Source organism: Lactuca sativa, chromosome 3 (genome assembly GCF_002870075.4).
Source record: "Lactuca sativa cultivar Salinas chromosome 3, Lsat_Salinas_v11, whole genome shotgun sequence".
NCBI classification, from domain to species: domain Eukaryota; kingdom Viridiplantae; phylum Streptophyta; class Magnoliopsida; order Asterales; family Asteraceae; genus Lactuca; species Lactuca sativa.
In genome coordinates, this window is record NC_056625.2 from 27,828,688 (window position 1) to 27,899,878 (window position 71,191).

At 36.3% G+C, this 71,191-nt stretch overlaps 8 protein-coding genes across 16 annotated transcripts; 3 read left to right on the top strand and 5 right to left on the bottom strand.

Annotated features, from left to right (window-relative positions):
• The first annotated feature begins 22,739 nt into the window (after nt 1-22,739).
• Nucleotides 22,740-24,935, top strand: LOC111884115 (probable plastid-lipid-associated protein 3, chloroplastic). Its single transcript, XM_023880434.3, has 4 exons — nt 22,740-23,383; nt 23,967-24,162; nt 24,299-24,614; nt 24,695-24,935. The coding sequence occupies exons 1-3, from the start codon at nt 22,773-22,775 to the stop codon at nt 24,605-24,607; spliced, it is 1,116 nt and encodes a 371-aa protein (XP_023736202.1). The 5' UTR covers nt 22,740-22,772; the 3' UTR covers nt 24,608-24,614; nt 24,695-24,935.
• Nucleotides 24,936-25,901: 966 nt separating this feature from the next.
• Nucleotides 25,902-27,447, top strand: LOC111884130 (probable calcium-binding protein CML11). Of its 6 annotated transcripts, none has more exons than XR_002847609.2 (3): nt 25,902-26,679; nt 26,972-27,026; nt 27,113-27,447. XR_002847609.2 is itself a non-coding variant. In XM_023880455.3 (2 exons), exon 1 carries the CDS (start codon nt 26,140-26,142, stop codon nt 26,632-26,634), a length of 495 nt encoding a protein of 164 aa, XP_023736223.1. In that variant the 5' UTR covers nt 25,903-26,139; the 3' UTR covers nt 26,635-26,679; nt 26,972-27,447. The 6 variants fall into 6 exon arrangements, 3 of the variants coding, with proteins under 3 accessions (XP_023736223.1, XP_023736224.1, XP_023736225.1); XR_002847608.2 differs by having other exon boundaries at nt 26,972-27,017; XR_002847610.2 differs by having other exon boundaries at nt 26,972-27,017; nt 27,155-27,447.
• A 1,552-nt stretch (nt 27,448-28,999) lies between these two features.
• On the bottom strand, nt 29,000-30,688 carry LOC111884192 (dolichol-phosphate mannose synthase subunit 2). 3 transcript variants are annotated; one of them, XM_023880512.3, is made up of 3 exons: nt 30,532-30,688; nt 29,455-29,580; nt 29,000-29,343 (listed from the first exon to the last, which is right to left on the bottom strand). In XM_023880512.3, exons 2-3 carry the CDS (start codon nt 29,542-29,544, stop codon nt 29,185-29,187), a joined length of 249 nt encoding a protein of 82 aa, XP_023736280.1. In that variant the 5' UTR covers nt 29,545-29,580; nt 30,532-30,688; the 3' UTR covers nt 29,000-29,184. The 3 variants fall into 3 exon arrangements, with proteins under 3 accessions (XP_023736280.1, XP_023736281.1, XP_023736282.1); XM_023880513.3 differs by having other exon boundaries at nt 29,455-29,592; nt 30,532-30,680; XM_023880514.3 differs by having other exon boundaries at nt 29,455-29,575; nt 30,532-30,678.
• Nucleotides 30,689-35,681: 4,993 nt separating this feature from the next.
• Nucleotides 35,682-37,865, bottom strand: LOC111884128 (binding partner of ACD11 1). Its single transcript, XM_023880453.3, has 5 exons — nt 37,658-37,865; nt 36,846-36,949; nt 36,693-36,768; nt 36,520-36,603; nt 35,682-36,443 (listed from the first exon to the last, which is right to left on the bottom strand). Exons 1-5 carry the CDS (start codon nt 37,661-37,663, stop codon nt 35,862-35,864), a joined length of 852 nt encoding a protein of 283 aa, XP_023736221.1. The 5' UTR covers nt 37,664-37,865; the 3' UTR covers nt 35,682-35,861.
• Nucleotides 37,866-47,128: 9,263 nt separating this feature from the next.
• Nucleotides 47,129-47,692, bottom strand: LOC111884153 (uncharacterized). Its single transcript, XM_023880475.1, has one exon. It carries the CDS (start codon nt 47,690-47,692, stop codon nt 47,129-47,131), a length of 564 nt encoding a protein of 187 aa, XP_023736243.1.
• Nucleotides 47,693-49,646: 1,954 nt separating this feature from the next.
• Nucleotides 49,647-51,900, top strand: LOC111884113 (syntaxin-22). Its single transcript, XM_052769196.1, has 6 exons — nt 49,647-50,174; nt 50,516-50,609; nt 50,783-50,922; nt 51,047-51,354; nt 51,431-51,531; nt 51,612-51,900. Exons 1-6 carry the CDS (start codon nt 49,978-49,980, stop codon nt 51,675-51,677), a joined length of 906 nt encoding a protein of 301 aa, XP_052625156.1. The 5' UTR covers nt 49,647-49,977; the 3' UTR covers nt 51,678-51,900.
• LOC111884112 (UV-B-induced protein At3g17800, chloroplastic) lies at nt 51,878-54,131 on the bottom strand. Of its 2 annotated transcripts, XM_023880432.3 has the most exons (4): nt 53,861-53,988; nt 53,414-53,508; nt 52,876-53,147; nt 51,878-52,796 (listed from the first exon to the last, which is right to left on the bottom strand). In XM_023880432.3, the coding sequence occupies exons 3-4, from the start codon at nt 53,130-53,132 to the stop codon at nt 51,974-51,976; spliced, it is 1,080 nt and encodes a 359-aa protein (XP_023736200.1). In that variant the 5' UTR covers nt 53,133-53,147; nt 53,414-53,508; nt 53,861-53,988; the 3' UTR covers nt 51,878-51,973. The 2 variants fall into 2 exon arrangements, with proteins under 2 accessions (XP_023736200.1, XP_023736199.1); XM_023880431.3 differs by lacking the exon at nt 53,414-53,508 and having other exon boundaries at nt 53,861-54,131.
• A 16,246-nt stretch (nt 54,132-70,377) lies between these two features.
• On the bottom strand, nt 70,378-70,890 carry LOC111884168 (uncharacterized). Its single transcript, XM_023880491.3, has one exon. It carries the CDS (start codon nt 70,694-70,696, stop codon nt 70,493-70,495), a length of 204 nt encoding a protein of 67 aa, XP_023736259.1. The 5' UTR covers nt 70,697-70,890; the 3' UTR covers nt 70,378-70,492.
• Between the last annotated feature and the right edge of the window lie 301 nt (nt 70,891-71,191).

Genomic DNA, 71,191 nt, shown 5'->3' on the forward strand with positions numbered 1-71,191 from the left:
CACGTACGTATGTCAACTTCGTAACCAATGCACCTTCTCTTGGCAGTAGAAACAGACAAACTCCTTTGGAATAACACATGGGAGAATCTCATATTCAGCCTTTCCCATTACCATCCGGTCAAATGGTTTGACCTTGGCCAATCCCTTTCCATTAGGAAGAGAAAACTTTTCTGGATTTCCAATGTTGCCATTGTCAATGTCCATGGAAGTTTAGGAGGTTGATATACCAGTCAAATTTGCTTTACCAGTATGCCAAATCATTTATGATTCAGCGGCAATAAGCAAATAGGTAAGATCAGTGAGGGTCATGTCGTGGTCAATCATATAGTAATCTTTAATGAACTCACTATATGATTCGGGAAGTGATTGAAGAACCAAGTCAATAACCAGATTCCTTGAGACGTCGACACCCAACATTCCCAGCCTGTCAATATGTAACTTCATCTCCAAGACGTGAGCACATATAGACTTTCCATCTTCGTGTTTGCTTGCTAACAGGGCTTGAGTGACCTTGAACTTTTCAAGTCTTTGAACACGTGGGTCAGGGATAACTATTGGATGAGGTGGAGGAAGTGAAACATGATTTCCGTTTCCATGATCCAATTGTGGAATATCATCTTCATGTGGAAATCCTTTTCCAAAGGATCCGGGAAGACCATAGTTGTTAGAATTTGACATCTACAAAACGGGAGAAATTCAAGTTAGTTGATTCAATCCTTAATATAACACCCAAATGAAATATTAAGGCTAGAATCCACCACAATATTATGGATGTCGTAATCCAGTTGCAGAATATTTGAAGGTAGGTAAATGACGATTTACCAATTTCCACCATGAAAAACGAAAATGAAAATTAGGTTTTAGATGAATTCAAACTCTTAGATCTTTTGAGATTCGTTGAACTTTTCAATGGCATGTTTAATCTTGATTATGCCCTTCAAGTTTGTGACTGGGATACCGAGGTCACAAACAATGTGTGAATAACCATGCAAATTAGCTTGGTACTCTCGAAGACGTATATCACCTAATCGATATGTCGATTAACCACACATGCTCAATTGATCTATGATAATCTACAAGCTACCCATTGAAATCCTTCATTGGTCCCATATTAGTGTGTCGGTTAACTACACATGCTCCACTAACGACCAACAAGGTGCAATGTGCAGTTTCATGGATTAGCACCAAATTCACATTTTTCCTAAAGTAACTAAGATTTGAGAATTTATAAAAGTGTTTAGTTACTTCGTATTTCATTATACTTATAATAGAAGGTTGTGTCATATCCTATCCGTTCGACTAACGACCATCCACTAGTCAAGGGTGCGGTGGGTAAGAATGGATACCCAATGGCAGCCATTTTACAGGCCGCTTCCTTAAACACCCCTTATAGATCAGCTTCGTGAATGCGGCCTACTAACGGTAAGACTGACATTTACTTATACATATATATAATATATTAGACCTTTAATTCTATATACTATAAGGGTGTATTTTATACTTTTAAAATACTATGTGGTTTAATCTATTAAGAAATTAGACTTTTAATTTGATTAATCTTAAAGCATATTATTATGGATTTATTAATTCGTTCTTTTAATTAAACTCTTAATTAATTTAATAAAATCCATAAGGGGTTAATTTGAACTTTTCAAAACACTAGGGTTTTAGGATTTAATATTTCAAAATTAATACCTTTTAATTAAATTTTTAAATTCAAAAACTTGAGGACAAATTTTGAAACCTTTCAAAATACTAGGGTTTAACTATTTAAATTTCAAAAACTAAAACTTTTAAGTTCAAATTTAAACTATAAAACCTAAAGGGTGTAATTTGAAACTTTTCAAACTTACTAGGTTAAATATTTGAATCAAAATAATCCTATATTATCTATATTTAACCCGATCCACCAATTTTTATAAGGGTATCCATACCAATCTTAAAAAATTGAATTTTGGCAAGAAAAACAAGTTTTGGTAATTATCCCAATCAAAATCTGGCCAGAAAATCGAAAATTCCGGCACCAGAACACCCAAATCGTTGAGTCCACTATGGAACTCGTCGAGTTCATGTAACTCGCCGAGTCCATACATGGATTCAATGAGTCAACCAGTTAGACAACAAAATTTTCAATTTTTTGATCCTTTGGCAGTTCACTTTTGCATCTATTCAATAGAAAAATGACTTAGTCTCTAATACCACTGTTGGGTTTTAAGCATAACATCATTCTTATGGTGTACATGCAACCTTAATTGCTTTGATCTAAGTTTTTTTAATTTGAACATACAACTATGAATACCAAATCAATAAACCATAATCTAGCATGCTTATTTCGAAATTGACATAATAAACAAGTTAGAATGATTACCTCAACTTGTTATGTAGTAATAACAAGAACTCCTTGACCTTTGAAAGCTTAGTGCCCAAGCGTTGCACCTCTAGTGGAGTCACAAACACTCATGCTACAAGATGACTTAGGAGAGGGGATGAAATCGGCTAGGTCTCTCTTGAAAGACTTAGTCGCCGAAAATCCTTAATAGAGGGTTCCTTATATAGTTGTAGCTGCTAGGGTTTTCAGGTGGAAACCCTAATACCTAACTTAGGCAACAAGTAGTCCATGAACTCCTTTCCTTAGAGCCCATGGACGAATTCTATAAGGCTTCCTTATAGAAATTCGTCCACTCCACTCTATGGAGTCCATCAGCCCATTTATGCAACTATCAGTTATTTGCATAACAGTCCCTCAATTATTTAATCGGTCTCTTTTGATCACCAAACTAATTCCAAATTGATTTATGATCAATACTAATTAAATATATGATTTCCAAATAATATATTAATCTTGTAATATATTAATAAACCATTTTGAGTACTAATTTATTATTCATAGAGTAAATTACTAAAATCGTCCATGTGGTTTGGTCAAAATTGCATGTTTGGTCCCTAACTTTTTTTTGCACTCGGATCGTCCCTGTGGTTTGATTTTGTTGCGTTTTTCGTCCCTTACATACATAAAGTTAGGGACCAAACATGCAACTTTTACCAAACCATATGGTCCATATGGTTTGGTAAAAGTTGCATGTTTGGTCCCTAACTTTATGTATGTAAGGGACGGAAAACACAACAAAATCAAACGACAGGGACGATCCGAGTGCAAAAAAAAAAGTTAGGGACCAAACGTGCAATTTTGACCAAATCACAGGGACGATTTCAGTAATTTACTCTTATTCATATAACAAATTCTACTCTCTCTGTCCTTTTGTCATCCTATCAAGTTGCATGTGTGAAAGGCAACCCCAAAGGACCATGCTCATAATCAAATCACGTACATACCAAAGTAGTTATGGGCTTAGGGGCTGTTTGTTTGCCTCTTAATTTGAAAATTAAGAGGCAATCTCTTAAAAATTCAGATTCAGACCGTTTGATAGCCTATTATTTTTTGCCTCTTAATTTTATAAATGCCTCTTAAACTTTCAGATATACAACAATGTCTGAAATATTAAAAACGCGTATCTCCCCTTTGTACCCCCAAAATTGCAGCGCTTCTTTTCTTTGCTTCATGCTTCACAGATCGGCGCCGACTTCTCCCTTCCACTTCCTCTCGAGCTGCCTCCGTCAACCAGCGACTTCGCCGCTTCCATCTCCGCCGATTGCGCCGCCTCCTCTATCTCCGCGGGTAGCGCCGCCTTCCTTCGTCAAAATAGTTGATTTTCCGATTGCGCCACATCGACTCTCCAGCTCCGACGATCGTCGCCGGAAGGTAAGCCATCCAGGTGCTTGTCAAAACACCTCTCTTGGTAAGTTTTTTTTCCCTAAAACTCGATTATAATCGCTGGAAGGGTTGTGATGTTGTTAGAAATTAGATTATTTGCTTGAAATCATATTCTTTCTCTAATGTTCTTGCTATAGCTGTTCTTTTTTCCAGTCACATGTTGTTATCGTTCTCATCTTTTTCAATTTTGGATTTCCGATTTTTGGGTCTTTATTTTCTATTTGATGTTTTCGTTCAATAGCCCAGATGACCTGATGAAGGATTAGAGTCAAATTAGTTAATTGTTTTGTTTAATATTTGGCTATTGCTCTTGTGATTTACAGGTTTGGTGTGTGGATTGGTGGTGGGCTGAAGCAAGAACGAATAATCTACATTAATAGAAAATTTGCTAATTATGCTCTCAAACATGGTGTTCTTGTTTCTGAATTAACTAATGTTGTATTTTGATATAAAAAATTTGTTTTTGTACTTTATTAAGAAAATTAGTTGAAGAATGACAGAAGTGTTGTGAATCAAATCTGAAATATTTTTCTGTCAATATGAAGGTTGCTGTTTGATTTTTTGATTTTTGTGAACTAAATGTGTGTTTGATTTTGTGATATTGAAAGTACAATGTTGTAATTGAAAGTAAAAAGCTAGTAATTGAAATAAATGATACAGAAGGGTAAAATGGTAATTTTTATCATTCAGCATAATAATTTAGAGGTTTCAACCAAACAACATGTTAGAAATTCAGATCTTAAAAATTCAGACCCTCTTAGAAATTCAGATCTCTTAAAAATTCAGATCTTAAAAGTTCAGATCCTACCAAACAGCCCCTTAGACATCTAATCCAATAAGAACTGGAGCGGAATCTAGCAACCGTGACAGCTTGGAGTTTCTTTCTTGGTAGGGGCGGTGGAGGTAGTGGTGATGGTTTGTAAAGTTGAGGGTGGTTGAAAATGGGTTTACGAAAATTATCGATGGGTGTTGGGGCCTCTTCATCATCACTGATAACCTTATTTGATCAATGGAAGAGCATAGAGGTCTTTGCCATGGTTGTATAGAGATGAGAAAATATAACAAAAAAGGGGAGAATCCAAATTCTTAAACAACTTATAAGTGTGTGTGTGTGTGTGTGAGGGGGGGGGGGGGAGAGAGAGAGAGAGAGAGAGAGAGAGAGAGAGAGAGACGTGTACACGAATTGAATTGGCATAAAGGAATAACCGGTTTATCCATTCAGTTCTTTCAAAATAACAAATTAGACCCGACTAAAACGATCTTATACCCATATAAAACAACAAAAATAGTTTAATAACTGATCAGATAAGTTTCGAAATCATTATAGAAAAAAATGACATTTTTCTTATATTATATTACTCAGTTTTTTGAAAATAAAATTGCAACGCTAACACTGCCTAAGAATCAATGTTTTAAAAACCTGTTTTTTCGTTGAACCGGTTTAGTGACTGGTTCTCGTGTAACCGGTTCGACCACGAGTCAACCGGTTTTTATAATTTTCATATTTTTTTCTTATTTTCCTACATATACACACATATATAAATCATGAAATTGACATTTGCAAGTTCAAACATTAAAAATATACATACAAATAAGTTGTAGATAACTCCAAATACATTACAAACTTTATAACATTTATCAGATGTTTTTATTTAGAGAAAACTACATAGGTTTGAAAAAATTCACCAAAGTTTATTATGCAAATAATTTTTTTCCATGTGTTTTTATTTGGTTTAACCGGTTCAACCGGTATATTTTGACCGGTTCAATTGAGTTTTTCTAAAATTCGACCGGTTCAATCTTGTTCCGAAATCGATGTAAAACCGATGATAGTTAAACTGCTTCCTTCTTTGATTTCCGGTCCAACCGGTTTGATAGACCGATTGATACTGGTTTTTAAAACATTGCTAAGAATCCAATCAAATATAGGAAAAAAAAAGAGAAATTTACAAAAATAGCCATTTACACTAATTACATTACAAAAATAGCAAAAAAAATCGAAACTACAAAAATAGCCAACGATTTCGCAGATGAGAAGCTCCATCTGCGAAATGGAGCCTCATCTGCGAAATACCCTTGTGTTTTAGTATATAAACGTTTTTTTTTTTTTTCATTTTTCACCCTTATCTATACAAAAACTCTCTCTATCTTTGGGCTTCTTTCGGAATATTGGCTTAGTTTTTGAAGAAAATGGAGGATTATATCAACAATCCAACAAATATGGTTAGATTTTAACTCTTTTAATGTTTAAAGTTATTTTTTATTTTATCATTTGTTGTATTATTTAGTGTTAAAAAAGGGTAATTTTGTTGTGTTTGATAGTTTTAATATTTCTTTAGTATACTTGAAGTTTAAATGTTATTTTGTTAGTGTTTGTTTGAATGTACAAGTAGAGACTGCGTAGATAATGTTTACAATTTGTTATTTTAGTTGTTTGTTTAGTTGTTGTATAACCTGAAAACTTGTATATTCTTATCGTATAATTGTTTATATAAAGTGAAAAATAGTTAAATTATAGTATGTGCAAAATAGTCGTTTGTATATATATTTGTCGTATAAGTATAACATTTGTATAAGTTGAAAATTTGTCGTATATATATTGTTAGAAATTGTTTGTGTTTGTCGTATAAGTTGAAAATTTGTATAAAGTTGTTGTCGTATAACTTGCGAAATTGTTAATTTGGTTGTCGTTTTATTTGAAAAATTGTTAGTTTATATGGTTATAAAATGTTAGTTTTAATTAGAAAGATAAAAATTGTTTATATATTTGTCGTTTAAGTTGAAAATTTGTTTAATAAAATGTTTTTATAATTATGTATGATATTGTTTTTTATCGTAAATATATTTGTTGTATAACTTGGAAAATTGTTTATATATGTGTATGTTATTGTTTTTTATCGGAAATATATATATTAGTAATTAAGAAATTGTATTTGCATTACTAATTGTTTATGTACTTATTGCAGTTCGTAATCATATATTTTAAAAACAAAATATTTTTTAGTTCTCTAATTTGTTTTTGTGTTTTTTTTTGTAACAGCCCGAAATTCCAGGTGTTGTTATATTTATAATGTTGGGTGTTTTAAGAGGGGACTCGGCGAGTTGGAGCCTAGACTCGCCGAGTAGGGTCGCGGATCTGGTCGCGGGTTCGCGACTGGACTCGACGAGTCCGGATATGGACTCGGCGAGTCTGCGCTGTTTAGCGAAAACCCTAACCGTTCAGGTTTGGGACGTATATGAGGGACCTTATGGCCGCCATTGTTCACCCTAGTCCTCTGAGAGAAACCCTAATTCGATTGTGAGCATCTGGAGCAAGGTTGAAGACCATTGTTGATTTTGGAAGTGTTGTTTTGCAAGGAAGAGGAGGCTTGGTTAAGGGAACAACAAAGGAAGCCACGTTCTGAGGATTGGGGACACAGAGAGCACATTATTCAGGTAATATTCGAGTTGCATTCTTCTATGTTGATGTATATATGGATTTAGGGTTTATTGAACCCTTTTGTGGCTAAATTGAGTGTTACCTTAGTCCCCTAAGCGATTGGAACCCTGTATTGGGACCTTTGGAAGTCCAGAATGTCCCATGCCTGAGCATTTCGGGAATCAATGGAGGTTTTGGATTGGAATCCTTATGCCTTAGGTCAAAATGTAAATTATGAGTCATGGGGTGTATTATGAGCACCGAAATGAGGACCTTACGTGATGAATCAGTCTAGGAAGGCCAGACCTATGAATGGTCGGAGCAGAACTGACCTTAGGAAGCAGTTTGAGCGGTTGCATGGCATGAACTCGCCGAGTTCGATGAACAGACTCGGCGAGTAGCTTGAAGATTTACTGGGACTCGCCGAGTTGTTCTTCAGACTCGGCGAGTTGAGTCGGGGTGGCCCCGCGATTCTTCCAGGAGGAACTCGTCGAGTCAAGGAGGATACTCGACGAGTAGAAAGGGAATCTTAGAGAATTGGTGAGGACGTTTAGACTTGCCGAGTCGCCCTCGCACTCGCCGAGTCCGGTCAAGTTGACCGTTGACCGTTGACCGTTGACCAGAGTTGACCTATGTCTGACTTCTTAGGGATAGTCAAACTTAGAAGATAAAAGTGTTAATAAGAGATATATGATATCATAGGGAGATTGTAGCTCAGCGGATCGAGCACGAGTGACTTCGGGATTTGCTAGCTTTCGATATTCACGAGGTGAGTCTTCTCACTATACTGTACCCGGAAGGGTTTGACTGTGTGACCGGAAGGTCAGATATGATATGAGATATATGTGTTATATGTGATAAATTAATTGTTATACGTGCTATGTATGTTATGTGGGCCGGAAGGCATTATGTTATGGGCCGGAAGGCATTATGTTATGGGCCGGAAGGCGTTGTGTTGTGGACCGGAAGGTCGGCGTGGGTAGGGCCGGAAGGTTTACCCAGCAGGGACGGAAGTCCCCTGAGACACATGGACCGGAAGGTCAGGGCCTGGAAAGGCGTATGTGCGTAAGTTGTATTTTGGGGAACTCACTAAGCATTTATGCTTACAGTTTTGTGTATGTGTTTCAGGTACTAGCGAGGACCGTGGGAAGGCGCCGGCGTGATCTGTATACACTGATGGATGTTTTATGATCTTGGGATTTATATGATTTGTATTTCGACATGACACTTGGAATGTTTATGCCTTGTTTGATTGAAAATACTTAATTTTTGAAATGAAAAATTTGTTTGAAAATTTACGGCGTTACAAATTGGTATCAGAGCCTTGGTTTGAGGGATTCGGGTGCACCTTCGGGCGTAACTGAACTCAAACCGAGGATTTGAGGAAAACTTTTAAAATAAAGGCATAAACTTTTATAAACGATTTTGTGGTAAACAAGAAAGAAGCAGTGTGTACGATCAGTCAGCGCCCGAACGGTCAAGATCCCCAAAATACCTTACAATGTTATGTTATGAGATAAGTTATGATATGAATTGTTATGCATGCTAGAAGACTAGGTATTCATGATAGGACTAGAGTGGCCTGATTTGTGATGCCTTAGTCTAGGGAGAATTGTCGATATGAGATGCTTTGATAGCGTGCAGATAGATAGTGCATATCAGAGGTAGAGTACTCACTATCCGGGGTTTGGGGAGGAAGATTTGGGATGAATGCTGATGCGGTGTGGTCGGTAGTATTGGGCCCGTACTACCGAAGACACCGGGTCAGTGGGAGACCCAAGTAAGAATCCCTGGATATCGGAGACTGAGTAGGGTTGCGTTATCGAGTGCAATTACACTCGATGGAGTCTCTGATAGTTTTATGTTGTATTTCAGAGACATCATGGTTAGACCACGCCACGGAGCGAGTACGAGCGGTGTGAGTGACGAGGAGATTCGTCAGATGATTCATGAGGAGGTGGCTGCAGCGATCCGGGCTAAGATTCCGGAGATGTTTGGGTCTATTAAGACCACCTTGATGGAGACTTTTGAGGAGCGGTACGCCGCATTGACTGAGGCTGCAGCCGCTGCAGCTACCGCAGCTGTGGCCGCTGCCAGGCCACAGGGGGGTGACTCGTTGCTGTTTCGGGAGTTCAACAACACGAAGCCACCTGAGTTTGATGGGACGCAGGATCCGATTGCTGCGATGAGGTGGATAGCTGATATTGAGGGGTGCTTCTACACTTGTTCATGTCCGGAGCATCTGAGGGTACGGTTCGCCTTGAACCAGCTCCGTCTGGGAGCGAAGGATTGGTGGAAGTTCGTGACGGCGAACTTCACATTGGCAGAGATTTCAGCAGTGACATGGGAGGGGTTTACCTCCATGTTCAGAGACGAGTACGTTCCCCCGGTGGAGAGGGAACGATTGGTTCAGGAGTTCTTGACCCTCAAGCAGGGTACTGATTCGGTTGCGGTGATCACGCGGAAGTTTCATGAGAGGGCGATGTTCTGCCCCGAACTGGTGTCCACAGAGCAGGCTCGGATGAGCCGGTACTTGGGTGTTTTGAGGAGGGATATTCGGGAGTTTGTGTCAAACTCCACCTATCATACCTTTGCTGAGCTTCAGGCGAATGCCAGGAAGCGCGAGATTGAGTTGGAGACCCAGGCCAGGGAGGAGGCCGAGTCTCAGCGGGTGGACCGGCGGCCGGCTCAGTCTCAGCCGACAGCCAAGCGGACTAAGTCCGCCGATTCGACGATGGGAGGTTCGAAGGGCCGCACTTGCGGAAAGTGCGGCAAGAATCATGATGGGGCATGTCGATCTGGTGCTTGCTACAAGTGTGGTAAGGAGGGGCACATTGCTAGGGATTGCCCCAAGGGGTTTACGGTTTGCTTTCATTGCAACCAGACAGGCCATCGGAAGGCCGAGTGCCCTCAGCTTCTTCAGGGATCTGCACCTACTGCCAGGGCTACTGCGACTCGACCGGTGAAGGCCGAGGCCCCGAGGGCTCGTGGGAGAGCCTTTCAGCTGACTGCGGAGGAGGTCTGCGCTGCGCCCGATGTTGTGGCAGGTATGCTTTATTTCATCTATTTATTTTGATGTCGAGATGTTATGCTTATGTTAGGATATGCGTAGGTACTTTCCTTGTGAACTCTGTGCCTGCTTTAGTGTTATTTGACTCGGGTGTGAGTCGGTCCTTTGTATCCTTGGCTTTTAGTCAGCATATCAGCGTTAGTCGTGAGCCGTTGAGCCGGCCTCTGAGAGTTTCTATAGCTGACGAGAGAGTGATTTGTGCCATGGAGGTTCTCCGGGGATGCGTGCTAGAGATTTTTGGGGTTGAGTTTTCGATTGACCTGATTCCTATTGCGATGGGTGACGTCTATGTCATTGTGGGCATGGACTGGTTGAGCCGATTCGGCGCCGTCATCGACTGTGAGCGTCAGTTGGTGACTATACGAGACCCTAGTGGGGGAGTTCTTTCGGTGTACGGTGAGGGTACCCGTTCGGGATCAGCTTTTTGTTCGGCCGCTAGGGCGAGGCAGTGTCTACAGCAGGGCTGTAAGGGTTTTGTGGCGTATGTGAGGGATACGCGGGAGGTTTCCCAGAGACCGAGATCAGTTGAGGAGGTCCCAGTGGTGCGTGAGTTTCCAGATGTTTTTCCCGAGGAGCTGCCGGGAGTACCTCCTGTGAGGCAAGTAGAGTTTGGTATCGATCTGGTTCCGGGGGCCGGACCTATTGCTAAGGTGCCTTATCGTCTTGCACCTCCATAGATGCAGGAGTTGTCCTCACAACTTCAGGAGTTGCTGGGGAAGGGATTCATTCGGCCGAGCAGCTCGCCGTGGGGAGCGCCTATTCTGTTTGTCAAGAAGAAGGATGGTTCACACCGGATGTGCATTGATTACCGGGAGTTGAACAAGTTGACGGTCAAGAACCGTTACCCGTTACTGAGGATCGATGATTTATTCGATCAGTTGCAGGGAGCATCTTGGTTTTCCAAGATCGATCTGAGGTCAGGGTACCATCAGGTGAGAGTGCGAGATGAGGACGTCCAGAAGACAGCGTTTAGGACGCGATATGGGCATTATGAGTTTGTGGTGATGCCTTTCGGGCTCACCAATGCCCCGACTGTGTTCATGGATCTCATAAACAGGGTATGCAGGCCGATGTTGGATCGGTCAGTGATTATATTTATCGACGATATTCTAGTGTATTCAAGATCTAGAGAGCGGCATGAGGAGCATTTAAGAGAGGTCCTTGAGGTATTGAGATCGGAGAAGCTTTATGCAAAGTTCTCCAAATGTGACTTCTGGTTGCGGGAGGTCCAATTCCTAGGACATGTTGTTAATCAGGAAGGGATATTGGTCGATCCGGCCAAGGTTGAGGCGGTGATGAGTTGGGAGGTGCCGAAGTCACCCTCTAAGATCAGGAGCTTCCTTGGGTTGGCAGGGTATTATCGGAGATTTATTAAGGATTTCTCCAAGATCGCAGTGCCGCTCACCAGATTGACCCGGAAGGGTGTTGCATTCTCATGGGGACCCGAGCAGCAGACCTCCTTTGAGACACTTCGCCAAAGGTTGTGCGAAGCCCCGGTATTAGCTCTCCCGGAAGGGATGGAGGATTTTGTAGTATATTGCGATGCATCGATTTCGGGGTTGGGTGCAGTGCTAATGCAGAGGGGTCATGTGATAGCTTATGCGTCGAGGCAGCTGAAGCCTCATGAGGCGAGATATCCCACGCATGATTTAGAGTTGGGGGCAGTAGTGTTCGCTCTCAAGATTTGGCGTCACTACTTGTATGGGGTTCGATGTACGATATACACGGACCATAAGAGCTGGAAGTATTTGATGGATCAGCCCAACCTAAATATGCGTCAGAGGAGGTGGTTGGATGTGGTCAAGGATTATGATTGTGAGATCCTGTACCACCCAGGCAAGGCTAATGTGGTAGCCGATGCATTGAGCCGCAGGGCGGAGAGCACTCCACTGCGAGATGTATGTTTGAGATTGATTGTGATAGCTCCAGTATTGGATGCTATTCGTGGGGCACAGGCCGAGGCTGTGCGACCAGAGATGCAGAAAAGAGAGCGGTTCGTTGGGTTGGTTTCAGAGTTCGTTACGGATGGACGAGGGCTTATGACGTTTCAGGGTCGGATTTGGGTACCGTTCGTGGGTGGTACGCGTATTACTTTGATGGAAGAGGCTCATCGATCGAAATTCTCGATCCATCCCGGGGCTACGAAGATGTATTTGGATTTGAGGAAAGAGTATTGGTGGCCCTGTATGAAGAGGGACGTCGCATGGTTCGTTGAGAGGTGCTTGACCTGCCGTAGGGTTAAGGCCGAGCACCAGAGACCGCATGGCAAGTTGCAGCCATTGGAGGTTCCCGAGTGGAAGTGGGAACAGATCACCATGGATTTCATCACCAAATTGCCGAAGACTGCCAGAGGAGTTGATGCCATTTGGGTGATTGTAGACAGATTGACGAAGAGCGCTCACTTCCTTGCCATCAGTGAGAGTTCTTCAGCGGAGAAGTTGGCGGAGATATATGTGAGAGAAGTGGTATCTCGGCATGGGGTACCGATCTCGATTGTTTCAGACCGTGATGTGCGCTTCACTTCCAGATTCTGGAAGAAATTCCATGAGGAGCTGGGTACTAAATTGCATTTTAGTACCGCATACCATCCCCAGACAGACGGTCAGAGCGAGCGAACGATTCAGACGCTGGAGGACATGCTTCGAGCATGTGTGTTAGATTTCGGGGGTAGCTGGGATGCGTATTTACCCTTGGCAGAGTTTTCCTACAACAACAGCCATCATTCGAGCATTGGTATGCCACCCTTTGAGCTGTTGTATGGTAGGAGGTGTCGGACCCCCATTTGCTGGGGAGAGGTGGGACAGAGAGTATTGGGCAGTACCAAGATCGTGCTTCAGACGACAGAGCAGATTCAGCAGGTTAGACAGAGGTTATTGACCGCCCAGAGCCGACAAAAGAGTTATGCAGACAGACGCCGATCCGAGCTTGAGTTTCAAGTCGGCGACTTCGTCCTCCTGAAGGTCTCTCCTTGGAAAGGAGTGATTCGATTCAGGAAGAGGGGCAAGTTGGGACCCCGGTATATTGGGTCATTTCGTGTGATTGCGAGGATAGGCCGGGTAGCCTATTGTTTGGAGTTGCCAGCAGAGTTGGGGCAGATCCACGACACTTTTCATGTGTCGCAATTGAGGAAGTGTATAGCCGACGAGTCGGCAGTGGTTCCATTAGAGGATATTCAGGTGGATGCGAGCCTGAATTATGCCGAGAGACCAGTGGCCATCAGGGATCGGAAGATCAAGGTTCTGAGGAACAAGGAGGTACCTCTGGTGTTGGTTTAGTGGCAACACCGGAAGAGATCGGAAATGACTTGGGAGCCGGAACGTGAGATGCGGGAGCAACATCCGGAGCTATTTTCAGAGTGAGACTTCGAGGGCGAAGTCTAGTCCTAGTGGGGGAGAGTTGTAACAGCCCGGAATTCCAGGTATTGTTATATTTATAATGTTGGGTGTTTTAAGAGGGGACTCGGCGAGTTGGAGCCTAGACTCGCCGAGTAGGATCGCGGATCTGGTCGCGGGTTCGCGACTGGACTCGACGAGTCCGGATATGGACTCGGCGAGTCTGCGCTGTTTAGCGAAAACCCTAACCGTTCAGGTTTGGGACGTATATGAGGGACCTTATGGCCGTCATTGTTCACCCTAGTCCTCTGAGAGAAACCCTAATTCGATTGTGAGCATCTGGAGCAAGGTTGAAGACCATTGTTGATTTTGGAAGTGTTGTTTTGCAAGGAAGAGGAGGCTTGGTTAAGGGAACAACAAAGGAAGCCACGTTCTGAGGATTGGGGACACAGAGAGCACGTTATTCAGGTAATATTCGAGTTGCATTCTTCTATGTTGATGTATATATGGATTTAGGGTTTATTGAACCCTTTTGTGGCTAAATTGAGTGTTACCTTAGTCCCCCAAGCGATTGGAACCCTGTATTGGGACCTTTGGAAGTCCAGAATGTCCCATGCCTGAGCATTTCGGGAATCAATGGAGGTTTTGGATTGGAATCCTTATGCCTTAGGTCAAAATGTAAATTATGAGTCATGGGGTGTATTATGAGCACCGAAATGAGGACCTTACGTGATGAATCAGTCTAGGAAGGCCAGACCTATGAATGGTCGGAGCAGAACTGACCTTAGGAAGCAGTTTGAGCAGTTGCATGGCATGAACTCGCCGAGTTCGATGAACAGACTCGGCGAGTAGCTTGAAGATTTACTGGGACTCGCCGAGTTGTTCTTCAGACTCGGCGAGTTGAGTCGGGGTGGCCCCGCGATTCTTCCAGGAGGAACTCGTCGAGTCAAGGAGGATACTCGACGAGTAGAAAGGGAATCTTAGAGAATTGGTGAGGAAGTTTAGACTCGCCGAGTCGCCCTCGCACTCGCCGAGTCCGGTCAAGTTGACCGTTGACCGTTGACCGTTGACCATAGTTGACCTATGTCTGACTTCTTAGGGATAGTCAAACTTAGAAGATAAAAGTGTTAATAAGAGATATATGATATCATAGGGAGATTGTAGCTCAGCGGATCGAGCACGAGTGACTTCGGGATTTGCTAGCTTTCGATATTCACGAGGTGAGTCTTCTCACTATACTGTACCCGGAAGGGTTTGACTGTGTGACCGGAAGGTCGGATATGATATGAGATATATGTGCTATATGTGATAAATTAATTGTTATACGTGCTATGTATGTTATGTGGGCCGGAAGGCATTATGTTATGGGCCGGAAGGCATTATGTTATGGGCCGGAAGGCGAATATGTTATGGGCCGGAAGGCGTTGTGTTGTGGACCGGAAGGTCGGCGTGGGTAGGGCCGGAAGGTTTACCCAGCAGGGACGGAAGTCCCCTGAGACACATGGACCGGAAGGTCAGGGCCTGGAAAGGCGTATGTGCGTAAGTTGTATTTTGGGGAACTCACTAAGCATTTATGCTTACAGTTTTGTGTATGTGTTTCAGGTACTAGCGAGGACCGTGGGAAGACGCCGGCGTGATCTGTATACACTGATGGATGTTTTATGATCTTGGGATTTATATGATTTGTATTTCGACATGACACTTGGAATGTTTATGCCTTGTTTGATTGAAAATACTTAATTTTTGAAATGAAAATTTTGTTTGAAAATTTACGGCGTTACATTTTTGCAGCATGATTTAAGTTTTATCAATACGAAAGCCTTTGCGAACTTAAAAGGCTCGGACGGTAACATATGGGAAGTATTTGAAGTTTTAGATGATGCCAGACGTGCCATTTTCAGAGATACTGTCTTTGGTTATTTTATTGATGTCCCTCGTTTACAAGGGGACACATTATTATTTCATAAAATGTTCCTTCATCAGATCCGGCCGGACCCTGTTTTATCTCCAGATGGAATAAAACGATTATATTTTCGAGTAGGCAATACGAAAATGGTTTATGGGCCAGAAGAGTTTTGTTTGATTACCGGCTTCAATTTTGGGGAGTATCCAAAAAACATTGGGAGAAAAGGGTCGGAAAAATTATTAAGCAGTAAAAAAAGATGTTTATTACGTGAACGGCTATTTCCGGACCATACTAATAGTTCGGTGAAAATCGGCGACCTGAAACGTTTAATTTTAAATCGAACATTCCTAGCACTTGACGACGTTGATGCAGTTAGAGTATGTTTGATATACATTTTGTGTGAAGGTTTTTTGGGTAAAGAAGTTAATGATCGGGTGCTACAAGATTGGTTTTTTTTTGCTGAGAATTTGAATCTCTGGAACAGGTATATTTTGTTTACGTTAAAAGTTCTATTTTATTAAAGTTATAATTTATATAATAATCATTTTTGTTTTTTTGTTTTGTTAGCTTCGCTTGGGGTAGCTATCTCTGGGATTTTACTTATGTTGACCTTGAGGATACATGGAACAAAATACATAATTATTTATCACTTTCTGAGCGTGGTCAAACTTTAAAGTACTTCGTCTCAGGATTTACGGCTCCAATAAGGGTATACAAATTTTCTTATATTTAAATTGTTTTATTGTTATGTTTTTTATTTTAATTTTAACTTTTATTACTGTAATTGTAAAAAATTATAGTTATGGATATATGAGATGATTCCGGCTGTTCGTGCATGTGGATTTGCATCGAGAAAAAATAAAGACTTGCCTCGGATGAAACGATGGAGTGGAACCAAAAAATTGAAATGGGTTGACGTGAACAAGATTTGGTCAAAGATGCAGGTTTAAAAATATTTCGTTTATTATTAATAAACTTGATTATTATACTTTTATATGCATTTTTAATATGTTTAATTTTTTAGGAGGGGCAACCACCAAGACAAAACATGTTACCGGGTGATGGTGAGATGACATCTTGTTATTATATGTCATTTCAAGAGTATGTATATAGTGAAGGGAAAGCAGTTCCATCCCCAGTACGGGACCATTTTAGGAGACAAGACGAATCTTCGTCTAGTATGTCGTCCAGTGGTCGCTCTCATGATAGAGGTCGGGGCAGTGGGAAACACAACCTAGACGAGGTGTTGAAACGGATACATGCACTGGAGCAGCATGTGTTTATGAACCGACAACCTACAGAGGTTTTTGTTGAAGAAGTGAATACTGAACAATTTTGGAACGACATTAGTTTTGATGATCCGATAGTGTCACAAAGAAATTATGATGAACAGGTTAGTTACATGCTACATTATTTTTTAAATTTTATTAACATATATGAATACCTGTGTTCATATTTTATATTTGAAAATATAGGTTGTTATAGATATTACCTTTACGATTTTAATAATTACTTTTTAATAAAGTGTCTTTCGTTATTAAGTAAAAAATTATATTTTTAATGTAGGTGTTGGAGGAGAGGAATGAGTATGCGGGGAACAAATTTGATGATGATGTGTTTGATGTAAATGATTATAGTGAAGTTAAAGAGGTTCTTATAGTTACATTAATATAAATATTTTGTTTAATTAGATATTATTGCTTATTAAATTATGTGTATTTCGTTATTAAGTATAAAGTTTTATTTTTAATGTAGGAGTGGGAGGAGAGGAATGACAATGCGGGGAACAAATTTGATGATGATGTGCCGGACGAAGACGAACTAATAATAACGGGAATTGTAGATTATTTTGATGATGATGATGATGGCAAAGAAGTTACACCCGATAAACCGAGGACTCGAAAACCATCACAATATTTGTGCCCTCCTTACACCGAGGTATTCGTTTTATTTATAAACTGATGATTTTATGTTTATGTGAATTATCTGAAAGATATAGATTTAAACATTTGAATATTGTTTTTAGTTGCACACGACACCGAAGCAAAAAAGAAGAACAAAAAAGAAAGTTGATATCAAATCAACAAGCCCCGTTCCTCCTCTAGTTTTTGGTGTTGCTCATGACTTCTCCATGTTGCACCTGCAACCTTACGTAGCAGGCGGTGAGGTTGTCATCCAAAATTATATATTTCATTCATATGATGTCCAGCATCGTTTGTTTAATTTCGTGTTAGATAGAGATTTTTGGAGCTCATTGTTTGGGCATACACACGACGGATGGTTGGAGTCAGCGGTAAATTAATTGTTAATTAATTATTTTAAAAGTTAATTGTTTTTTAGTCAATAACAAAACTTTCATGTGTGCAGCATATAACCATTTGGTACCGACTATTGATGGAGAGACGGTTTGAGAGCGACCGACATACAATAATGCCTCCAAATTTTTTTGTTTCTCATGCTTTGGAAGAAGGACAGGACTGGAGGGCGTTTATGGCTGGTATTGCTACGTACCCCAACTTCATGGTTGCTTGGTGGGATGTTGATACGGTGAACTTAATTGTTTATATTGAAAATAATATCGTTTTTTTGTTATGTTTTTGTATTGTGATGTAAATAAACATAATTTTATTTTCTGATCCTTATACAGGTCTTATTGTCGATTCATTCATCCCCTAATCATTGACTATTTGAGGAACTACGATTAGCGTCAATGGAAGTGCATATTTATGACAGTCTTGGTAGAGGGGCTTATGAAAAATTCAAATCTGAAGGAATCTTTTCCAAATTTGAACGTCGGGTGGCAAATTATTTGGACAAGATTAAGTATTGGGCCCGGAGAAACATCCCAAGGATTCCATTGAATATGCAATTCATTTATGAAGAAAATGTTCCCCAACAAAGTAGTCATTTGGGAGATTTCGGTGTTTTTGTTTGTATGTTTATGGAGCAATTGGTTTCAGGTCAACCAATACGTGTTCTTATTGACCCAAAGAACGCAGCTTTAGAGTTCCGTCTACGGATGGCAAAAATTATTTGGGGGTCTAGTCTTGGTCCTATGTAGTTGGATTATATAATTGTATATATATATATAAATTAATGTTGGATTTGATTATTAGTTTGTTTTTACAGTTTACTCAACGGATGGCAAAAAATATAACGTTACGACAATTACAACAAATTAATGACCTACTAATTACTTATCAATACATACAACATAAGAACGACTACAACATTTGTTTTAACGTTACAAATACAACAATTTATTGACCTATCAAATTCAAAACCATAAAAACAATATTGAAAAGCTTCTAACTTGTAAACAAGAACTGCCAAGAACAACACCCAACTACAAACCAACGTTATCTTTAACTTCTTATTTTCTGTTTGAAAGAGCTTATTAGAGTTAGCTACTTTAGCTATTACCATAGATGATTGGTCCTTCTCTTCATCAACCCAACTGATAAACCCGTATTTTGGTCCCTGTTAAATTTAATATTGACAGTAAGAAAATAAATTTTTGTGATGTAAACACGAGAGTTTAAATTTGAATGACGTTAACAACATGATACCAAATATGGGCAAGCGTAAAACAATCTTCCTGGGTTTTTAGCTGTACTCGAAATCCTAACGATACGTTCTCCTCCGCAATTGCAGTATGCCATTAGCCTTCTTTTTCTTTTAAATCGGAGTTACTTTCTCAGTTAAATTTTTCATACTGAGTGACACCCATTTATAGAAGAAATCATATTATAGACACTTCTTTTTGACTATGAAATGAACTGGTTTGACTATGAATTCAAAAAATTGAACTAAGAAATGCAGACAAGTACATTCTGTAGTATTGTCATGTCGGTCAGTGAAATTTGACTATGAAATGAACTGGTTTGACTATGAATTCAAAAAGTTGAACTACGAAATGCAGACAAGTACATTCTGTAGTATTGTCATGTCGGTCAGTGAAATTTGACTATGAAATGAACTGGTTTGACTATGAAGTTAAAAGGTTAAACTATGAATTTTGATCAATAGAGATACAATATTTTCTATTTATAATTGCATTTGTTTCATATTGCATTTGTGTGATGATTGTAGAGCACTATCATCGGTATTGAAAATGAGTAGTTACAGCGAAAGAACCTTTTCTCAACTACCAATTTTCTTGCATAACCTTCAAAGAACAAATCCTAATACCTTCACAGCCATTAAGAAAACCGATACCAACCGCTTTCAATTATGTTTTGTGGCTTTAGGTTGCGTGGTATAACATACTTCTTTTATTGAGTTATATAATATTTCATGGTAATGTATCTCGATTAGTTTTTACTTATCACTAATATGTGTTCGTTTTTATGCAGATTCGTACCTTCCTTAGGTACATGATACCGCTGATATATGTGGGTTATTTACCCCTTTTTGACCTCGCATTTCATATTTGAGATCATGCGAACATCCCATTTGGTAAAAGTTTTCTTGTTTTCTTTTACAACTTCATCCGCCCAAGGGGTAAGTGTTGTTGTTGCTTCCGCTAAAAAAACAGCCAAAATGAAGAAGTTAAGATCAATAACATCAAAACTAATAAAACATTAATATTACAAATTTACTTAATACCTGCAAAGTTACGTCTTTGAAACCACCATTGTTGCATTGTAGCACGAAAAAAATCGATCAACATAAGTATTGGCACCTTACGTGCGTGTCTAGATAATGCATTTATAGACTCCGCACTGTTGGACGACATAAGATTGTATCGGTTCCCTTTAAAATGTGCCCTTGACCAGGTTTCTGGATTTATACTTTTTAAGTACTCCCATACTGGTTCTTTTGTCTTTTTCATAACATCCATGGCAGCATCAAAAGCATCAACTGTGTACGCCCTACACGCCTCCCAAAAAATTCCTTTAACCGTCTTACTCTTGCCGAATCTAGATACTATGTTGAAATACAAATGGACACCACATATTCCATGATGAGCGTGAGGAAAAATGTTGGCAACGGATGTTGCTATAGATGGAGACCTATCAGATATAATTGTAAGCTCCTGCATATTTCCTATGCAATCATGTAGTTTTTGAAAAAAACATGTCCAAGAATCGGTACACTCATTTTTGCATATACCATATGCAACCGGTAATATTTGGTTTTGTCCGTCCTTAGTAACTACAAGTAACATGGTACCTTTGAACTCGCCCTTTAGGTGAGCTCCATCTACTACTAGGGTCGGCTTACAAAAATTGACAAAAGCGCGTACCTACAATACATTGTATATCTATTCAAATACACCAAAATAAATATTAAAAAATTAAATTAGGATATGATAATACTAACCGAGCAACCGAGTGCGACGTACAAAAACTCAAAGCGATCATCAGCATCTGTTTTAATATGTGTGACAGTACCCGAATTATGTTTGGCCAAGTTGTGACAATACGCCGAAAGTTTGGTAAAAGAATCCTCTTTCGTACCCCTTAACGACAACAATGCATATTGCTTCGCACGCCATGCCTGATGGTATGAGATATTGATATTCAATTGAGCATTCATATCATTAACAATTTCTTTTCCCCGATAAACTCTACTATAGTCTTCAGCCAAAACATCAGCAACATATTCACCCAAAACATATTTGTTTGCTTGTCGATGATTAGGTTGCAACAATGTTGAAGAACATGTGTGTACATCAACAAATTTATTCACTTGGAAAAGTCCATCAGAATTTTTAATTGCTTTTGCTCTTAGTAACCAAGAACAATTTTTCGAAACACACACAGCTTCATACATTGATTTGGTGGATCTACTTGTCCTCGTCTGGAAACCTTCTCGAAGACATTTTTTACCAATACATCGCTTTAAAAGTTCTTTGTTCTTAAATATACTCTCACATTGAATCTTTTGAAGATTCATGTCTACCATCTGTGTTGGGATATCTTCATTAATATCAACTGACCATGCTGGTACAGGGGGCATACCGTGAAAAAGGTTATCGGGAAACTTAGCTTTAACTTCATCACCCAACTCATCTCTATCGGAATTGCTTTGTAGCTCGGTTATATCTAAACATACATCACCAACATCAACATAATGCCCGTAAACATGATTTTTTTCATTTTTTTGACTTGATTTTTTTTCTTTTTAGTTTTATCTACCACACGTCTATTCATAAGTTTAACTTCTTGTTCGGCAACATCATCACAACGACCACCCACATGATTAAGATATGTACCAACATCATCATCACCAACAGACTTGTAATTCTCGGGATCCACATAGTGAATAGGTGAATAACTAACATTAACATTTTCAGCAACACTATGAAACTGAGGTACACTAGGAGTATTGAAAGTACCTATCAGATCGTTGCTCCCTTTATAACTGCATAAATTACCAACAAGCTGGTTTCCAATTTCACCACCCCCATTAACCTCCTCAACTTCATAAACCACCACAAACACTTTCACAGCCCTTCCTCCACTACATTTGATTACGTTTATCAACATTCTAACATCCATGTCTTCAACTATAACTATATAATAATTTAATTCAGGATGGTGGAAACGAAGACTAATTCTATATTTGTCTAACAAACCAATTTTGCTTCTTACCAAAGATACAAAATCACTATAACTAATATACTCAGAAAATATCAAAGCAAGTTCAGAAATACCTCCCTGTGGACATATGTATTCCAGATTAGTTCCATTAACTTGTCATCTCCCACCGGTTACAAGACAAACCAAATATTCAATCATTTTTTGAGCAAATTGTAGAGAGAGTTCCTAAACAAATAACAACCAAAATGATATTTTTTCTACAAAACTTTTTATATAGCAACATGATTTCGTAGTCAAACCAATTCATTTCATAGTCAAACTTAAAAAAATAATAATAAATAATACAAAAAATACCACGATTTCGCAGATAGAGTGAGAGTAAATCGCAAATGGACCTATTCCATCTGCGAAATTACCCCTATATATACAACAAAAATATTAAAAAAAAAAAATTAAAACCACCTGCGAAAGTACAAGTACCTAAAGCACAACTGTGATTTAGGTGCTTGTACTTTCGCAGATGAGAAGCTCATTTCTCCATCTGCGAAATCGTTGGCTAATTTTGTAATTTCAATTTTTTTTTGGCTATTTTTGTAATGTCATTAATGAAAATGACAATAAATGACTATTTTTGTCATTTTCTCGAAAAAAAAAATCTTTAATATGAGATAAATAAATGAATAACATGGAACGGGAGACCCACGCTCACCAGAACCAGAAACAACAATGTCTCTCCTCTTCTCCCACAACCCATCACTTCTCTTCGAGAACTCGGCCACCACCACCACGGCTACTTCTTCCATGCTCCACTACTCTCCCCCTATATCTCTATCTTTTTCAATCCGCCAAAGAAGAATCAAATCGGCATTCATTCGGTTCTCCTCAAACAATCCCCCAACAACCCCTGAATGGAACGCCACTGACCAGACTGTCAACGACGACGAAGAATCAGACGGGTCGCAGTTACCCACGGTCACAGACGAATGGGGAGAGAAATCTGAGCCGGAAAATGAACCACCGACGAGATTGTCAACCTCAGATCCTCCCCAAAATGAAGACGAGTGGGGAACCGGTGCTACACAGCAACCGGAGGAAGAAATTGTTGTTGCCGGTAACGGCAGTCAAACTGTGGAAGTGACTGCAGCTGAGGATAATGGTAAAATTGAAGAGCTGAAGAGGTGTTTGGTTGACAGTGTTTACGGGACTGGTCTCGGATTCCGTGCGTCGACAGAGGAACGGGCGGAGATTATGGAGTTGGTGACTCAATTAGAAGCGATTAATCCGACGCCGGCGCCTACGGATGCTGTGGAGCTTCTTGATGGTAACTGGAATTTGCTGTAAGCACACTGAAACCCTTCGTTCGTATCATCTTTTTGATATTGTGTTTTGTTGCAATTGCTGTGATTTTGCGGATTAGAATGCATCAGCTCTGGCTTTATCGATCTCTCAATCCATCACTTGTCAATTAAATCCAAGAAAGGTCTACGCTGCACTTATATTTTGAGATAACCAAAAACTAGAACTGTTGTATTAGAAATTATGGACTATGAGTGTAAAGCAAAGAAGTAAGGACAGTTGGTAGCTTATTGTGAGAAAATGCAAAAGATGGCTGCCTATTGTTTATTAGAATTAGACATAGACATCTAAGTAAATTCTCAAATGATGTATGCTTATTTCGTTTAGAATTCTCTCCATGTAATTCAAGTTCCTTCCCCATTTACCTATTTCTTCTTACTTCACTTGCTTCACTTAACCTTGTTTACAAGAGGCTGTCCAATCATCAATTAATTATTTATTTTTAGTAAGCATGTTTACTTCTTTCTCCAACCATTTTCCTCATAATTTCTTAAATTTCCCATTCTGCCCTTGTTGTGTTCTGAAACATATTCTGTTTGTGTGATAACACATAACAATTAACAGGTACACTGCATTTTCTGAGCTACTACCACTTCTGGCTGTGGGCTCAACTCCATTGTTGAAGGTTGACAAGATTTGTCAACAAATCTCTACCACCACCCTTACCATTGATAATTCCATCACATTCTCTACCCCTTTTGCTACTTTCACCTCCACTGCATCTGCAAACTTTGAAATCAGAAGTCCCTCAAGAATCCAGGTACCCTTTTTTTTTTTTTTTTTTTTTACAATACAAATGTAGTTATTTTCAATATATTGCTTCATGCATTGAAAATGACCAATTTACTCTTTGTTGAAATTTAAGTTAAATCTATAATATTTCATGATCTTTTTAGGTAGAATTTAAGGAAGGGAGCTTTCAGCCTCCAAAGATAAAGTCAAATGTAAGCCTTCCGGAAAGTGTTGACATTTTTGGTCAAAATATAAATTTGTCAGCTGTACAGCAATCTCTGAACCCTTTGCAAGAGGCTGTGGCAAGTTTAGCGGGTGCCATTTCAGGTCAAGCTCCTCTTAAGATTCAAATCCCAGGTGAAAGAACAAAATCCTGGCTTTTAACCACATACTTGGACAAGGATTTAAGGATTTCCAGAGGTGATGGTGGACTCTTTGTTCTTGCTAAAGAAGGAAGTCCTCTTTTGGATTAATTATCAGGTATTAGATTAAACTTAATCCCCATTGTTTTTAATTTTTACATATGCTTAAAGCTATAACCTTACCCTCGAGAGATTCAGGGCGTAATTGTTGCAGAAATTGAAGCTTTTATGAATGAATCTAAGGAGGAGGTTTTCAAAGCTTATAAAAAATTGATATATATATATTTATTCGATAGAGATGAAAATAAGTATGGATGTTGTTGAAAGGTGTAATAGGTTTATTTACTTTCATATGTAAATTGTGTTGTGTATTACTTTTTAACGGTGAATTACTTCAAGCTCTTTTGCTATATGTAAACTCATTTTGCCTTGTATAACACCTTTATGTGTCAAATTTTCTAATTAAAATATTTGGAAAAAGAATCACAATATAGATTCTAGAACAAAACATATATACATATATCATCTCCGTAACATGACTTGTCATCACATCGTATGAATGAGAATGGAAGTCCACAAAAGTTGCATGAAATGGATTTGGACACTTAAAAATCAATATGATAGTTGGTCAAAATGATTAGGGGGTCAAACACTCGAAGTGATTGGAATATTCACGAGGGTGATTTTGTAATTTCATAGACGTTATTCCAAGGATGATTTGTAATTTCAAAAGAGCGTGTGGACCTCAACTCGAAGTCTCTTTAGTCACTAGGACGGCAACCAAATTTGGGCAGGAGTCTGGGTTAAACTATTGTGAGGTGATTCCCACAGATGTTAACATGCTACCTACTACGACTTATATATATTTTTTAAAAGTCAAATTAGCATCAAACATAGACGTTTGTTATTTGTTAATTAAATTAAATTATCTTTTTGGATCCTTTTTTATTAAGTGGGTATATACACTGTACCAAGTACCAATTCAATAGACTCTTCAAGTCTCTTGAGTTTTGGATATAACTCAATAAATTATAAAGTCAAAGGTTGATTAACAATCAAAATTTGATGTGGCATCATCTCATTGGTAAGAGGTGGCAGATGGATTATAGCAATAGGTGATGCAGAGGATCGCAACCATCCTACCCTTGTTGTGGAAACTTTTAATTTTTCAGAAAGCGGTTGAAAGGCCAAAAAGACGTGCCCGGCTTCACGCGATTGCCGCCGCTTTGTCTTTGCTATTAACTTTTTTTTTTTTTTTAATAGTTCCAACAAAAATTTAAAATTAATAACTATATCAACAGACTTATTATTATTATTATTATTATTATTATTATTATTATTATTATTATTAAAAATTGAATTTGTTTAATAAAAATACGTCAACCAATGGTCGTGTCCACAATTCAATCGATCCATTAAATATGGAGAGGTTAACTACCAGTTCCAAATTCCAAATTCCAAATTCCAAAATCCAATGCAGATAGCCAGATACAGACTCATCTCATCTGAGTAATCGTAATCGCTTCGTGGAATGTTTGTTGGATAAATTCTTTCTTCGAATCCCTATATCCACCATCATCATCTGTAATCTGTATAGATCTGTTTGCCATGAAATTTTAGATTGTTTTTCAGACACGACGGAAATGAGCAGTGACAAGGAGGCCGTGAAACTGGACGACGAACAACTGGGAGAGCTCCGGGAAATATTCCGATCGTTTGACAGGAACAACGACGGCAGCCTCACACAACTCGAATTGGGTTCGTTGTTACGATCTTTAGGTCTTACACCAAGCCCTGACCAGCTCGATGCATTAATACAGAAAGCCGATACCAACAGCAACGGCTTGGTGGAGTTCTCGGAGTTCGTAGCGCTGGTAGCGCCGGAGCTTCTTCCGGCGAAGTCTCCCTACACAGACGACCAAATGAAGCAGTTGTTTAAGATGTTTGATCGCGACGGTAACGGGTATATCACGGCGGCAGAGCTGGCTCACTCTATGGCAAAGCTGGGACATGCGTTGACGGCGGAGGAGTTGACGGGGATGATCAAAGAGGCGGATACTGACGGCGATGGACGGATCAACTTCCAGGAATTCTCTCGGGCAATCACTTCAGCCGCTTTTGATAATTCTTTTTCCTGAAACATCATCATTCCGGCCATGGGTTTCCCTTATTTTCCTTTTCAGGTAAAATTTTCTGTCTGTTGGGTAGGTGTGTTTTTTTCTTCATCTTGTGTTCAGATTTGTTATCAACAATGAGGTCAGATTAGTAGTCCCAAGGTCGAAGGGTTTGAGTTATGAGCATCTGAATTGTTTTGTATCAATTTATAAACATGAATGATTTGTAACTTGTATGTTTCTCAACCCAAAGATATATCCCCTTATAGAGAAATCGAAGACAAAAGAAATTAAAAAGTGAACTTAATGAGTAAAATATATATATAGAACTGAATGGTTTTGTTTTGTAATTGGTTGTCAGATGATCGTTGTAGCTTATTGACAAAGGGGCTAGAATCTCCATATCGGTGATTAAAGTCTCTTCAACTTTCATACATGATGATACACATTATAAAGCATGCATTGTGAATATGTTTCATGGTTGTTTGTTTCATGAGTATAGGTCACTTATCGTGGATAATTAAGAACTAAGAAACATGTGCAGAGATGAAGATAGATCTGGTGAAGTCGATGATATGATGGGGCACATTCAAATAATCTGTTCATGTTTGGCTCGAATTCCTTGCTTGCATTGTTTTGTTTTGTTGCTAGTAAGCATCATTCATTCATATATAGCTACTTTTGGAACCAAATTAATGTTAGATTCCCTTTCCCCATCATGCATGGATTTACCCGTCTGTCTTTTTGATATAAAAGAGTACTGATCTATTCGTTTACAGTTTTTGTAATGTTTTATATGAAAAAGGTGTGTGCCAGATGCTTTTTAGTTTTTACAAATATCATAGTAGATAGGGAATCAAAATATTAATACAAGCAAGTTGTATTTTGAAAAAGGTGTGTACCACTAACGCATATAATAATTCATGTCATGTACTTCAACCTTAACCCGTGTCTCCTTCACGCATACATGACCTGTCTATCAATGTTCAATTATACTGACATAATTATTTATGTCATGAATGTATCTGGCAAACCAAACATGACCCGTATAATAAACGGGGCATTTTGTGTGTCGCTTCTTGTTGAAAAATTGTCATTCTTAATTGAATGATGTTTTGAAACTATTAATTAATCTTGAAAAGTTAATTGTTAATCAAATAATAATAATAATAAACAATTTTTATATTAAATGTTATAAATGAAAATAAAAAACAACTCTATCTCCAAAATAATTTACCCATCTAGATTTTACTAATAAGAAACAGTAGAAATAGAATTGTATCGTTAACGGACAAATTTAAATATTATGCAATATTAATTAAAACCAACATTGTTGATGATTTTCCACCAATATGATCATTATGAATTTGGAATCTTGTCCTCAAAGTTTGTATGTTGCTTATTTGTTGCAAGTGTAAGTGTAAAACCTAGATTTTAATGTACAAAATTCATTGGTTCCGATAGCAATGTGAGAGAGAGAGAGAGAGAGAGAGAGAGAGAGAGAGAGAGAGAGAGAGAGCAGTGGGGAGACATGTAACATCAGCCCAACCAGAACACAACACATGACCATGCCAAAGAATTGACAAACCATAGTCACACTTTGACGACTTCGGAACTACGGTTTTCACTCTAAAGTGCTAAATGTGCATACAACACGTCACGAACCTTGCGTATTTCCATAAACAGCCACGTCAAAAGGCACATGTGGGTTGCACCCTCTTTTAGCCCCCACCATTTTGTCGTATGTGGTAAGGAGAAAAAGTTGTATATAAACCTAAAATTGGTTTCTTTTTCCACGCATATGGGTCAAAGGAATGAACGACTTCCAACCTTCTCATCCCACGTCAATTCCAACAATTCCCCGTCAGGTTAGAAAATTTTCCTTTCATTTAAACAAGTGGTATCACAAGTGTCACGAAGATTAAACCCACTTTAATACAAACAAGGTAGAAGTGATTAATTTCAAGGTATCCCATGGGTTTCAACCAACGAATTCAGTGATCTCTCCGGCTAACCCAAACAAATACATGCCATCGTTGCGTTCTTATTGAACATTTCTTTTGGTATGCATTACAAAACATGGAGCAAGGGGAAATCTCCTCCTTTATGTTGATTTTGTTGCATCATGATGAACAAGATGGTCTTGTGTTGCATTTAGCTTGAATTATACTTATATCATTGTGAATAATTCTTTTGGTATGCATTACAAAAATATGGTTGGTTGAAATGAATCACGAAAGCCTTCTTCATCATTATCATTCAAGAATTGCCCTAGGAAACCGGTCTAACTCAGTCATGTATAAGATTCCAAATTACTTTTAGTTGCCATTTTTCCGATAACAATTGTGTTTCAATATTTCCCTTTGTATCTGTTTGTAACATAAAACAATGTTATAACTTTGAATTTCAAATTAAAACTGAAATGCTTTTGGCAAAGTGAATGCGTCGTCTAAAGAAATGAATAGAAATTACAGTTAGTATTTAGTGAGATCACACATATATTTATATTTTTCCAAAACATGTCATATTTCCTCTGCAAAACTAGAAAAATAAGACTAGATCGCAAAACTTGAACTAGGCTTTCTTCTTCTTGGAGTTGGATTTAAGCATGACATATCCAATAAAGACAGATAAGAAGCAAATGAGAGAGACACCAGCATAAACAGGTAGCAGGATTGCATACTCTTGGGGTAAGAAGTAACTGTGTACAAAGTGATCCGAGTCTACAAAAGGCTGAAAGACCCATAATATAATAATAAGTAAGATCTTAAAATCATATGGTAATTTTAAATTTGAAGTAATTAAAGAAAATGAAGAAATTAACAAATTTGAGCAAAAACTAACCAGTACAATCACCCAAAAGGAGTAATACGTGAAAACAGTCACACTGATGCTTGCTAAAATGAACCCAACTGCCCTGTCTGCCAATTCCATTTCTACTTTTGTAGTAGTTTTACTGTAAATCCTATCCTACAACCATTTCTGTAAACGTTAAGTATTAACAATCTCAATAAAGCCTTGAATATCAGGAAAAGCATTGATGTTTGTAGATAAAAGATGAGTCAAAGTGGTTTTGACTAAAATCATCCACGATGGTGAGGAAGTAATTAAACCCATTGTATGTGGAAATTCAATAAGATCCACATATATCAATGGTGAATGAGTTAAAAAAAATATATGAGTTATGGCTATGAGGAAGATATTTCGCTTGAGGATAAATATCACAACATATGATTTCATGAACGTTTGTATGAAGAAAACCAACTAATTGCTTCAAATTGATGAAGCTTTGCTCCCTTTGCTAGACCAAAGCTCCTATGATGTTTCAATATACAAAACACTTTCACCAATGTCTCTGGACAAAACAAAGCTTTTGAAATCTATGAGATAACCATGTCATTACATCGTTGCCAAAGGTCAAACAAAGGAGATATGGATGTAGGTCTAACAGATCCGCAATTAATGAAGCTTAACTTGTTCCTAACATAGAGTGCAATACTCATGGCTAATGATCGAATGAAGGATCTGAAGAAGACGAATTAGCATAATTTGACATGATTTGAGATGAAATAAAAAATGACTGAATGGGAAAGTAGGTTGATCAGGATGAAGATGATGATGATAACAAGAACAATGAGATTATCACGAAATTAGGTTAAAATGAATAAACGAGCGATGGAATTCAATCCATCTAAACGATTGATGAACTTTTCATTGTTATTGAAGTACTGATACTAACTTGTAACTAAATTCCTCTTTAAACAATCCCAACAACTTTACATAACATTTTAGGAATCGATCAGGAAATATTATAGCCAATAATAATCAAGTGATGACCTATTTTCATTACATAACAGGAGACAGAGACATTATGACTCTAGACACTAACGGAAAATAGAGGAGTAAATAACAGAAACTTACTCGATTATCGACAAATGTAAATTAGGGCTTTTGTTCTTCTGCAAAACGTTCCTCTTGTATTCGTTGAAGACCAAATGCTCTCGGAGTTTGACGAAAACCCAAATCAGGAATAACCAAAATATTGACGGATTGAACTAAAGGAAATTATCAAGTCTGTTATTTTCACATTTTAGTCTTTAAATTTTTTTTAGATATAAAAGTACCGATTATTTATAAAAACACAATAATACCTCATTTCTTATTAAAAAAAGTATTTTTTTTTAAACTTAAGCCAACATGACATAAACAGGACTTTTATGTTAAAAAATATATATTATGATTAAAGTGTAACTTTTTAAAAAATATTGAGATTTTTTTAACAATTTTCTTCGACTAAAAACTCAAATCAAAATTTGATTGTCATCGCGTATATTTGGTTGTGTTTTGGATTTTGTTGGAATGGAAATCACAGGAATCCCGAACATATGAAAAAACCATTTACTTTTGACAATAAATAAATAAATAAACTGGTAATTATTTACTGGATAAAAAAGAACCAGTAATTGTTTATATATTTTATTTTGTTAAATGGATTTTAAATAGCTAAAAGAATTATATATCATTTTGTTAAAACTCTTTTTATATATATATATATATATATATATATATATATATATATATATATATATATATATATATATATATATATATATATTTGTCATGTATGTAATATTAAATATAGAACCATCTAAACTTACTTCATTTTGATTAAAAAACACAATTTTCTTTCATTGTTAGCTTCTTCCTATTGCTTTTGAACTCATATTATTTTTTATTTTGGAATTCATCCCCCAACATCTATATATTTCGAATGTATTTTTTATTAGATCTATAGTAGAAGCTTCATAACTTCCTCCGATACATACCTTATATATACTTGCATTGTCTTTTTTTTTTTTTCTTTTTTTTTTATGGATTATAGGAAGCGGTTTATTCGGGTTTTTAACGAACAATTTCAATTTTTCACTATAGTTTTTTGTAATAAATTTCAATTTATCGAACTACATGTAGTTGGTAAAATATTCTTATACACGGTTTCTGGTGCACACTTAAACTTATAAAACTCCATAAAAATATATACAAAGTCTAACATAAGCTTTAAAAGAGGATACAGTAAATATGGTAGAGATATTTGATTGAATTTTGTTAAAATTATGTAGTTTTTGATGGTTATATACCTAATATTAAGTACATAACAACCATATATTCTCCAAGTCTATATATAGATGTTGGGGGATTAATTCCAAAATAAAATATAATATGAGTTCAAAAATAATAAGAAGAAGTTAACAATGAAAAAAATTGTGTTTTTAATTAAAATGGAGTCAATTTAGATGGTTCTATACCTAATATTACATACATGACAACCATATCACTTTATTTTTAATTGTTTTAATGATTATATTTTTGATTCTAATTGTTTTAATGATTAATATTATTAATTGAATTCTAATTGTTTTAATGATTAATATTTTTGAAGATTATATAAGTAAAAGTAAGTTATAATTTTAACATATCACTTTATTCTTCCGAAGAAAGAAACCATTATTTTTATTTATTTAAATAGAAAATAACAAAAAAATGGTTTTTCTTAAATAATGACAAGAAACCGGTAATCGTTCACATATATTTCATTTTGTTTAAACTATATGTTAAATGTATTTCAAAAAGCAGAAATAATTATACATTATTTAGTTAAAGTTATTAAAATAAAATAATAATAATGACAAATATTATTGAAGATTATACTAATAAAAGTACGTTAGAATACTAATATATGGTTGTATTGATCATTTGTTTAGTTATTATTAGAACTATAGTAATATGATTCGAAAACAATACATCAATAATTTGCTATTAATCGTCTATGCATCAAAAGATTCATTTTTTCTTCTAAATAATACACTTTTTTAATAATATCTGGCTAAATTTTGGGGAAAATGATAAGAAATTGAAAGAAACGTAAAAGCAAAAGTTATAGGCAATTGAGTTTTCTTTTTGAGTTAAGTTCAAAAGATTAACATAGTATCAGACGATAAAGACCTTGGTCGTGTGGCTATAGATCGGGGAAAATGCAAACATAAAACTTATAGGCAATTGAGTCAATCTTTTTGTGGAGCCTCGAATCAGGTTAGTTTAATTCTGATTTTTGTGTTAGAGTTATGGTTGGAAGATTATAATGCTGTCATAATATTTTTTTAATGCAGTTTTCAATAAAAATACAACTTTTATGGTTGGAAGACTATCATGTTGTCATAATATACTTTCTTTTAATGCAGTTTTCAACAAAAGTGCAACTTTTAACTAGAAAAATATTATAATTTAAATCATTTTAAGTGCCAATTTCTAAATTAAAATAGGTTAATCTCGTTATCTATATGCATAGAAAAATAATTATGCATTTTGATGATTTTTTTCTCGAATAAAACAAATATAATTATTTATAAAATAAATTTTGTTAAAAAAATTAAACTCTACAAACCATAAGGTCACTAAGTATGTATGTGAAGTGAGAACTTTATGTTTTATATGACAATCATGAACACCATCCCAAACAAAAGTAAGGACATTGTTATGGTGGTGTGAAGTGAGTAGCTCCATGAACACCACAATCTGTCTCTTCCTCTTTGTCTTTTTCTCTCTTTAATTCCTTTCAATTTTACTAATATAAAAGTGGTGACGTGGAGTATTTCTTAAGGTAGATAAAAATATAGTGAACGTGATGTGATATTGAATTGGAGGTAAGCACATTGTGGAGTATACAAAATGACGTAAGGTAAAAGTGGTGGATCAAAAGTCTAGGGGTTAGCTAAAAAGACATCCCATTTTACCATATAGATACCTTAATTTAATTTTGAAATATTTTTATAGGTTAAAATTGCATTGTTTTCCGAAAAAAACTGATTATAAATAGTTAATTATAGGTTGACATTTTAAAATGTGGTCAATGGGGTGTTCAAAGGGTGTCTTATTAGCAACATCCAAAGTCTAACGATTTAACGATCCAACCGTTTTTAGGCCAACCATTTTGACGATCCAACCCTTATGAAAACAACGGCTTAGGATAAATACTAGAAAGAGAAACATCTCTAATTCAATTTTACGTCATATTATATAGTGGTGGAACCGGTTTTAAAACTAGGTACAAAGAATTGATCTCACCGAGCACCTACAGGCTTTTTAGTTGTCTTTTGTTTCACTATTGTCATGTTAGATAGAGTTTTATTACTTCTTGTTTATTGAACCCATGAAAACAAAAAAGCCATATTGTACACCATATAAGGCTGCTATTTTTCTCTAATTCAAGTATCTATAGTTTCATGCACTTAAATTAGCATCTGGCTTACTCTTCATATGTGTTTGTTGGTTCAAGACATCTTTTTTGGTATATGAAAACAAAGTTGTACAAATACTTAAATATTGTGTTAGAAATTTTTAAAACTTGTTTCAATATCAATTTCGGCAGCAGGCCCCACATTCTGATCGGGTATCCACCAATGCCTAACCCTATGGTGAAGTATGAACCCATCACAACCCAGATTATATATAAATATAAATAATCTATTTTGACACATTATTCAACTCATTTATCACCTACAAGTACAAAGTCTTCCTACACAATAAAAGTTAGACCAATCGAACACAAGCCTGGTAATTAGATTTTTACAATGTTTTTTTAGTTTATAAAAGATGTGATTACTAGAAAAAAACATTTAACCTTTCATCAAAGAGAATATTATATTTGTTTTAAAAAGTTAAGACAATGCAATTAACAACCTAAGAATATACTTTTGTCATTCGGGATAACTATTTCTTTTTGTTATTCTATAAGTCATTAAAATTACAATTACAAAATCACTATCTCCAAATACAAAAGTAGTCGGTTAAAGCAATTGCCATAACATGGTAAAGCTCGCTCCACAATATGATAAGATGAGAACATGTTATGAGTTACGATTTTGTGCCAGTAAAGGGGATCTCACATCAAAATCAAAGCCACTCGCAATTCATGTGAATGAGAGAAGTTTATCCCAAAAGTCACGCTCACAGTTACAGCACTTTCTCTAAAGTTGCCTAAAAGAAACAAACTCACCCAAAATCTCTCAACCAAGGGACATTTTCTTTTAACTTAATTTGCTTAATGAGTCCAACACGTAAATTGGACATTTATAGACGCTTCCTTTTGACTTAATCAAAAGATAATAACTTAGAAGATTCAACCAAATAACATGGCTTAATTTATTAACACATCAACCCTTTGAGTATTTGCCCATCTTATTTTTCATCCCAACTTCTCTCATGTTATAATTGATAAATATAGTGAAAATTATTTGTTAAAATATTAAGATAAAATGATCATACAGCTGGTATGTATAAAATAACTTAAATTTTTTTTAAGCTTATTGTGATGTAATGTTTTGTAGATAGCCTTTGAATTTGATAAGCAGCGAGGCTTTTTCCATAGTTTTCCAAATTTAACTTAGTTTTTAGTTATATATTTAAATACTAGTTTATAACCCATAAAAACTTGATTATAAAATTAATTAAATTTTTATAATAAAAATTTATAATTATTAATCAATTATTTTAAATAAGTCGTTTTAAATAAATTATTAATTAAGAAATATATCGAATTTTTAAAATTATTATAACTTCAAATTTAATATATAATTAGAAAATTTAAATTTAAATTTTAAAATGAATTGTCTAATATATCTAATTGACAAATAATATAATATTAATGAAGAGTTGTATTAAAATGATACTTGATAAAAAAAGATTAAAACTATTCATTTATTATAATAAAGATTTTTATATTCATTTATTGTTTTTTTTCCACAGTTTTCCAAATTTATCATGGTTTTTAGTTATATATTTAAATATTTTTTTATGTTCTTTTATATTTGTCATCTAACTTATGGTCCTTAGACTTTATAAATTTTCACTTTGAAAAAACAAACACACCTTAACAAAGACAACCATCATTAAGCATTTAGCCACTTTACCCATAAAGACAGCCATCATTAAGCATTTTGCCACTTTACCCTTATATAAGGGGGAAAAAACAACCCAAGGCCTTTAAATACTAAAAAAAAACTTCAACCACCAAGTGTTTCAAATTTAGATATATTCAAATTCACGACGAATGATGATATAAAAATGAAGTCTCGCAACAATCTAATGATGTAAAAGTTGTATCATCACCACACGACAATGGGTGAAACACACGATTTTCCCATACAAAATCCAATTCCCCAATAAAAATAAAAATGTATATATAAAACGGGCACCTACAGAACCAAACCTGTAACAGGTGCAGGCTTTGAAGGATGATGCTGCTGCTCACTCACATCCGGAGCAGTTGGTGACTCAGACAAATGAACCTCTGCATAATCATCCACCATTTTTTTTCTTTTCTCATCTTCAGCCTTTTCTACTTTCTCTTTAGTCTGCTGCCCTACTTCCCCAGCAGCTTTTGCCACTTTATTAAAAGCACCAGTTACCCATGAAGCACTAGTAAACACATACCTGTTCTTCATTATAGCAGATCCAGCATTACTTACTGTGTTCTCAGCAGCTGTGAAGGCTGATTTAGCCTTCTCAGAAACCTGAAGCTTCTGATCAACTTCTTTCACTTTATCACTCACAATAGAAGTCCCAACATTCACTTTCTCAGTGAACCCAATCTTCTTGTCCAATGAGGCTACTTTAGCAGATGCTGTGGAAGTCAAACCGTGTTTCTCATCAAAGGTTTTTGCTTTCCCAACAGCATCTTTACCCAATACGAAACCCTTTGCAAACATGCTGGTGACAACATCTTCAGCTTTTCGTAGAGCAGAATCGGTTCTAACAGGAGCATTGCTTCCATATGGCTACAAGAAAGTTTCCAAGACTCTAAGGGTGAAAAATATTTTATTGGTGGAAAAGAGGTTGTGAAATTAGTCTTACTGGAGAAGCAGCAGTTGCAGCAGGTGGAAGCTGGTATTCTGGGTCTAGAGTTACAGTGACAGTTGTATCGACTATTGTTGCACCCTGATTCATACAACACAAATGGATCAATCACATGTGGAAGGTGTGTTATGTATAATCATTGATTAGATGTAAAGAGAGAAGTGAATTACAGAAAGAAGAACAGCGGTTTCAGCTCCTTGAGAATCTGTGAAGGTGACATATGCGATTTGGGAGCGCTCGGTATCACTGCAACCAGAGGATTGAATTGGTGTTAGTTGTAAGAAAGGGAAAAAGGGAAGTTTAAAGCCATCTAGTTTACTAACCTTTTTGTCTCGACATATACAATATCTCCAGAAAAGGAGAAGAACTCTCTTACATCTCGCTCAGAAGCACCTAGTGAAAGATTGCTAACTTTAACAGATTTAACCTGATGCATCAATGGTGAAAGATGTTACATCGCTACACATACAACAAGTAAAGAAACAAACATTTCCCAGCACATATCCAGTATAGTATACTTATACGCTTGTTCAAGATGTTCCAATGCTCTGATCTATTATGCTTTTCTAGATCAATTTTCATAGACTTTTCATCTATAATTCTATATCATCCGTTTTTTCTAGATCAAACTGGACTTGTTAAACAGTATTTAAATGGATAAGCCTCTGTTCATATAAATCATCTCAATCATAACATGTAATATGCGTAATCATAACTGTTAAATTTGATCCTTGTGGTAAGCAAATACATCAATAGCGATTTGGACCGATTTGCAACCATTAAGTTTCCGTAGTTATTTATTCTGAGAAAGGAAAAGCGAGTAATACATGTGTAACACATTAAAATCACCAAAGAGTCGAAGAAAACTGAAAGATGCGTTGTTGATTATCTAGTCTCGTAAAAATTTAGATCTATTGAATCAGCCAACACTCAAATTTGCAGTTCTCAACCATCTTGACTCGTATTTGACTAATCTACAGCATTTCAAATGCTCAAAAAAAATCAAATTCACAAAAACAGATCTACACTAAATCAATTAAAATAATGGATTAAGCTCTGCAAATAAGCAAGCAAAATCGTCGATAATAACGTAGATTAACAGGTACATTAATATTTCGATACGATTGATGCTTACCGACATTGTAAAAGCTCGATATGAGATCAGATATCAGATAGAAGAGAAACGGAGGGTTTTCCTCGATAACAGAAATGTTCAACGGAGAAACGCCGACTAACAAGAACAGTCACCGGAAACTGCAACAAATGTATAGAGAGAGGGTTTTGAAAATATGTGGAATTCGAAAGGGGTTTGCGTTGACGGAGTTGTGATTGAAATTTCTCAAATCGAGGTATTTATGGAAAGGAAACGTACAAGTTTTAAAGGAGAGAGTGCGATGAATGATGCATGGGTACGCTTTAGCGTATTTGTACGCAGTGCGCGTAGAAAGTCGTGGAGGCAAGTTCTCACGTGTTCTTGCAATACGACGTGCAATGTGGATGAATGATACTGTGCGATCCAATCGTACTATAAGGAGAACGAATACACATAATAAAATATTTTAAATTATATTTTTTAATAAAATAAAATACTCAGAAAATATTCCCAAATAGCAATCATCTGTCAAGTATATTTTATATTCAGTCATAATAATCGTTTAATTTTATCCGATAAACAAGTGAAGTATTTTTTTTGTGCGAACGTTCGGTCGCATCATTTTGTCCGAACACCAAAATGTTGAATCCCTTGGCAACTCTTATCGACCCACACCCAACATCCCGAAGCCTAGGTAGAATCAAAGAGTTTATTTACTAACAAGGAGCTCCAAAGAGGACTAAAACCACAATTGGAAAATCATAACAATAAAAACAAGAGATCCCAATATTCCATTGTAATAGGCACGATGTCTGACATTCATGCATCCATCGGTAGTAGAATGACTACATCTATACCATGTTGAAAGAGCGTGACACCAAAAGTATTCTTCTTAATAAGGAAGTTATCTCATTTTTCTTAATTGAATAGTTTATTTGCCTTGCTTAATTAAGAAGAATTTCGTTATAGATAAACATTAATGCCTAAGTTTTCGCTTTGATACATATTTTAATGCCAAGTCTCTCTTAAAAATAGAGGATTATCTTTCTTGTTATTCATCATATTATTTTTCAAAAACATTGTAACGTAAATCGATATAGTAAAATGATTTTCGGCATATGGTTTTTTCCAGTTGGGTTTCCACATAAAAATCTTGGTTTAATTTTATCTTTCTTCTCTTTGAATCATTATCATAATACTTTACTTAACATTTGATTTTAGGATTGTCGATTTATACTAGGATGTAGTATTCTATTTACTATAAAATTGTTGTGGTCGATTTGTCACCATTTGGTGTTAGAGCTCCTAGATTGGGTGTCTAAGTTCATAACTATAATTGATATAAAACTTGAATTGATTGTAGCACACTCATTTTGGGTTGCCCTCAAACCTAATAATTAAATAGATAACTTTTAGAGAGAAAAACTAATTTATTAATTTATTATATGGTTAATAAATTTATTAGAAATCAAATAAATGATTTGTTAATATATTATAAAAATAATACATTAATTATAAATAGTAATATTTAATTAATAATTAATCAGAAATTAATTAGGATTAATAGAATTAATTAAAAGTACAAGGGTTAAAGTGTAATTGTTCAATAGTTGAGGAAGATGCATTCTAGAACCTTCCTAGAAGCCTTGGACAGTTTTGGTAAGGATCTAGAGGATCTAGAATTATCATTGAAGGATAATTACGAAGCTTGATAATTAGCAAAAGGAAATAATATTATTTTATTCCTTTTAGGGTTAAAAAAGGGCTTCCTTGTGACACTATATAAAAACCCTTGGGATCCTAATTTCAGTTGTGACTGCTGTAGAAGGGTTAGGCCGTAATTCTTACCTCTCTCCTCTCTCTCTCTTCAAGTTCCTTGGTTGCTAGGGTTTGGGTGTGAACCATTAGAGGCGCGACATTTGTGGTGTTTGCTTCCAAGAGTTTTTCAAGAAGGTTTTGATTAGTTATTTACTACAATAACTAAAAGGTAAGTAAACCCTACTTTGCTTTGTGAAATTCAAAAATTAGCCTAGGGTTTATAATTTTTGTTGTTCAATAGAATATTACTTCAATATAGTTATAACATAGATATTTAGGTGGCATGTACCCTTAAGTGTTAAGGATTTATCTACGTTAATACATGTAAAACTCATCAATGGTATTAGAGTGTATGGTTGTCTAACAATTGAATGTACATTGCTTGAACTTTAACAAAAAAAAATTATTTTTTTCTATCAAACTGATCTCATGAGGTGAGATTTAATGCTCACAACATAAGCATAGTTAAATTCAAAATTTTGTTTTCTGTTAGACTGGTCTCATGACATGAGACTTAATGCTCATGATTTGAGCACAGTTAAATTCATAATTTTGATTGTTGCTGAAGCAGAAATGTTTAAGATCAATCTGAAGAAGAAGTACCTAAAGGGTCCAATTCCAAAGTTTCCATGGACACTAACAATGGTGACAATGGTGGTCCAAAATAGATTTCTCTTCCTACTAGAAAGGGATCGGCCAAGGTCAAACTGTTTGATCGTTTGGTAAAGAGAAATCCCAGTTATAAGATAGTTACATGTGTTAACCCCAAGGAGTCCATATGTTTCTATTGCCAATTGAAGGGACATTAGTTGCGAAGCTGCCCAAAATACTTGAAAGATCTTAAATATAGTGAAGTCAAGTTGTATGACTTTACTTCAGGTACATCCATTATCTAAACTCCATTATATTGTTCATAGATTCTTAATACATGATGTGATGATCATATTTCGATGTTATTGTAGGATCTAAGAGAAAGAAGAAAGCTTAAGTAAAGTGAGCTAAATTTGATCAGAGAAATGGACTTTGGTCACATGGTTCGATGATTAGATTTTGGAGCTGCTAATATGGAGTGAGGATAATTTTATAGATTGCTATTGCTCTTAGGAGAGTTTTTCATTATATACGTTGTAAGGACAAGTTCCAATTTTTCGTTTATTTTTAATAAAAGTGAAATTTTGGTTTATTTGGTTGCCTCATTTTATATATTTCCTTACAATGGCATTTAAGAAAGTGTTGGTTACATTTCTATTATTAGAAATGTTAATTGGGATTTGATTCTTATTATATCACTTGTGGTAATGTCATAATTAACTACGTGATAAAGAATTCTCATCACGTAAGTTTCAATTGGATAGAAACTTGGAGTCATACAATTTGTAACGACCCAATTTTTCACAGAAAATTTTCATTTTCGAATCATAAAACATATTTCCATACATTAAGAAATCCAGTTATAATTGTTTTCAATACACAAGTCAAAATACAATTTTTATTCCAACATCAGAGTGTCCCATAAAAACACCTGAGAGAGAGTGCACGCCACGTCATCACGCCTTGCCCTTGCCCTTGGAACCCGAAGTACCTGAAACAAATCCACAACCTGTAAGCTAATGCTTAATGAGTTCCCCAGAGCATACCCCACACAATCCACATATCATATGTGCTATAAAAGCTACCTCTACCACATAACACATATCAATTAGCTATAAAAGCTACCTCTACCACATAGTACATATCAATTAGCTATAAAAGCTACCTTTTTCACATATTACATATCAATTAGCTATAAATCTATCTCTACTATTAGCCACAAAGGCTATCTCTACCCTTAGCCATAAAGGCTATCTCTACCCTTAGCCATAAAGGCTATCTCTACCATTATCCATAAAGGCTATCTCTATCACGTATCAATGCATAAATATGTCACACACCTCTACATAGCAAGTCTACCAACTATCACAAAATGGGCCGACCTTGGTGCCTTAGACCCATTGGTATGGTGAGAAAACTCACCTCAAATGCAGAAGCTTCCTGACAGAAATCCCTAGCTACTGCCCTGTCCCCTTCCTGAGCTATCAATACCGATCAATATACCCAATTAGCAAGTGGGCCCCAATACCATAATCCTTAATCCATGCATGGGGGTAAAATGACCAGTCTACCCCTGGCCAAGTATGATCTGAACTAAGGCCCAATCCCCAACACATAAGCCTATAACTGATGAGTACGCGGGGCATACTCCCTTGTACGCTAAGCGTACTAGATGAAGGTGGTGTACGTTGCGCGTACCTGCATGTACGCCCAACGTACTCCTCTGTTAAGCTACTTTTCCATTAAGTGCTTAATACTCCATTCTAGCGGCTACAAATACAGATCCAAGTCCTCTTAGACATCTTAATCCATAAAGTTGATTACTTGGTGGCTTGCAATCCACCAAATGAGCCCAAACTTGAAATATGACAACAAACTTCCATGAAAAGGGGCTAGATCTCATGCATGGCCACAAATGAGCCCTAAAGTTTGAAACTTTACTACTTATGGGACTCATATGATACTAAGGGTGGCAACCCTGGACTTAGAAATGTGCTTGAGTCATAAAGATCCATTTTTAGGACTAAAAGAGTCCATAAACTCATCCTAAGAGAGATATAAGAGATTAATCATCAAGCTCATGACTTTATACCTTGAAAAGGTCTAAAGTGAAGCAGAAATCCCAAATTTGAAACTTCTCTTTTGCACCAACACCTTGCCTTGACCTTTGCTTCCTTGAAGGGTGGATCCAAAACACCAAAATGCTCTCACAAAGCCTTCCAAGCTCCAAGAACACTCAAAGAAGATTAGGGTTTCGTGAAAACTATCTAAGGGTGAGAAGGAGGTTGACCCTTGAGGGTATAATGTTATGTATATAGTGGAATACCCTAAAAATTAGTGTTTAGGGACTCTGAGCGTACGTTGGGTGTACTTCTCATACGCTGGGCGTACGTATCCAACACCCGCGACCACTTATGCCCTCTATGTTGGGCGTACCCCAGCTTAAACTGGGCGTACTCTTGAGCTGGCCACCTTGCATGCATGGGATCTCCTTGCCACTTTTCTCTACTAAGGACCAATAATGTCAATATCTTCAAAGTACTATAACTTCTTCATTTTAAGTCCATTTCCTACGGACTTCATATCCACGAAAAGGTGATGAGAAACCCTACGCTCCCAGGTCCACACCCGAGCCCTACAACCTACCGAATAAGACCCGAGACCCATAAAAGTCCGAATCGACAGATTATGCTTATACCCTTGGCCTCCAAAGTCGCAACTGAGCACCTTCTAAACTAGGTGTTACAACTCTCTCCCACTTAAATTAGATTTCGTCCTCGAAATCATGCATCTCCATCCCCTTCATACCAAACAACCTGAGCAATACAACCACAAGCCCGAGATTACCACAACCTTTCCAAGGCAACTATGACTAACCCCGCAGGGTTCTAGGACCCGAAGGAGAAACGAATTCCTTGCAACATCTGTGACATCCCCATTTTCACGGCCAGAAAAGACCGATTTTGTTTATGCTTTATAAAAATCAGAGTACTTCTTTTAATAAAAATGTTGCGGAATTTGTTCCCAGAAAAACATGATAAATACGTTATCAAAGCATTTTCGAAGAAAATGTATTTTTATTCATTTAAAACATTTGGGATGTCATCGTCAATACAGAAACATAAGCATAAACAAAACTTACATTCATTTACACCAGTGATCTACATCTCTTTTAAATCTCTCAGTGCAAAGTAGCTTCGTATCGACACCTGTGATACAAATAAGCTGGAGTGGGTCAGGTTGGGAAACCTGGTGAATACATAGGGTTTTCAACCCACAATAATATAATTATTATATTTAAACATCAAACAATCAACCCGATTACCCATCCCCGTTATCTTCTTTGATATTCCTTAAATAATTATCTTAAGGGTCATCTCCTATATCATATTAACCTCTCATCTTTTTACCTCACATTTCCTTATATGCTCGTTCCTAAGGCATGAATACGTAGTTACAACGTCGCCTGAACTTGCAATTCATAGTAAGGGTTAGAGTATCATCACATGAATATACAGTCACAACATCACCTGGACTCGTAATATCACCTACAGGTTATAGGTCTGCTGATGTTTCCACGGGTTTTCTAGAATAGTCTGTGGTCACCATCTATACTCTACTAGATGACTACATCTCCAAATTGTCAGACAAGGTTATAGTATCTTTCATCCTACATCACCGATTCATCATCACCTAATTATCATCACCTATCTCTCATCATTTTATTTCATCACACACCAACTATTTCATCTACCCATGTTTTATCCCAACATATTTGTAGATATAAAATAAATATATATTTAAATCATTTAAAACATGTATAAAATCATTCATCCATCATAGACAACAAGTATTCAAATAATATGCACACATAGCACGTAATTTATATAAAATACTTCATATCTATGTGTAAGATGAAAGGGACTATGCACTCACTTGAAAAGGTGGTGAATCCGAACTCAGACAACGCTTTGCTTTTTAAAAATAATTTCTTTCGACGAAACCTAATATTATTACCACTAGAATTTAGTCTATTATTCGCCGAGACTAATTAATAGTCTAACTATTATTACTATTATATAAGCGTTAAACAATACTTATATAACCCATAATAATAGCCCAAGTACTTATTATAAGTTCCTAATAACATTAATATAATTAAATAAACGATATATTAAAAAGAACGTAGACGTAGCTCACTTACAACGGGTTTTATAGAAAACCGGACTTTTCTTGGAGCAACGTTCCTGAGCCAAAAAGCTCTTATTCTCAGAGCCATCGAGTACTCCGGGACTTTTGCCTCGTACTAGGGAGGTTCCCTAGGCTTTTCGGGTGGTTTCGGGGCTAGAGAGAGGTTCTGAAAATTGATGAACTTGGTGCCACATGTCACCATCTAGTGGCAAGACTTGCGAAGAAAGCAATGGCCAAGATTGTGCCACATCACCCATTTTCGCACAACACACTTCCGACTTCTAAAATTCGTAACTTTCACATACGAGCTCCGTTTTTGACGTTCTTTATATCCACGTGTAGGTAAAAATAAGATCTACAACTTTCATTTTGTCTCCGTTAGCTAATTCTCGACCGATCTTAAATTTAACAGTACGAGGAGATTATACTGTTAAATGTCCGCGTAAAATTCATAACTTCTACATACGGACTTTGTTTTCGTATGTCTTTTTACCGTTGAGTTCCTATTAATGAGATCTTCAATTCTCATTTAGGTTGCATAGGCCAAAAACCGCTCGAACTAAAATTCGAGTTTCAGGTCGTGCACTATTATGCCAAATCTTAGAAAATTCATAACTTTTTCATACGAAGTCAGATTTGGGCATTCTTTTTTTTTTTGCATGTTCTCGGTTTAATGTATACTACAACTTTTATTTAGATCACTAAGGCTAAAAATTACTTTATCAAAAATTCACTATTTACGTCTCCCGGTGTCGTGTCGGTTTTGCCGTAAAACTTCGACGGGCCATAACTTCTTCGTTATAACTCGGATTTCAACGTTCTTTATATGTACGGAACCCTCGAGACATATTCTACAATTTGGTTAAGATTATTTATTCTAAATAATCTTTTGTATTATCTCTAAATTGACTAGCCCGATCTACGGACGTTACAACATAATTATGTTTACTCAATTTGAGACTTGAAGTCTCGAGATGGCCTGTCTCCCAGACAGACTGCCCATGTCGAATCATTGTTGAGGTCACGACACTTGCCTCCAAACTGGCTATTCAGCTCCTTATATTTAATTAATAATTAATCAAAAATTAATTGAGATTAATATAATTAATTAAAAATATAGAGGTTAAAGTGTAATTGTTCAATAACTGAGCAAGAGACATTCTAGAACCTTCCTAGAAGCATTGGACAGTTTTTGTAAGGATCTAGAGGATCTAGAATTATCCTTGGAGGATAATTAGGAAGTTGGATAATTAGCAAAAGGAATTGGTATTTACAGTACCCATCGAAAAACCCAAATATGCACTTATGAACACCGAATACAAAGATAAAAAACAATGAATCGGATTTTTAAACCATAACGATCGAAAAATAGAAAGAAGAAATCGAATCTGTAAAACCCTAACGATCGAAATCGAAAGATAAGGAGAACGAGAAATTGAATCGGCTCACATGGGTGTGAGGTTACGGTTCTTGTAGGCGTTAATGACGACAAGAACGGAGGGGATGATTTCTCTTGCTAGAAGCGTTTATAAATCTAAATTTTACTATAAAATAATTAAGAAAACCAAATAAAAAGCCACATAAGCAACATTTAACTATATCATCCATGGTTTACCGGTAAACTGGAAAAAAGCTTCTCATTCCCCTTATTAGTAGGTAAATTGTAAGTTAGGTGACTTAAACCACTAAAAAAATAATTAAATGACGTTTTAAAACAAAAGCGACAAGTTCGTTGGACTAATATGACATTTTATTATCAAACATGGTTAAGTTATGAGTTACAAGACTTTTATGAAAGTTAGGAGTTATTTGGGAAGATAGTTAAAACTTAAAAATGTCTAGGGAGCAATTTTGCTAAATTTCTTAACTTATGAGCCTAACCTCCTCTTTTTTCTCTTGATTTGAGATGCTGAAGCTATATAGAAAAAGGAAGATTTGATTTTGAGAGTTGGTTGGTGAAATTAAAAGTATCGTTGAAGAATATCTGTGAATCGAAATCTTAGTCTCCAAAGGAAAACTTAGGAGGTGGTAAACCTCACTTTTCCATTCTCATTTAAACTTCTAGATTTATGATTTCATCTCAAATCGAAATTTCCTTGATGACTTATGGAGTTGTGGTTCATATTGAAGTTCTATATATATTTCCATGATTCTATCACAAATCTAGAAACAAAAGTCTGTTTCCCAAGTTTGACTTTTAGTTTATCATTTTTTATACATTGATCTGTTTGGAATTTGATTTATGTTATTGATTTATCAAGTCTTTTATTGAGTTTACGTGGTCATCAATGGTGATTCACTTTTAACTTTCTTTTGGTTGGAATTTATAGATTATATAACATGCTTAAGGTGTTAGATCAATGTTTGTAACACTATATTTCCATTCCTACTACTATAGAATTTTAAATTTGAGAAGTTAGAGGTAGAGTGGTGTTATGAAGTTTTGAATATTAAAGTCTGTTTTCCATGCGGTCGCTTATTATGCTTCCGAATGAACATCTTAAGAGTATTAGGTGATAAAATAGCTTAAAAACACTTAAGAATTTGTATTTAACTTACATAATGCATTAGAGTTTGGAGTTCATTCAATTGTATCCATATAGGTTACCATTGATTGATTTCCACTTAGATTGTTGAGTGTGGTGCCATACTTACCACCGTCCATGTAGGCGCCGCATCACACTTGCTATATTCTTACTAAAATTTGTCATTTGGTAGGCGTAGGTTGTCATGCTACTTTTTTTTTTTTTTTTAAATATACAAAAAATATTTCAAACATAACATTTTTTAAAAACTAAAAATTCATTAAACTTAAAATAATAACATAGAAATTCAAAAAAAACAACAAACACACCAAAAAAAAGAATTTAAAATTAAAAACATACAAACTAAAATTACCAAACCTAGATAAACCTAAAGAACATCTTCATCGGAAAATTGGCCTTCCAAATCGTTGATCGATTCCATGTTAAGATCGATGTGGTCGACGTTCCATATATGTCCCGTCAAGTCCCTACGAAGAACATGATGCGTCTTAACATCATGAACTAATGCCCTCCTCGACATGTACTCCGCGCTTCCAACCTCAAAAGCGTGTGTCGGTGGAACGATCTCGTTTTCGTTATACTCATATATTGCATTTCCTTCGTCTTCGAGAATTATATTATGCAATATGATACAAGTATACATCACCTCGCTCATTTTCTTCTCCATGTACGGCGTGAGATATTTAAGAATATGACAATGTTTTTCAAAAGCTCCAAATGCTCGTTCAATATCCTTTCTCGCCCGCTCTTTAGCTCTCTTAAACTTCAACCTTTTCCGATCATTTGGACAAGACAACGACTTCACAAAACAAGCACGTTTCGGATAGATCCCATCCACTAGATAACACTCGTTTCTATACGATGTTCCAGCTACTTGAAAAGAGGAGTCAGATGCAGTCCTGTTGTACATGTCGTCAAGTAACGGAGACATGTTAAGAACATTAATGTCATTAAGGGAGCCAATTGAGCCAAAGAATGCATGTCATATCCACATATCCTGTGACGCCACCGCTTCAAGTATAACGGTTGGATAAACATGATCACCTTGGGTGTATTACCCTTTATGGACATTCGGATAACAACCCCATGTCCAGTAGAAGCAATCTAGGCTTCCTAACATTCTAGGAAAGTCGTGAACGTTTGAGTGATGAGCATACAATTGGTGGATGTCACTACAAGTAGGTTTGCGTAGATATCGTGGACCATATAATCTCATGACATACTTGCAAAATTTGTGAAGGCTAGTTCGTGCAACACGTCCGGACATCCTAAGGTTCTCATCTAGTGCATCGGGGAAAGTGGCATACGCTAATTGACGAAGTGCAGCAATGCATTTTTGTATAGGAGTAAAACCAATTGTACCTCTAACATTTCAATGTTGTTGAAAAAATGGACACGCTGCTGTGAAGTCGTTAACCATACGCAAAAACAGAGATTTATGCATACGGAACCGACGACGAAAATAATATCCTATAAAGTTGGCGTCATCTACAAAGTAATCTTGCATGAGTCGATCATTAGCCGCCTCACGAAATCTTTGTATGTATTTTATCTTCCTCCGGCGTGCATTCTCCACATTTTCTTCTTGTAGTTGTTTGATCATCTACTCCGCCTCCTGAATAACCTTTATAGTTGTTTCAAGCAAGACATCAAACATGCCCAATGAAGATGATGAAGACGACATTTTAAGAATGTATATGAGTTGTAAATTGATGTTGATGAGTTAAAATGGTTTAAGGTTGTAGTATTTATAAGAGTTTTTTTTTAAAAAAAAAATAAAAATAAAATAAATAAATGAAAGTAGTTGTTGTTAGCTACCCCACTTTCTCATTCGTCAACAAAACTCCACATATATTAATCGAGATACCAAGCCGAGGGGTTGGCCCGATGTGTGCCAAGGATGCCAAGCCCCTCGCCGAGCCCACACCCACCAACTTTAGAGAACTTATCGGTGGACTAATCTACTCTCGAGTCTCGAGATAGGTACTTTACCATAAAGTGCATGCTCCCTATTATACATTTGTAATTTGAGATGTTTCTAGTTTGTATACAATTTATATGCATGTTTTTAAAACACTGTTACAAATTTAATTTTTCCATTCATAAAATGTTTTGAAGACTAAAATCTAAACTTTAGAACCAGGAGCAAGGTAAGATCTTATGATCCTAGTGGGTATCCTAAAATGGTAATATACTATTGCTCCACAATCATTCCTAGTAGGATCTTAACCATACTTATTTATAATGCCTTGTTAAAATAACAAGACACCATTTCCTGATAAGTCGTCCCCGATTTTGATTATTTTAGTGGTTAAAATACCATAATATAGATCTTCTAAACATCCTTGAAAAATAAACCCAATAATGTTTATTAAGAAAAGGTAACTAGTTTGGTTTAAATATGATATTTTATATAAACATTCTAAAAAAGTTATAACGATTGAAAACGAGGAAGACATAACTTACACCAAAATAGATACTACTTTGTCCACAAGAATAACATATGCAACCATCCCATGTCTGATCTATATCTAGATGCTAACAAATAAACCATGTTCTATGGTATTTTTGTACATGAAATCCATGTTTAATCTATCTCTGAATAATTTAACATGTATCACCGGCCATTTATAGATATCAAGTTATCGTTTCTCTAGACAATTTAACATGAATCACCCACTTATGACTTAGAGATATCAAGTTATCGTAACTATTGTATAAAACAACCATATTATATATGATATTTTGTTAATATTATGGGAATAATTAAAATTTGGTATTTGACCAACTCTATTTTATTCGAGAAGGAATCCTATTCCTATCTGCTCAATGCAAAATTACAAAATCGCCCCTTGGAGTCTCCGAATTTCGAAAACTATAAAGTGTAAACTACAGAGCTACGTCCCCACTCTCCACGTGTCCCCTTTGGTTTGCTTTCGGATCGCCGGCAATGCAATACCTGCTCTTCCACCACCACCGCATCCTTCACCTGTAAATCATTGCTGTCCCTTTCGTTTCTCTCACCTCAATCGGTGCCTTACTTTCGATTTTCGATCCATATTAATTCGATCACCGTTGCAGACCAAGGGTTCAGTAATTTCACCGTTTTGATCGAGACCCTGCTCCGATCGGTAGGGTTTCATCTCAATCGGAATTGTTGTTTGTTTTAGGATTTATCAGTTTGAGGATTATCGTAGAGAGATATAAGATAAGATAATGAGTTTTCAAGATATCGAAGCTGGTCGCCCGCTCAATTCAAGACGCGCGGGCTACAACAATGGCATGAGGAAACAGGATCCGACTCAAGCTGTTGCTTCTGGAATTTTCCAGATCAATACGGCAGTCTCTACGTTTCAGAGGCTAGTAAATACCCTTGGTACTCCGAAAGACACCCCTGAGCTTCGAGAAAAGCTGTACGTCTGATTCATTTTTGAGCTTTACTTTGACTCAGTTATGATAACCAGGGTTAAAATTGAAAAGAAACCTGATTCGTTTTAGTTTCTTACATTTGATTTATTTGAATTACCTGTTGTAAACAAGTTTGATGTATAATTATTCCCTAGCTTTACTTTTGCTTGGTTATGAACCATAAAACCTGTAAAAGTGCAATCACATTATTGTTTCCTTTCATACAAACGACGATGAAATAAAAATGCCTTCCATGAATTCATCGTTATAATCATTTTGACTAGTTTGTATGACAACTGTATACAATGATGGCGACTATTGTCTTTTGGTGGTTTTCACATGACAGGCACAAAACCAGACTACATATTGGGCAATTGGTGAAGGATACTTCAGATAAACTCAAGCAAGCAAGTGAAACAGATCATAACTCTGATGTTAGTGTAAGTGACACTTTGATTCTTGTCAATGTATTTTTGTATTATACATCTTCATATAGCCTGTGAGACATGAGGTTTGAGTTGGTGGGTTTCTCAATATCTGATCATCATAAAACTCCTCTTTAGTTTCTTCTCCTTCATGTTTCTTGGTGGTGGAATCATCATGTTTTGTGCAGGCCAGCAAAAAGATCACTGATGCTAAACTTGCAAAAGATTTTCAAGCAGTTCTTAAAGAATTTCAGAAAGCTCAGAGACTTTCAGCTGAAAGGGAGACAGCTTACACACCTTTTGTTCCTCAATCTTCTCTTCCTTCTCGGTAAGTTGCAATTGAATGCATACCAAATTCTATTAAAAAAAAAAAAAAAAAAAAAAAAAAAAAAAAAAAAAAACTCTGAATGTAGAATTCTGCTTGATTTTTAATTATTTTACTTTTTCTTTAGTGATCCAGCCAGTGAAATGGATTTAAGCTCAGACAAAACTCAAGAACAGCGTGTTCTTCTTGTGGACTCCAAAAGGCAAGTTCTTCAGTTGATTAGTAAGGGAAAGTTGCAGACTAACAATTTTTTCAAGTTGTTTTTGGATTTTTTCAGACAGGAGGTTTTGTTGTTGGACAATGAGATTGCATTTAATGAAGCAATCATTGAGGAAAGAGATCAGGGAATACAAGAGATCCATAATCAAATTGGGGAAGTAAATGAAATTTTCAAAGATCTTGCTGTTTTGGTTCATGAGCAAGGAGCTATGATTGGTAAAAAAAGCTTTCTCGTTTTCAATTTGTTAAAAATTTCAACTTTTTATAACGCCCCCAATGATTCTTTTTGCAGATGATATTGGGACCAACATTGAGAATTCTCATGCTGCCACTTCACAAGCAAAATCCCATCTTGCAAAAGCATCAAAAACTCAAAGATCAAACTCTTCCATGGTAAATTTTATATTATGTTTTTACCTAAAGTTTTTCCAGTCCTTTTTACAGTGCTCATTAATTTTCATTCCTTCATGCAGACTTGCTTGCTTTTAGTGATTCTTGGAATCGTGCTTCTGATCGTGATCATCGTTCTTGCAGCTTGATCCTCTCAACATTTCCCATATAAATAAAAATCAAACTCTTTTTAAGTGATCCATAGCAGCCTTCAAGAAACCTTTTTTTGAGCATGTGTGTTTCTTTAAGGCCAGGTGGCCGATTCTTTTTCTTTCCTCGTGTTTGTTTGACTCTGTAAATCTGATTATCTGACTCTTTATTTTGTCGGTATTATAACTATAGTCTAATCTTTGGGCTTGTGTTTTACTTTCATATACGTTTGTTGCAAGTGTGAAATATTACAATTAAAAAAAATCAAATACATTGTTTAGCCATTTAAAATTTCTCAGCTTTTCAAAAATTGGTACCTAGATTCCACATAATTCTCGGCATCCCACAAAAACGACCCAAAAGCAACCGCTTCAAGAACCAGCATTGTCAACCCAGAAAACGTCACATTAACCACTTCATCATTAGAAGCGCCCAACGACCCATCCTCCGAGACCTTAATATCAGGCCTCCCAAACAAAGCCTGTGTTTGTTTCTCAATCAAAGAAATCGCTTCTTTTGATCTTATCGTTGCATATCTCTGAAGTGTCTCAGCATCCAAATACATCACATAAGATCTTAACCTATACATCTTATCATCACCACCACCACCACCCATTAAGCCCTCATCTTCCATGTCATAATCAGGCTGGATCCGGATCAATGAATCCGGATCCCAAAACGGGCTTTGCGGGACCGATGGGTCTGCAAAACTCGATTGTTGTTCCTTGAAACCTTCCGGAAGCGTGTTCATGGATCTCTCGAGTTGAAATCTTTCATCCACCCGTTTCAAGAAGTATCCATACATGATTGATGCAGCGTAGAGTTTTCCGAGTTTGATTTTGCTGATCTGGACGACGGATTGTAAAGGCCCCACGACGCGGTCCCCGAGGACAAGAGCTACGTGGTTTTGTATCATCTCAAGTGCTTCAGCTGAGTGGACTGATTCCAGCTTCATTTCTTGGTTTGGCCAGAAGTCAACCCTTCCGGAAGGATCCGAGGTTGATGATATTTTTGGGATCATTAAGATTTCTTTGTCCACAAATTTATGAACGATCCAGCAGTACATTATTTCTTCTAATATCTTCTGTCTGTCTTTTTCTTTCACTTGGGCTATTCTCCTGAAATTTAATGACTACAAGATATGTAAACTTTGTCTCTAGAAAATATGATCTGAAAGGTCATAGCAAAGTTGCTCACTTGTAAAGGCTGAGATCCATAGATGAAGGAGGGCGTTCTTCTTTTTGAGCATCTTTTTCATTTTGAAGGTTTTCAAGCTGTTGATCAATGGCTGCAGGGAGGAGATGAGGATGGGTTTGTAAGATTTGTTCCAGGAGTTGACCAACTGGAGACTCGAGCTGATGTGGCGCTACTGGAACCAAATCATGACCTGAACTGCCAGATGCTTTTGCTATACAGCTTCTTGTTCGGGATGATTCGGGTCCACCTCTTGCCATGGGGAATGGAGAGCTCTATAAGACATAAGAAATTAAGAATCATGAAGACAATTGTAAGCACTTAATAACATAAGCAAGAAAGCATAACAATAGGATTTAGGAACTTCACTTTAGGGCTTACTTAAACCACATATTAATTTAAAATTGGAAATGTTTAGCAATAACGTATTTCAATTCCTATTATTGATTGGAGAGCCACTTGCTGTATAACCACAATCAAGTAGAGATATGAGACCATTAATCTGCATAACCTTACTTAATGTAATGTGATCAAAACTTACATTTAAGCATAATGTGTCAAATTCAACCCTTTTAGGTCGTCATAGTCATCCAAGCTTTTGTGAACAAGTTGAAACTCCCTCTGTTTATGTCTTCACTACAGCTCTCTCGTACATTAAAAAAGTTTTAACATTAATTTCAGTTCCATATCATCACCCCTAGGACCACAGTCCACAGACCACAAATATATAATACGAGAGTATAGCTTGAAACTCCATTTATAGAAGCTTTGAGGCCTTGAACCGAAATTAGAGAAAACCCAAAATTAGAAAGAAACGAGATTCAATTTAGTTAATCGGATTCGGATTTCACCTCTTCAAACACTTACTTCCGAAACAATTTACTAATTACTACAGTACCTAAAAGGCAAATTACGTTAATTGTACGAATATCAAACGGCTTAAACGTCAAGCATAGAAAAAGGAAAATGCAAATGAAGAGCGTATTACCTTAAGAAAGCCGAGAGAAGGAAGGGGCCTAGAGTCAGAAAAGGCATGGACATGTCGGAACTCATGAGACCTAGCACAGCACGGAGGAGTCGGAGACGGATAGAATACGGCTGTGACGTCGGTCAACACGCCGCCGGAGATTTGCATAGTTGTTGCCTGGTTTTGGTGATTGGAAGAAAGGGGGCTTCGGAGGGGAGGGAGCAGGGCAGAGATATTTTTGTTGAACGTTCTAGGGAAGAGTCCAGTCTCGCACGGCGTGTTTGGATTTGGAGCCCATGTCCCCCATGGCCTAATTTTATATTATTTTTAATATCTTTACTAAAGTTTCCATTTGGCAAGGCTTGTCAACGTTGTTTTATGTTGAAGAAATTTAATGGGTTAATCACTTCACGTAATTAACTTTGTTTTATAAATATATTTAGTAATATTGATTTTTTTTTTTGTATACAAGTTATTATTGAATTATTTATGGTGTTCAAAAATCGTTAAAATATTTAGGCCGTAGGGAGTGGAAGAATGAGAAGCTCGACAAATATGAAGGCTGAGATGTACTTGACAAACACCGCCCTCCATCTCAGCATGACAAAAATTCTTTTCTCCTCCCCAATGGGTTGCCGAACTACAAAGAGGAAAGTAGGTGGGAGCTTGGTGGTCTCAACACCACTCCCCTCAACCTTATATGTTAATATTTATTTGACATCTTTAACATCATTTTCGACTACCTTGGTACCTTCGATGGGATTCCGATCATATTTTCCGCCCAAAACAAACCCTTAAATGTGTGTTCAAAACAAACCTAGAAATTGTTTTCAAGTTGCATCTTTGATTTCTTAGCCCATAAGAAACTCTTAAATCGATTTTGAAACCTAAAACAAACCCATAAATCGTTATGGGTGTGAACATAAATGGGTTGTGCATCACCGCTTTATGTGTGTTCCTTAAATATAGTGGCTTTTGGTATTTCATCTTTGTTTTTTGGATTTTTATCTTCTTCGATAATCATGGGCGTCTTTGAGGGTGTGCCAGGTGGGCGACCGTACAGGGCCCACGTCATTGAGGGGCCCCAATTTTTACATAGGATTCATAATAGTAGACTAGTAATCCAGGTCCAGAAAAAAAATTGATTCAACGGTATCGTCACCAAGAGAAAGTCAGTTCACCCTCTGATTCCCGCCAATCTAAGTCAGAAGTCCCTATGACGTTACTCGTTCTCTTGAACCTGCTAACTAAGTCGTTGAGGGTGTGTGTGTGTTTGATTGTTGATTAACTGATAGTTTCAAAATTAGTGAGCACTATCTGATTCGGAAGTCAAATTTGTAAGTTTCAAGATCCAATAAGATCACTCAATTTCATATTAGTGATTAATTGAATGTTTCAATTTCAAAAATTATAATCGATTTTCTTATAAATATGATGCTCACTTGTTGTGCTTCAAAATTAGAATCGACCTACTATGTTGTTTCTTGTGTGTTTGATTGTTTTAATTTCTATCGATGACGTCTTTTAAAACAAGATTTGAACAATAAAATAAATATGAACGAATTTTGATTTTGTTTCCAAAAACTTGAAGGGATTTGATGACAAATATATTAACTTGTGTTGTATCCGTCTTGAAGTTGCACTCAAATATGACGTCAATGAACTTAATCTGAAGTTATATCTGGTTGACGAGTTCTTACCAAATGAAACCACTAACCCACCAATGTTTTAAAATATATGAAGAAGTTAATTGTTTTCTTGATGCATATAGAGTTTTGCTGACTATTCTATTAATTGTTGCGTCTGTAGAAACAAGCTTCTCAAAATTGAAGTTGTTAAATTCCTACTTATAGTCAACAATTTCACAAGAAAAAATTAATGACTTGGAAATGATAGATTTTGAGAACAATATATTTGGTAGATATTGAGAACAATATTTTGGAGAGTATTTATTATGACAAGTTGGTGAACAACTTCGACTCTAAGAATGCTATTAGAGCATTACGATTAATGTAACTATGTAAGATTATATAGTATGTTATCATTTTTTCTAATAATAATCGACTTATCATAATATTAACGAATTTTGCTTATATATAAAAAAAGATTGTGTTTAAGGGCCCAATTTTATTTTCCGAACAGAGCCTTCAAAATCAACGAGACGCCCGTGCTGATAATCTTTTGTGTGTGTTCCAGATCTCAAGAAATCATTTCATCAACTATGACGGGTTTGGAAATCATTTCATCAAATATTATGGGTTTGGTTAAGATGAAGCACATGTATAGGTTTTCTTAAATATGGGTTAAATCTCCAATCTTGTTTTGTTCATCAACCCAACCTTGTTATCATCATGAACACTCAATAACATGCAAAAATAAAAACAAAAACAAAAACCTAACATTAGAATATAAGAAGAACATATTTGGGTTTTTCACACAATCTTCCCCATTTTGGAAATTGATTTTTCATCTTCTTCAAGATGACAAGATGAGGGAGATGAGATTTAGCTAAGAGAAAATGAGTGGAAAATTGATTTTAGATGGAAAAGATAACCGAAGATGCAAAAATCGTTGGAAACCAACTAAACTTACAATATTCAGTGTTATTGGTATTTTTTAAACATGAAAAGAGAGTTCAATCACATACAAAAAAAACTTTAATGATTAAATCTTCACAGGAGGCAAAATTCCTTGCCGTTTACAAGTCATTAACCCAAATTTAATTATACACCAACAAAAATTTAGACATTACATAACTTATATATCAAAATTAAACACCACTTACCATTGCTAAGTGATGTTTCATATGATATATTCGGTTGTGAAATTAATTGATATCCTGTTCAATGTTGTAAAATTCGTTACACGTTTCCAAGGCGGCCAACTAGCGCCTAGCGAGTATTCGGGTATAGGCGTGGAGTATTCGGGGAGTACTCGAATTGGATATATTATATAAAATTAATTTTAAGAAAATTATTTATATAACAATTATAACAAGTTTATTAAAATTATAACAAATTAAACATATGAATATCAATAACAATTCTAAATATTTTTTCTACAAAAAAGTCAAAATTTTCCGAGTTTTTCCCCACCTTCTCCGATTTTTACCGATTTTTGACCGAGTTTGACCAATTCCAAATTTTTTAGCCGATTCCTAATTAGGCGTCTCGACCCCTACCTGATTCCGATTAATCGGCTGCCTATGCCAACTTTTGCAACACTGATGTTGATTTGTTTACTCACTAAGCTCGTTGTAGCTTATTAGACGTAAATATATGTTGAGGGTGTAGAGTGAAAATATGATTTGTATATATATATATATATATATATATATATATATATATATATATATATATATATATATATATATATATATATATATATATATATATATCCTTGTACTCGTTATCTTATGAATCAATCACAATATTCAATTACCAAGTTTATCTTGGTATCAAAGCCTAACCCTAATCTACCCTACGACTGCCTCTTCCCTGCCTCATCTCTCCTGTGTCGACAGTTGATACACTCATCCCTCTCTTCTCTTTGATTAATACATGGCTCCTATTACTCCTTTCTCTTCATCTGAGGAAACCTCTCACAATTCACATAAGTTCGGATTCACCTTATCACCAACAAATTACAGGTATTGGAAAACAATGATCCAACCCTTCCTGATCACAAACGATTTGTACGGTTATGTTGATGGTTCCATCAAATGTCCTCCAGCAATTACAGTCACCACCACTTCATTTGGTAAAGATGGCTAACAGGTGTCATCATCTCAACCCAATCCAGAAAACGCAGCATGGGTTCACAACGATGCCCACGTACGGATGCTGATTTTGTCTACTATCTCTGAAGCATCTTTTCAACATGTTCAAGGTAATTCATCTCGTGAACTTTGGTTGTCCTTTGAACGAGCTTATGCACCTCATAATTCTTCATGTGAATACACTTTAAAAACACAGCTTTTAAAGATAACAATGAAGGGTGATGAATCCTCTTCTGCCTACTTGACTCGTGCACAAGAATATTCTGACGCCTTAGCAAACATTGGTGAACCCATCAAGGAAAAAGACCTTGTCATGCTGGTTATTTCAGGACTTAGGGATGAATACAATGGCCTTAAATCCACGCTCCTGGCACGACAATTCCCTACTGCCTTCTCAGAACTCCATGGCCTCTTGGCAGATCATGATTTCATGATAAAAAAAATGCCCACCGAAGTCTCGCCTGCCCAAGCCTTTATGACTGCTGTTCCCTCTCATAAATCTAGTACAACCGGGTCATCTCTCCCTACTGAAACTCTTCATGTTGTTCAGCAACTTGCTCAACAGTTGGGTTTCCAACTTCAGCCACTGACAAACATATCCTCGCCACAAGCTCACTACACACAACGCTCGGGAAACAATCGGGATCGCCCTTTCAATAACAGATCTGGTCGTGGGAGAGGAAACCGACAACAAGGAAGGGGAAACCGATCTCAATTCAGTTGGGCTTCCAACCAAAATACAGTTTATGGTACGTGTAATCGGTGTGGCATAGGTCACGTTCCGTCCCAATGCCCAAACCGTGACCCCTCAACTGTGCGACCAAAAACACAGCCCTCTGCGAATTTTGCAGACTTCCGCTCACAAACAGGTTCTTGGCTACCTGACACTGGTTCGAGTCATCATGTTACCCCTGATATTTCTACATTTGAAAATTATGACACTTATTATGGCAATGACAACATTCACGTTGGCAATGGTACAGGTTTGCCCATCCTCCACATTGGCTCCTCTAAACTTTATGCTCCCACAAAATCTTTCTCGCTTGCAAACATCCTTCATGTTCCCAAAATTAAACAAAATCTACTTTCTGTTCAAAATTTTTGTCAAGACAATAACGTCTATTTTGAAATTCACACATCCTTTTTTGCTGTGAAGGACGAGATAACTCACACCACCCTCCTCACGGGTCCAAGTAAAGACGGTCTTTATTCATTCGAGCTTCCGCGGATACAACCAATTTCAAAAGTTGCTTTCTCTACTACTTGTGCCTCTTCCATCACTTGGCATCAACGCTTGGGACATCCTCACTCTTAGTTGTTGAAGTCAATGTTATCCAAATACCGTTTACCTTTACTAGATAATTTTAGTTCTTTTAATTGTGATTCCTGTTCCATTGGGAAGTCATCAAAACTTCATTTGTCATCTTCCACTTATAAAAGTTCAAACTTTTTGGATTTATTGTTTTGTGATGTTTGGGGCCCTGCTCCTGTTACCTCTTTTGATGGGTACCGTTATTTCCTGTTATGTGTTGATCATTTTTCTTGCTTTATGTGGATATTTCCATTAGCAACCAAAGCTGATGTGTGTGACACCTTTAAGGCATTCATGATTATTGTTGAAAGACAATTCCAATATAAAATAAAGTTTGTTCAAACAGATTGGGGCGGTGAATTTCGCAACCTTTCCAAGTTCTTCTCAACACTCGGCATCACTCATAGACTCTCATGTCCACACACAAGTGAGCAAAACGGTCTCATTGAGCGCCGACATCGTCATGTTGTCGAAACCGGTCTCACCTTACTTTCCCAATCTCATGTTCCACATCGTTTTTGGCACTTTGCGTTTGATACGGCTGTTTATCTTATTAACCGCATGCCATCTCGAGCAAACTCCAATATCTCACCTTTTGAACATGTCTTCAAACACACCCCCGATTACTCCTTTTTACGGGTTTTTGGTTGTCGTTGTTACCCAAATCTTCATCCATACAACAAACATAAAATGGACTTTCGATCCATGCCGTGTGTTTTCCTCGGCTATAGCACATCTCATCATGGTTACCGGTGTTTTGATCCCCAATCTAAGCGAATATACATTCCTCGACATGTGCATTTCCATGAATATTCCTTTCCATACCATACCATTTCCTCTTCAAACCCACCTGCACCTACATCATCCAATCCGTATGTCTCATCCTACCCTAACATCCCACCTGATTTGAACTACTCAAACACACCTCCCTTACCACAACATCAATCGCCATCACCAGACCCTGAAATTGCACATGAAACACCACCATCACCTGACCAACAGTCAACGATTCCACCTTCACAACAACATCAACCATCATCACCGCAACATCCGACACCACCACCCCCACCCCCACCCGACCATCATCACCACCTCTGCCACCCCTTATTTATACTTATGCTCGCAACACCCATTCTCGGTCTACCATACCCACACCAACCACACAATCTGATATGCCTCGTCCTCGTCCCTCAAACCTTCGCCCTAATCCCAAAACAGTTAAACGTTCCTTTCATAGCCATATCAGCACACCTGAAACAGAACCTGCCACATTCAAAGCTGCACACAAGGACCCAAAATGGCAAAAAGCCATGCTAGATGAATACTCGACACTTCTACGAAATGGTACCTGGACATTGGTACCACGGCCACCGAACTCGAATATTATTGACTGTAAATGGGTGTATAAACTCAAACGGGACCAAACAGGGGCAGTGTCACGATACAAAGCACGCTTAGTTGCCAAGGGGTTTCGCCAACAACACGGTATCGATTATCAGGAAACTTTTAGCCCGGTCGTTAAAGCCACCACCATTCGGGTCATTTTATCCGTGACGGTCACACAAAAATGGCCCTTGCGACAGCTTGATATTCAAAATGCATTTTTGCATGGAGATCTCCATGAAACCGTTTATCTTCGACAACCTGAAGGATTTGTTGATTCTGCCAGACCTGATCATGTGTGCCTTCTTCGTAAGTCCCTATATGGCTTAAAACAGGCTCCACGAGCGTGGTTTCATCGGCTTTCTACGACACTTTATACTCTCGGATTTCAGGCCTCCAAAACAGACCCATCCTTGTTTATTTACTCTTCTAGAGGCATTCTTATTTACATGCTTGTTTATGTGGATGACATTCTATTAACGGGAAACAGCCCTGCTGACATTGAGCGTGTTATTCAGACTCTTAGCCAGACTTTTTCACTTCAAGATATGGGCTTTTTATCCTATTTTTTGGGCATTGAAATTGTTAAACAAGGACCTGATCTAATTTTGTCTCAAAAGAAATACATTCTTGACATATTGGAACGTGCTGGTCTTTCGCATGCAAATCCAGTTTCAACGCCTCTTACCACCACAGCAAACCTCTCACTTGGCGATAGTCCACAGTCTGATAATCCGGTACAATATCGCCAGATCGTTGGAGCTCTTCAATATGTCACTTTATCTCGTCCAGACATTACGTTTGCAGTTAACAAAGTCTGCCAGTTCATGCATTCTCCCACTCAAAATCATTGGTCCACCGTGAAACGAATTCTAAGATACTTGCAAGGTACTGTTTCCTATGGTCTTCTGATTAAACAAGAGTCGGCTACACTTTTACATGCATACACAGATTCAACTTACACTCCGTTGAATGCTTTTTTTGATGCAGACTGGGATGGTTGCCCGGATGACCGCCGATCCACCGGGGGATATGCTATCTGCCTTGGCTCTAATCTTGTTTCATGGTGCGCACGAAAACAAAAGACTGTCTCGCGGTCATCCACAGAGTCTGAATACAAAGCTCTTGCTGATACGGTTGCAGAACTTACATGGCTTCAAGCACTCTTATGTGAACTTCGTGTCTCTACTCCTTCTGCTCTAATTTTATGGTGTGACAATCTAGGAGCCACGTACCTAACCGGGAATCCTGTCTTCCATGCACGTACTAAACATGTTGAAGTTGATTTTCACTTTGTGTGAGAGAAGGTTGCCCGACGACAACTAACATTTCAGCATATCTCCACAGATGATCAAATTGCAGATATATTTACAAAACCTCTATCCTCACAACAATTTCTATTCTTACGTGACAAGCTACAGGTCGCTACTCGATAGGGATGTCAAAAATCCCCGTGGGACCCCGATACCGTACGAGACTAATTTTAAAAAAAATTCAGGAGCGGGAGCGGGAGCGGGGGCGATATTAACTCCCGTTTATTTTCGGGACCGGGACCGGGAGTGAGTATTACCGTCCCGTACTCCCGCGGGGGCCCTGTTTATATATATATATATATATATATATATATATATATATATATATATATATATATATATATATATATATATATATATATATATATATATATATATTAGGGTTTGAGTGCTTGAGCTTGACCGCAGACCCCTTGACACGGCTTGAACTTTTCTGTGTTCCAACTTCCGTCAATACACAATACTCAATTACTCCATACCTCGATTAGACGATTACTCCTTATACGAATGAAAAATTGAAGTCTGAAGAGTGAAGACGACTAGGTTCCGAGTTACCGAGTTCCGACCGACAACGACAATCCAAGTTCCGACTTCCGACCGACGAATGAAGAATTGTGTTCCAACTTCCGTCAATACACAATACTCAATTACTCCATAACTCGATTAGACGATTACTCCTTATACGAATGAAAAATTGAAGTCTGAAGAGTGAAGACGACTAGGTTCCGAGTGACCGAGTTCCGACCGACAGTGACAATCCGAGTTCCGGCTTCCGACCGACGAATGAAGAATTGAAATCGGAAGAGTGAAGACGAGGCAGCGTCCTTTCTTCCCGACTCCCGTAGGCAACGAACGAGGCAACGAGGCAGCGTCGCAGGCTTGCAGCGACCCCCTTTTGCATTCCATTTTCCACAGTAATGTTGTAACCTTCTGCATTCCAGTTTCTCAATCTCAAGTTTAACTCTGTAAAAGATCAATTGACTATTTGATAAATAACTCACAGTTTCTCAATCTCAAGTTTTACATATTGTAGTTGTGTAAAGATTTTAGTTGTGTACAGGTTTTATAGTGGTTGTTTACAGATTATGGGATCTTACTGTAGTTATTTACATAGTGTAGTTGTGTATAGATTTTGCTATTTCTATGAAAAAATAATGATGATTAGTATATTTGTGTGAACCATTTTCAGATTTTTGTAGTTATGTCTTCAGCAGAGCCGAATCAACCCAATGATTCAACCACGATTAATGATACCGCCAATTCTGCAGTTAACTGTAGCGAGAAACAAATGAAATTTATATCTCCAATGTGGCGTCATTTCACCTATGAAGAAGTTAATGGAACCAAAATGGTGGTTTGTAAGTATTGTAGAAAGGAAATTACTTATACAACCAAAAATGGAACCAAAGGGATGCATTCTCACCATAAGTTATGCAAAAAAAATGTATGTATGAATTTGCTTGAACCATTATTTGTTTTTTTCATTTTAATATATTTTTCTTATTACCTTTAATTTTTTTCTTGGTTAGGTGGTGCTATTGATGGTGATGATTTACATTCCGATGAAGACGACGAGGGAATTGAGGTAAAATTATTAAATTTGTGGTTTTTTATTGAATAAACTAAGATAACAATTTATTTTATTATTATTTTTGTTATGACAAAACTTCAAAAATGGTCCCTGTGGTTTCCAAAAATATCAAGTTTAGTCCCTAAGTTCAAAAAACCTCATAGATGGTCCCTGTGGTTTCAAAACTTTTAACATTTGGTCCTTCCGGCTAACTCCGTTACCATTTAGCCGTTAAGTCAGGGGCATTTTTGGCATTTCACTACACAGGGACCATTTATGAAGTTTTTGCCTTATTTAAAAAATAATTATTATAATTAATTAATATTAAAGGGTCCCACACTCACTCTCTCTCTCTCTCTCTCACACACACACACAGGTATTTAATAAAAGGGGCATTTTCATCCCTCTCAAGTATTTCACAGGAGGAGCGTATTCATCGTTCATATATTCAGTGGTGTTAAATTCATTCATGAACAAAATCGCATTCGGATCAATTTTATGAACTCGATTGAAAAAAAATGATGACGCGTTCTTCCCGAGTCTCTTCTCGAAGAAGTTATGATGCAGATTCTCGTTCATCACATCCCAACCAATCAACCTTCCTTTATATCGATTCACCACCGAATCAACTCTTTCTTCTTTCTCGATGACAAGCTAGCTAAACAACCACCGATATTTGTTGTTGTTGCCTTCCTTTTTCTTCTTCAACTTTAATCGAGAAAATCTCCAGCAGAGATGGGGTTTTCCGACATTCAAGAGGGCAACAACCCCTTCCCACTTGACAGGAATGGAGAAGATGCGAACGGAAGAAATTGACGGGACCTTCGGCGATGGTTGGGCCAATCACAAAGGGAGGGAGAGACACCAATTTGTGGCGACAGGAAAACGGAAGGGCATCTTTCATCCAATCAATTGAAAAACAAACATACATACACTAAATCCACATCTCCTGCTGGGTTTTTTCCCTAAATTCAAAAACATTTTTCAATCGAACCACCTGTCAACTAAACCATTGCCTCCGCTCGACCAGAGAATCAAAACCTTTGGAAATCAATCTTGATTTTTGTTTCGAAATCAAAGTTTAATGATTTGAAGTCATATGAGAAGAACCCAGTAAGGAATCAAAGGAATCAAGTTGATTAATCTCTTCGGAGGTTAGTTTGAATGAACTCACTGTTATGATGTTTCTTTGTTGTTGAATGTGCTTGAGGACAAGAACGACGGAGATGACGGTGGTCGGACCCGTTGATGAACAGAACTAGGTCGGCGACTGGAACTTGGGTTCGATTGACTGAGAAATACAAACGAGGGGTGCTTCGGGGTGGCTTGATTTGAACTTGGATATCGTTTGCTTTTTTGGTTAGAAGCTTAATGGCTTTGTGTTCCGCAACTGTAATTCCTTTCGCTAGAAGAGTGTTGTCGTCGATAGCTAAGCACTTGAAGATGAAATCAAAAAGGCGAGAAGTGTGTATGTTTGTTCATCATATCTGAATTGGGGAATAAGCGGATAAGGGTATACCAGTGGAAAAAAAAAAGACAAAGACTGTGGATTTCCTCAAAAAAAATCACCATGATTCAACACTGTAGATGATGGAGAGAGAGAGAGAGAGAGAGAGAGAGAGTGGGTGGGACCCTTTAATATTAATTAATTATAATAATTATTTTTAAATAAGGCAAAAACTTCATAAATGGTCCCTGTGTAGTGAAATGCCAAAAATGTCCCTGACTTAACGACTAAATGGTAACGGAGTTAGCCGGAAGGACCAAATGTTAAAAGTTTTGAAACCACAGGGACCATCTATGAGGTTTTTTGAACTTAGGGACTAAACTTGATATTTTTGGAAACCACAGGGACCATTTTTGAAGTTTTGTCTTTTGTTATTTATTTAGGGAGGATATTCAAATGTCAATGAATGAAGGGTTGAAGGAAATTAATGGATATTGAAGATGTAGGACATGTTGGTATTTTATATTTGTAATTTTGGATTTGTCGTATTTTGCATTTGTAATATTGGATTTATCTTTGTAAGATTGTTGGAATTGGTGTTTTGTAATGTTGGATTTTTAATGTTATTTTTTGTTTCTAAAAGATTAGGTTTTAAGCTTTTTAAGTTATTAAAAATAGTCTTTTTAGTCTAAAACAAAGCAATTTTTTACCAAAAAAAATCCATGTTTAAGCCCATAGACCAGGGGGACGGGGGCGGGACCGGGGGCGATGGAGGTAACCGGGAGCGGGACCGGGGGCTGTTTAAACGGGGGAACTAGGGGCAACAAGTGATTTCGGGAGCGGGGGCGGGGGCAGCTAATTCCGCTCCCGTTTGGTCCCGTTGACATCCCTACTACTCGACCTTAGCTTGAGGGGGAATATTAGACGTAAATATATGTTGAGCGTGTAGAGTGAAAATATGTTTTGTATATATATATATATATATATATATATATATATATATATATATATATATATATATATCCTTGTACTCGTTATCTTATGAATCAATCACAATATTCAATTACCAAGTTTATCTTAGCTTACCGTTTTGTTGTGTGTGTCTTTCAGGTTCAAGTAAACTTAATAGCATGAAGTGGAGTTAGTAGCGCCCGACTTGGATTCTTACACAAGGTTATTGTAAAATCCTCTTGATAACAGTTGTATTGATTTGTGATACAAATATACATTGAATTTGTAACGATTCATGTTTAATAAATGAAAATTTTTAGGTGTAGTTTGTGTTAAAATTTTGGGCGTTACACAAGGCATCAACTTCATCTCCATGGTTTCCTCTTTCCTCTTGATGATACTGAGTCAGGTCTATGCTTGTCTTTTCACGTTTAATGTTTGGGCATGTGCTTGTTGTTGGACATAGATACAACAGTCAGATATTGTTTTCTAAAGCGGGGTACAGGAGTGTGGAATCTTTTCACCTCCATTTACTCTATCCTTGATTTACATGCTTTCAAGGGGAATATATATATATATATATATATATATATATATATATATATATATATATATATATATATATATATATATATATATATATATAGGGTTAGGTTCATATGAGACGACCTAATTTTGTGAGACCGTGAGATGTATTTTTTTATTTTTTTTATATTTTTTTTAGTTAATTCAAGTTCCGAAAATAATATTTAAAAAAAGAATTTTTTGATTTTTCCATTTATTTTGCATTTTAAAATTATTTTTAGAATATGTACAGTGTAATATTCTATTTAGAATATTTCACGTATTTTTCAAAAAAAATAGAATTTTACTTTTTATTTTTTTTAGTTAATTCAAGTTCCGAAAATAATATTTAAAAAAAGAATTTTTATATTTTTTCATTTATTTTGCATTTTAAAATTATTTTTAGATTTGGTCTCACGGTCTCATAAAATTAGAATGGTTTCAAATGAAATTGAACATATATATATATATATATATATATATATATATATATATATATATATATATATATATATATATATATATATATATATATATATATATATATATATATACCCCAACCGCATCTTCTGATGTATGTGAAATGAGGCTCAATCAAAACCCCAGTGTGACGTTACTTAAAATTAACAAATCTTTGTTCATAGGTTGGGAGCTTGTAAGCACGTGTGAAATCTCTATGTGATGGATGACATGGATTGAGGTAAGTACACTGTTATGGAAAATTGGAAATAGATACACGCGAGATGAAATCGGTGTGCTCAGAAAACAAAAAAGGATATGCTTACTTTATTAGCGTCACTGGGTAAGCTATTAAACTAGAACTGTGGCCCGATCATCTGCTATAATACCAGCCAATTACTTCCACAAGAGAATTCGAAAAGAATAGTGTTTTATAAGATGTGGTACTTCCCCACTGGTGGATTTTAGCACTCATATCTTAATTTCTTTGTTTTTATTATATAATAATTCCCACCACTGGTGGATTTACGTGTTGCAATTAGCTTACTGTTTAAATAGTTTGGTTATTGATTTACAAGCCACACTTTGTTCTTTGAGTGACGATTAGAAGTTGGAGCTCCAGAAGATGAGATGGCTGAGGCTGTTAATAGGGGAAGTAAAGATAAAACGAAACGACGTAAATGCAATACCAGTCTACTTCTCAATTTTTTCCTTGTTACATTATTATTATTATACTAGTTTATAAACCGTGGGAACCATGATTATAAAATTAATCAAACTTTTATAGTAAAAACTCAAAATTATTAATAAGTTATTTTAAATAAATTATTAATTTAAGAGATATTTTTATTAGTTATGTGAAATTATAATCATTGATTCAAATAAATATATAAAATTAAGTTTTAATATATATTAGATATTTTTTATTTGTGAATTAATTAAAACAATAATTTAAAATTTAAAATTTAAAATATAATCACATTAATGAAGAGGTCTAATAAATTTAAAATGGAAAACTAATAGATTGACAAGTGGCAACACATTAATTAGAATGTCTAATATGATGACACATGACAAAAGAGCTACTCTTTTATTAGTATAAGGATTTTGGTTTATATATTCTTATTATAGCTTTGTACTTTCATATTATTTTGGGAAAATGACGATAATGCCCTATTAACTTTCTAGGGTTGGTCCATTTGGTCTCTAAATTTCTTTTAGTGCTTTATAGGGGAACAAAATAGATTTTGACCTGTTCATTTAATCACCTAACCTAATACAACCGGTTTATGTATGTCACGTAGCCATTTTTGTTTGTTGACCATCCTAGTCACATGATTATGTGATTTTTTTAATAAAAAAATTAAAGAAAAATAAAATAAACCCACCCTGCTTATGATTCTTCTCCACCCAGCTTTTGCTTTTCTTCACTATGTTTTTAAAACCTTCACGAATTCCCATGGATTTAATTATTCCATCATAATCGTTTGTATTTCGATAATTTTTTGAGTCTCTTGGATTGAAGTCATCTTCTTCCCCCAATCTCACCGTCAATACACCGTCACCGAAAAACGATAATTGTAGCCACAAAGGGGAAAACGATAACTACAAACATACATTTCAGTTAAAGCAATACCCACAAAATCTTAGCTTTGAAACATGAGTGTGTATTGTTAATCAGAATTAAACCCATGAAACACATGATTTCATCACCATAACCAAATTCAACAAATTAGGTATGTTATGTTTATCAGAAAATTCTTATTTCTTAGAAATGGCTACTTATCTGTGATAGTGAAGGAACTCTAATCAACAATCAATCATATTATTGATTGATTCAAATGCTACAATGGTGTCCTAAATACATACATTGGGGATGAAAATGGCATCCGGCTTTTCACTAATCTAGCACAGTCGCTATAGATTCTGACGAGAGAAACTGAAAACCGACAAATAGAACAAACAGAGGTCAACCCTTCATCACCATCAGAGGACGATGGTTGTGGTGGGAGGACGATGGTTGTGGTGGTAGTAAAACCCTACCATTAGCGAAATTCTCATCCGTATTCATCAGTTCTTCACCATCAAACAATGCCTATTCCCCAAACCTCTTCGACCTCCAGCAATTCCCCAAGCAACGACGACTTAAAATCCTCACCACTACACACCCATCACCACCGAAATCTTCATCAACATCACCGACGTCATCTTTATCCCAATCTAAGATCGTATCTTAGTCCCTCTTGCCAGATCCATCACCAGAAAATCCTCCGGCATCACAATGCTTTAAAGAATCGGAACCGGAGTCATCGTTTTAGCAGTTGTTGGGTCAAACGATTGAAAACCGTAGAGAAATACAGATTATTAGATAACACTAAAAACCGTTCCAATGAAAATTTAGTGGTTATCATCTCAATATTTTTTGACTGGAGGTGCTGATGTGGTCACGATTGGTGGGTTTATAAGAGTTCCTCTACGATCAGGCGCCAACAGAATCAAATGAGTCAACATGTCTATGTGGCAAGGGATAACCGGTTTACCCCTTCATTTTGTGCAAAGTGACCTAATAGACACGACAAAAACAAGCTTGTTGCCCCGTAAAGCACCAAAACCAATTTAAGGACTAAATAGACCAACCCTAAAAAGTTCATAGGGCATTATCGTCATTTTCCTTACTATTTTACATCACTTGTATGTTCTAAAATGACTAACCTTAAGTTGTTGAACTGAACTCAATTATGGTGACTATTGACATGACACGAGTTAAAAGTTTTTTACATGTCAGTAAAAAATTATAAAACATAGTCAAACTTAAAACGTTTAACTAATTTCATGGGATTAGATATAGGTTTATGCATACGACTCATAGAAATTAAATGACTCGCTCGATTCATACACATAAAATGGGTGGTTTTAACATCAATTGTATTTGTTATGAATACATGGTTAGATGTTATATTCACCAAATTAGTTAATTCGTCTATATCCAGGTTTGAATCCGGACCTCCACCACCACCCCACCATTTTAAGAGGCTTCCACCTCTACCTACTCTTCCTAGTCTTTTTAAGAGGCTTCCACCTCTACCTACTCTTCCACATTGGGACTAGGTATAAGAAATACTAACACGATATCACATTATAAAGAGTATAGACTATTAGATTATTATAGAAAGGACAAAAAGGAAAAGATACTAAGAAATAACATCAATAGCATGTTAAGATTTTAAAATTGAATACATCGCACATCTTATTGAATGAAATATTCAAGGACACAACTCACTTTCTGTCCCTAGCTAACCTCCCGATTAATTCGATTAAACTTTCTTAAACTGCATATATACTTAAAAAAAAAATTAATGCATACAATCTCCAAGAAACATACCATAATCATATAAATATTTCAAAAAGAGATCAAAACAATATACAAGAAAATCACAAAAGATTAAAACTTCAATTAAGCAACTCACCCCTAACTAATTCATTCAGAAGAGTATCATAAATTTCAATATTTTTATACACAAATTTGGTCAAAACCAATAATTTTCCTCAAAGCATATGATCATATAGAAAAAGATACTAAGCTCCATTAATAACTCATATATATATATATATATATATATATATATATATATATATATATATATATATATATATATATATATATATATATATATATATATATATATATATATATATATATATATATATATATATATATATATATATATATTGAAAATTTTCAGAGCTCGAAGATACATGGGTCCATATAACTCACATCATCGACTATAACTTTATACAAATTTAAACAATATACACAAAACGAAATAGAACTTGGAAGATCAAACAATCATGATTTAAAACAACGAAATGAAAACCCTAGTACTGAAGAATAAGGCGTCGAGAACAGAGAGTACAGTAGTACTTGCGTTTGGTCTTATAGTAGAAAGGAAGGAAACACAGCCTCCACTGACTTTCTATGTCCATCGCTTGTATCAACCCACCGCAGTAGGGGCATGATCCCGGCGCCTGTTTTTGTCCGACGATCCTTTCGTCTTCATCGCATACAAACACCAAACACATGGTCTCTTTTGATCTTCTTTAATTTAACTTCGTTTCAGATGATCGATTTCGGCTGTTTGAGAATGTCAACGACGAAAACCTGCCCAGAAAGTGATGAATTTGGCAAAAACCATGAAAGATTGTTGTGAAAATACTACTTATATGTGAAGAAGATATTTGATGGAGGAGAGTGAGACGAAGAGGCGAGAATGTTCTCGAAAGGTGACAAATGCTGAGGGAATTTTGTATTAAAGAATCTAGAAAGTTCATGTTCATACGAAAGAAGAGAAAGTATTGTATACTAGGCAAGTAAGGTTGTACGTTGGTTATGAGATGGCGGGTACGTGTCAAAAATCTCAGATGTAATTTGCAATTGTACCTGCCGTGCGTGCAACCAACGCTTGACGCGTAATGTGGTGTGGTTTTTATTTTGTATTTCTTTGAAAAATAATACCTACACGTGTAAATTGTAATAGTATATGGTTAGGGAGTTGATTTTTTTTTTATCTAAAAACA

Bases quoted from the DNA above. Each gene is read 5' to 3' on its own strand.
- LOC111884192 (XM_023880512.3), bottom strand. From the start codon at position 29,544: ATGGAATTGGCAGACAGGGCAGTTGGGTTCATTTTAGCAAGCATCAGT. The intron at 29,344-29,454 runs GTTAGTTTTTGC...TGGGTCTTTCAG, and splicing joins CCTTTTGGGTGATTGTACTG to CCTTTTGTAGACTCGGATCA.
- LOC111884113 (XM_052769196.1), top strand. From the start codon at position 49,978: ATGAGTTTTCAAGATATCGAAGCTGGTCGCCCGCTCAATTCAAGACGC. The intron at 50,175-50,515 runs GTACGTCTGATT...TTCACATGACAG, and splicing joins CCTGAGCTTCGAGAAAAGCT to GCACAAAACCAGACTACATA. The intron at 50,610-50,782 runs GTAAGTGACACT...TGTTTTGTGCAG, and splicing joins ATCATAACTCTGATGTTAGT to GCCAGCAAAAAGATCACTGA.
- LOC111884168 (XM_023880491.3), bottom strand. From the start codon at position 70,696: ATGTGTTTGGTGTTTGTATGCGATGAAGACGAAAGGATCGTCGGACAA.
- LOC111884153 (XM_023880475.1), bottom strand. From the start codon at position 47,692: ATGTCTCCGTTACTTGACGACATGTACAACAGGACTGCATCTGACTCC.
- LOC111884130 (XM_023880455.3), top strand. From the start codon at position 26,140: ATGAGCAGTGACAAGGAGGCCGTGAAACTGGACGACGAACAACTGGGA.
- LOC111884128 (XM_023880453.3), bottom strand. The intron at 36,769-36,845 runs GTTAGTAAACTA...CTCTGGTTGCAG, and splicing joins GTATATGTCGAGACAAAAAG to TGATACCGAGCGCTCCCAAA. The intron at 36,444-36,519 runs GTAAGACTAATT...ACTTTCTTGTAG, and splicing joins CTGCAACTGCTGCTTCTCCA to CCATATGGAAGCAATGCTCC.
- LOC111884115 (XM_023880434.3), top strand. From the start codon at position 22,773: ATGTCTCTCCTCTTCTCCCACAACCCATCACTTCTCTTCGAGAACTCG. The intron at 23,384-23,966 runs GTAAGCACACTG...AACAATTAACAG, and splicing joins GATGGTAACTGGAATTTGCT to GTACACTGCATTTTCTGAGC. The intron at 24,163-24,298 runs GTACCCTTTTTT...TGATCTTTTTAG, and splicing joins GAAGTCCCTCAAGAATCCAG to GTAGAATTTAAGGAAGGGAG.
- LOC111884112 (XM_023880431.3), bottom strand. From the start codon at position 54,007: ATGCAAATCTCCGGCGGCGTGTTGACCGACGTCACAGCCGTATTCTAT. The intron at 53,148-53,860 runs GTAATACGCTCT...TATGTCTTATAG, and splicing joins CTTCTCTCGGCTTTCTTAAG to AGCTCTCCATTCCCCATGGC. The intron at 52,797-52,875 runs GTGAGCAACTTT...ATTAAATTTCAG, and splicing joins ATGGATCTCAGCCTTTACAA to GAGAATAGCCCAAGTGAAAG.